The 72089-nt window shown below is 36.0% G+C and overlaps 1 protein-coding gene across 1 annotated transcript; it reads right to left on the bottom strand.

Annotated features, from left to right (window-relative positions):
- Positions 1-23429: 23429 nt before the first annotated feature.
- Positions 23430-45890, bottom strand: Tmem47 (transmembrane protein 47). Its single transcript, XM_028860228.2, has 3 exons — positions 45365-45890; positions 32556-32696; positions 23430-26788 (listed from the first exon to the last, which is right to left on the bottom strand). Exons 1-3 carry the CDS (start codon positions 45588-45590, stop codon positions 26610-26612), a joined length of 546 nt encoding a protein of 181 aa, XP_028716061.1. The 5' UTR covers positions 45591-45890; the 3' UTR covers positions 23430-26609.
- Between the last annotated feature and the right edge of the window lie 26199 nt (positions 45891-72089).

Below are 72089 nucleotides of genomic sequence, written 5' to 3'. Positions count from 1 at the left end.
AAAACAGCTTAGTACTGGTATAAAAACCGACATACAGACCAATGGAATCGAATTGAAGACCCTGACATTAATCCATGCACATATGAACACCTGGTTTTTGACAAAGGAGCCAAAACTATACAATGGAACAAAGAAAGTATCTTCAACAAATGGTGCTGGCATAACTGGATGTCAATATGTAAAAGATTACAAATAGATCCATATCTGTCACCATGCACAAAACTCAAGTCCAAGTGGATCAAAGACCTAAACATAAATCCAGTTACACTAAACTTAATAGAAAAGAAAATAGGAAGCACTCTTGAACGCATTGGCACTGGAGACCATTTCCTAAATAAAACAGACCCTGAGCACAACCATTAATAAATGGGACCTCTCAAAACTGAGAAGCTTTTGCAGGGCAAAAGACACAGTCAATAAGACAAAAAGACAGCCAACAGATTGGGAAAAGATCTTCACCAACCCCACATCTGACAGAGGATTGATCTCCACAATATATAAAGAACTCAAGAAACTAGACATCAAAGCACTGAACAGTCCAATTAAAAAATGGGCTAAAGAGCTAAACAGAGAATTCACAAAACAAGAACTACAAATGGCTGAAAGACATTTAAAGAAATGCTCAACATCCTTAATCATCAGAGAAATGCAAATCAAAACGACTCTGAGATACCACCTTACACCTGTTAGAATGGCTAAGATCAAAAACACCAATGACAGTCAATGTTGGAGAGGATGTGGAGCAAAGGGAACACTCCTCCACTGTTGGTGGGAATGTAAACTTGTACAACCACTGTGGAAATCAGTATGGCGGTTTCTCAGAAAATTAGGAATCGAACTACCTGAAGACCCAGCCATACCACTCTTGGGCATATACCCAAAGAATGCTGATACATACCATAAAGATACATGCTCAGCTATGTTCATAGCAGCACTATTTGTAATAGCCAGAACCTGGAAACAACCTAGATGCCCGTCAACGGAAGAATGGATAAAAAAATGTGGTACATATACACAATGGAGTACTACTCAGCAGAGAAAAACAATGAAAGCATGAAATTTGCAGGCAAATGGATGGAACTAGAAAAAATCATCCTGAGTGAGGTAACCCAAACCCAGAAAGACAGTTATGGTATGTACTTACTCATTGGTGGATTCTAGATATAAAATGAACAATCAGACCACAACCCATAGAACCATAAAGGCTATATATATATATATATATATATATAGCATGGAGGTCCCTAGGACGACTGTGGCATATTATAAATTTCAGTTTTACTCAATTATTGAAAAAAATAGCCAAATGAATGGAAACACATGAACTATGAACCAAAGGCTGAGGGGCTCCCAGCTGGATCAGGCCCTCTGAATAGGTGAGACAGTTGATTGGCTTGATCAGTTTGGGAGGCATCTAGGCAGTGGGACCAAGTCCTGTGCTCATTGCATGAATTGGCTGTTTGAAACCAGGAACTTATGCAGGGACACTTGGCTTAGTCTGGAGGAAGGGACTGGACCTCCCTGGACTGAGTCTACCAAGTTGATCACAGTCCTCGGGGGAGGACTTGTCCTGGAGGAGGTGGGAATGGAGGGTGGGCTGTGGGTATGGGGAGGGCGTGGGAGAGGGGAGAATATGGGAACCCATGGCAGATATGTAGAACTGAATGGTATTGTAAAATAAAAAATATATATCACACAAAAAAATGTCTATATAATCCATTATATAAACAAACTGAAAAAATAAAAACACATTATCATCCCATTAGATGCTGAAAACACCTTTGACAATATCTAGGACCCCTTCATGGTTAATGGCTTAGAGAGATCAGGGATACAAGGGACATGAGTAAAATAATGAAGGCAATTTACAGCAAGCCTATAACCAACATCGAATTAAATGGAGAGAACCTCATAGCAATTCTACTAAAATTGGGAACAAAACAAGTCTGTCCACTCTCCATATCTATTCAATATATTACTCAAAGTTCTAGCTAGAGCAATAAGGCAAACTAAAGGAGGTCAAGTGGATTCAGGTTGAAAAGTAAAATGTCAAAGTATCTTTATTTGCAGATGATATGATTGTATATGAAACTGATCCCCAAAATTCTACCAGGGAACTTTTACAGCTCATAAACATCTTCAGTGATGTGGCTGGATACAAGAATGATTCAAATGAATCAGTATGCCTCCTATATACAAAACATATAAGCTAAGAAGAAATCAGAAAAACAATACCCTTCAAAATACCCACAAATAATATAAAATATCTTGGAGTAACTCTAATCAAACAAGTGAAAGACCTATATGACAGTGACTTCAACAAGTCTTTGAAGAAAGAAATTGAAGAAGAGATCAGAAGATGGAAATGTTTTCCCTGCTCATGGATCAGTAGGGTTAACATAGCAAGAGTGGCCATATAGAGACTCAGAGAGGCTAAATAACAAGGGGGGATCAAGGGAGGACTCATGGATCTCCCTGAGAAAGGGAAATATATTTTGTGGGTGGACTGGGGTTAGGTAGTGATGGCAGCAGGAGTGATTAACTTGTAGGTGGGATAGAGCGAAAGATGACTAGAATGTGTGTGTGTGTGGGGGAGCATTTTGGAGGCAAGATAGAAACCTAGTGCAAGTAAACTCCCTGGAATCTGTGAAGGTGACCATAGTGAAGACTCTGAGTAATGGGTGATAAGGAGCCTGAATTGGCAATCTTCTGTAACCAGACAAGTCCTCCAGTGGAGGGACTGGGACACTAACACAGCCACAATACCTTTGACATACAATTTGCCCTGCTGAAATATGTGTCAGGGTAAAATTGGCCAAGCAATGACTGGTCCACCTTAAGACGTATACCACGAGAGGGAAGCCAGACTTGACCCTGCCTAGAGGACCAGAAACCAGAGACTGAAAAGGTAAAATTCCTAAGATATAACCAAACACAACTAGCTAAAAAAAGGAAATTACATGATTCCTAATGATATTTTCTGTACTCATAGACAAGATCATAGTGTAATCGTCATCAGAGAGGTTTCATCTATCAACTGATAGGGGCAGGTGCAGAGACCAATAGCCAAACTTTAGGGGGACATCTGGGAACCAAGAAGAAGAGTGGGAGGATGGATTATAGGAGTCAGAGGGGTCAGGGACACCATAAGAACACAGTCTACAAAATCAACTAACAATTGGGGCTCATAAAGGTTCATAGGGCTTCACAGAGACCAGTGAAAATCAGGGATCTGTATGGCTCTCTTAGGTTCTCTGCATATATGTGGGTAGCTTGGTGTTCTTGTGGGACTCCTAACAGTGGGAGCCAGAGCTGTCTGTGACTCTTTTGTCTACTTTTGGGACACTTTTGCTCCTACCAGGTTACCTCATCCAGTCTTGATAGGAGGTTATGTGCTTAGTATAATTATAACTTGTTATATCATGTTTCATTGATATCCCTGGAAGGCCTTCTCTTTTGTGAAGGGAAATGAAGCTGCCCTCACTATCCTCAGTGATCAGCCTGAAGTATAAGATGAAAAACTGAAAAAAGATAGATAGAGGAAAAACCCATTCCTTCCATAGTTGCTTTTCCATAGCATTCTCACAGCAATAAAAGCCCTAAGGAAGATGTTAGACTTTCCTCCATTTTCCCCCCACTTCTTCTGAGTTTCAACTTCTAAAGAGACCCAATCCTAAATTCTTACTGTTAAGTATTTGAAGAAAAAGTATCTTTTAATGATCTTTTTCTACAGGACTTACAATTAACCACAGGACATGTAAATGATTTTATTGTTTATCAGAGATTCATTCACCTAATGAGTGTGATATAGAAATCATATTTCTAGTTAACTAGGGAATTTCACTTGGGAGGATATATTCTTCTTCTCATTTCTATTTAGTAGCATAGTAAAAAGAAAAACATTCTAATTAAGTGATTAATAAGGTTCCTCATCATAGGAGATTGTGTTTCAGATGCTAGCAAGTAAGAATGATAGGCAATCCACAGGACACAGAAGGCAGCATACTAATGGGAGGTTTTGCAATTCACAGTCAACAATATTTACCAGGCATGGCAAAAGAGGGTAAGGAGAAGAAAAGAAACAATAATGATTGTTGGGGATATTGCTCTGTATAAATAAAACACTGATTGGCTAGTAGCCAGGCAGAAAGTATAGGCGGGACAAGGAGAGAAGAGAATTCTGGGAAGCGGAAGGCTGAGAGAGAGAGTCACTGCCAGCTGCCACCATGACAAGCAGCATGTGAAGATGCCAGTTAGCCATGAGCCACGTAGCAAGGTATAGATTAATAGAAATGGGTTAATTTAAGATATAAGAACAGTGAGCAAGAAGCCTGCTATGGCCATACAGTTTATAAGTAATATAAGTCTCTGTGTTTACTTGGTTGGGTCTGAGCAGCTGTGGGACTGGTGGGTGACAGAGATTTTTCCTGACTGTGGGCCAGGCAGGAAAACTCTAGCTACAAATGATATTAAAGTTCAAGTACCAAACACTATAGATTGCCATTTTAAAAGACATCTTCTTCCCGTTAAAGAATGAATTTTTAAGTAAACATGTAAATTGTTTCCCTTTAAACACCTCCATTGATTCTTTTTTCACTTGTCTATGTTGTTAGCTAACAGATTTCCAGTTGTGTAGTGCATGATAGCATCTACTGTGCAGACTGTAATGATTATAGAGAAAATGCAATTGAATTAAGCTAAAATTCTGCTTATCATAGCAGTAGCAAATGGTGAGACGCCTGGTTTGAAATGTGGATTTTGATTTTGGCCAAATATTGTAGTCCAAAGAGATTTAAGTAGATAGCAACTATAAAATTTTCTAAGAAACATTTGGAAGTTTCAGATGAATGTAAACCTAAAGTTTTATTGCAGAAATGAAGTAAGATGAGGAGGGAAAAGAGAGAACAAGGTGACATTGTGATCAGTTGTATGCTGGTATTTACAAATGTTGACCTAAATTTATGAAATTTGGGAACAGAGTATAGAACAGAGCCAGTTAATAGCTTTCAGTAGTAAGGAACCTGACAATTTTCAGAATGATGCTTACTAGGTATCTGTGCTTTTTCCATTAAACTGGGTCAGTGGGGTTTAAACATAACTTTTTTTCTTATAGGTATTAATGCTCCTAAATTATCTTTGATTTAACGTTTCATAGCTCAACAAGGCCTAACTAACCACTGGGATATAATTCTGTAGGAAAGTGTGTTCCTATCACATACAAAGCCCCAGGTTGTATCCTTAGCATTACATAAGAGTCCAGATTGTTGTTGAATTTTCTGAAATTGATAAAACCAGTTCAACACAAAATGAACTCAATGGTATATTATCTATATTTTATGTTTCACTTTACATTACTTGGGCATTTTTGTCTTATGTTTTTCTTGTATACTTTGGTTTCTCTTTTTGTGTTTTGATGGTTTTTCATGTTTTGATTAATTTGTTTGTTTGGTGTTTCCTGTTTGTGAGTTTTTTAGGAGAGAAATAATATGAATTTGGGTGGCTAAGGATATGGTGAAGTTCTGGGATAAATTAGGGGAATGGGAAATCATGATCAACGTACATTGTGTAAAAAGTTCAATAAAAAGGAAAAAGGCCAATTCAAATGTATTTTAAAGTACATCTCTATGAAATTAAAAATACTGATTTTGGGAGTTTTTGTTGTTGTTTTGTGGTGGTGGTAGTGACGGTGGCATTATGTGTGTGTGTGTTTAAAGTGTTAAGAATAGGCCTCATTGTCATGCACATGCTAGATAAAACATAATGTTATTGACTTTTGTGTTGGTTTATTTAGGTAGTTTGGTTTTGGTTTGTATGAGAATGAAAATGTTAGTGATTGGAAAGTTCCTGTATTTGTCAGGTGTTTCATTTCTCTGAAGAAATAGAATATGAACAAATTAAGTAAATAAGTAAATTAAATAAAAAACCTTTGGATTATGTTTTCAAAGGGTGTAGTTGGTCACTTGATTTTGATTTGGGGTCCACAATATAACAGAACATCATTTTGGCAGGAACATGTGTCAGAGGATACTCACCTTATGGTCGATATGTGACAAGGAAGGCATAGCCTATAAAGACATACCCAAAGTACCCTATTTCCTCTTGCTGGGCCTCAACTGTGAAAGTATCCATAAACTTCCAAAGTAGTACTACTTTCTGGTGGCTATATAGTCAACATATATATAGCCTGTGGAGAATATCTCATATGCCAACTATAAAAGATAAAACATAATTTTTACTATATTCTTTATTTCAAATTAATTATGTAATTTCACTTTTTGTAATATCTCTAGGAAATAAAATTTGTCTTTAATTATAAGTCCCACATTATACATACTAAATTTGAGACTTTTTCATTTGCTCATATGAATCAGCATTTAAATTCTGATTTATCTTAACAAATATACATATAATGTCATATATAACTGGGGAACTGATTTTATCCTTTGAAAGACAAAATAAATCATTTAAGAACAACACAGGGTAGAAAATATTATATAAAAGTGAAGGAAAAAAAGTTCAGTGTGCATGATCATAGCTTTTGCACACTGAACTATACAATGCATTTGTTATTGTATCAAAAACTTTTGAAAATATTTCAGTCTATATTGATGTGGAAAATTATCTGTGTTAAATACAATATGCAAAAAGTGTAAAATAAAATACTATGACAGACTTGATTGGTTACTTCTGAAAATTAAAGAATTGCATGTGCTCTTTTTTAATTTTGTCCTTTAGTAGATAAAAGAAGATATCTCTCAGAGTGTGATCAACAAATATGTAGAAGTTCATTATATGCATTATCTCATTTAATGGCACTGAACTATGAGTTAAGTTTTATAAAAAAAAATAGAGATTTAAAAACCACTTCTAATGTCAAAAATCTGGTAAAAAACAAAAATTGGGATCAAATAAGACTACTATGGTCTCATGTAACTTCATATATCCTTTTGATAGTACACAAATGAAGTTCAAAAACACAGCTTTTATATTAACAGAGTATAATGATGCATAAGAAGGATGAATGAATCATTAAAGCTCTAAGCTATGGCTTTCTGTACTTCTAATACATGGTTTGCTTTGTTGGTTTCATCAAAGGGACATAATAAAGCAGCATATTCATTCAACTTGTATATGTTGCTTGTGATCAAAGCCAAAATCTCACACATGCTAACCAAGGGCTCTATGGCTGACATAAACCTCAGCCCTCATTCAATTTAAAGAGCAGTAAATCACACAATCCAAAAATCTCAAATCCAGTTAGTCAGGAAATGAGTAAAACTTTGATGCTCCTGATATTAGTGAGAACAGGAAAAAAGGAATGAATGTTTAACTATTCTAAATAGATAATGGGTAGCCTAAGAAGATTAATTTCATAACAGCATATGATAATATGGTGCTTTCAATAGCTTATTGCATTTGTAAATACTATCTGCTATGAGTCCCATGTAATATTGTTTATAAAAAATAATTTTATATTGATGTCCATTTAATTGACTTATTTGAGTGTTCATATGGGGGAATCAATTTTAGTATTACTATTTGACTATCTATTAATCTAGTTAATTCACTGAGGATCAGTAGAGGCCACTCAAGAGACAGTCGATATCAAATCATTCATGTCATCTTGAGGCACTGTTAAGTCTAAATATATTGTAGACATATATGACAAAAAGAGCCCACATGTTTCTTTATATGTAATGTATTTGTCCATGTGGCTCAAGTACAATTACATATTCAATCAAGAAATAAGAATTAAAAATATCACTCACGTTTAGGAAAATGTGAGATAGAAGACAATTTTTGCATTTGGCCTTAACTCAAAAGTTCTCAAATTATTTTGAGATGCTTTCAGAGAGTACTACTATAGCATTTGGTTATACCTGCTAAATTTTTTATAGGGGCTACTAATTAAGAAATAGAATGCTACAAGATTATTTTTGGCAACAGCCCAGATTTTTCAACTGTCTGCACACTGCATAAATTTTATGAAGATAAGGGCCTGGGAAATTAGGTCTCTGGGTTGAATGTAAGGTTATGTTGCTGTGGATATCATTCTATATAAATAAAACACTGATGGCCAGTGACCAGGCAGGAAGTAGGTGGCCAGGCAGGAAGTAGGTGGGACAAGGAGAGAGGAGAATTCTGGGAAGCAGAAGGCTGAGGAGGGAGACACAGCATCCACCGCCAGGACAAGCAGCATGTAAAGACTCTGGTAAGCCACCAGCCATGTGGCAAGTTATAGATTTATAAAAATGGGTTAATTTAAGATAAAAGAACAGTTAACAAGAAGCCTGCCACGGCCATACAGTTTATAAGTGATATAAGTGTCTGAGTGATTATTTTATACATGGATTGTGGGACTGTGGGGCTTGGGTAACCTGGAGAGAAGCCCTCCAGCAACATTATGTGTCACTATATTTCACTCTTTCCACTTTGGGTGCATGCCATCCAGATCCCAAATAAACAAAGAGACTTATTCTTCCTTATGAATGCCTGGCCATAGCTTGGCTAATTTATAGCCAGCTTTTCTTAAATTATCTCATCTAAATTTTGCCTCTGGGCATTTATCTTTCTCTATTCTATACACCTTTCTAAACTTCATATTCTGTGGCTTGTTATGTAGCTGAGTGGCTGGTCACTAACGTCTGTAGATGTAACCAACCATCTTATTAAATAAGAAACACAGAACCAATGCAAAGAAGAAAGCCAAGAGATCAGAGCTAAGAGCCCTACCCTTCTGCTGCAGCTAGCCTCTTCAGCCAGGAGACCTACTTCCTGTGTGTTTGTCTTTATATAGACTTTCTGTTCTGCCTTCTCATTGGTTGTAAACCCAACCACATGACTGCCACATCACTGCCTGTCTGTAGAGACCTCCAGCTCTTCTATGGTTGATATTGAGATTAAAGGTGTGTGTCTCCAATGCTGGCTATATCCTTAACCACACAGAGATCTACCTAGCTCTGCCTACCAATAAAATATCACTATAAATGTCCTCCTCTCTTTCTCCTTTTCTCACTCTTCCCTTCTCTCTTTTTCTTCTTCTATTTATTTTCTCAGCCTTTCAGGCCTACCTATCCTTCTCCTGCCAAGCTATTGGCTATTCAGTTCTTTATTAGACCAATCAGGTGTTTTTGACAGGCAAAGTAACACAGCTTCACAGAGCTAAACAAATGCAGCACGAAAGAATGCAACACATCTTTACATCATTAAACAAACATTCTACAGCATAAACAAATGTAAAGATTCTTCAATTAATATTCCACATTCCCCCCTTTTGTCTAAATAGAAATGAAAGGGTTTTTAACTTAAATATATTAAGACTATGTACAATAAAGGACAATGATCAAGAAAGGATTACATTCACAATGTCCAGTCCATTTGTGTCTGGCAAATATAAAGAAAACACTCCATTATCTATCCTATCTTAGTGACCCCCGAATTTTATACCTAATTTACTTTCTATCATAACTAAGGAAATCGGCAACTATAACTATCTAGTATTCAATTCCATCAGAGATCCCAGAAGGATGTAATATCGCCTGAATAAACAGGCAATGTGTTGCAAGCAAATTCTAAAGCTTTAGAAATGACAGAAACATCTAGCTGCTTGGACAGTTAGCCAAAGTTTGGGGTATTCATCTTCGGCCTACATGATAGAATATCTGGCAGACTTTTCAGTGAAGCAGGAAATTTGAATGACGATTCTGCATTGCATTGCTAAAGTTCATCAGTCATTTTCTTCTGTGTCCTGCAGGATATCTGGAAGACCTTTCTGTGAAGCAGGAATTCTGAAAGACTTTCCCACCTTATCTTGGCAAAGTTTGACAGTCACTTTCCTATGTGTCCTGAATATCCAATTTGTACAGTATACTGTCAGGCAGTCCAGGCAATGTAGTTTCTTGCCTAGATGGCTAGCCTTGCCACATTAAAAGCAAACTCCATACAGAGTTTCCTTGATGTGCATCATCTTTTTATGGAGTAATTGGTGCTGCTAGGAGCAGATGTGTCTCATTGTCCTGAAAAGCCCTGCTAACAAAAACATTTTAAATGCCAAATTCTGTAGGTCTTTGAAGTGTTTGAAAATCATCTATTTATCTAAAATATACATTTTTAATCTTGAAAATATACCTAATTTGACTACAAGTTTGACTATTATATGTTAATTACTAACCTCATTTCTTAATTATATATTCTATTTTTATTTATTTATTTTTTTTGGGGGGTTTTTTCGAGACAGGGTTTCTCTGTGTAGCTTTGCGCCTTTCCTGGAGCTCACTTGGTAGCCCAGGCTGGCCTCGAACTCACAGAGATTCGCCTGGCTCTGCCTCCCGAGTGCTGGGACTAAAGGCGTGCGCCACCACGCCCGGCTCCTATTCTATTTTTAAATGAGCTGCATAAGCACAATAACCCAAATAAGATTGGAAACATATATTTGGTATAACAAAGATAACTTAAAATTTGTATCAATATACAAAATCTATGCCAATGCAAATTATCTGAGATTGATAGTTTTCTTTTTATTCTATATTCCTTTATTCCTCTAAAGGATGACACAAATCCATAACTCAACAAAGACCACCAACCTTATCTCATGGACATGTGGACTTCATGTTCTCCATACTCCCCCTTGTTGTCTGTGGGTGAAGGAAACTTTAGGGGTCCCTGAGAAAAATTGATATAGTGGCCAAGTTCTGGGAAGATCATCCATAACTTTTGTTGATATATATCACCTGTCAAGATTCAGGAGTTCTTTCCTGATCAAACCTGATCCATGTCAATCCTGAAGGAATCCATAGCCTCTTGTTTCCTGTGAAAAGAAAAGCAAAATCTCTTCTCCAAAGCAATATATTTTTTGAGTTCCATTTTACAAATACTTTCTTTGACTACAATTTTAAAGTTAAGACATTCCTAAAGTATATTGGCTGGTTTAATTTAGCAGTCCAGTTCATAATCCCATGTCTGTCAGCAGCTGTCATTTGCTCATCAGCATTCAAAAAAATTAAAAATCAATGCAATAATATACATGATTCTGACTTTTTCTGTATTTTCCATCAATATGTGGCTTTTTCTTTTATATTAATTTTACTATCTTCTTAAAGACATTGCTTTATTATTTTAAAAAGTATTTATCTCCTTCTATGACTGTCCATGCCCTTTTTCTTTTTCTTATGCCTAGAAACTTTGGAACTTATTTAAAGGTTTTTTTTTTTTACTTCTGGATCTGTCTTTACTGCATATCTCTAGTCAATTTTCTCTGCATGAGCAAAAAACTGCTAAGCAGTGTAGCGAGGACCTCCATAACGGCTCTGATAGCTGATTCTGTCCACTTTTAGGGACATGAGAGCCAATCCTAAAGCAGACAGCCCAGTCAGAGGAATGCTGATCTTTACAATGCAATAGGTGTTTTGCACTTAGTGTTTTTTGTTTTGTTGTTCTTACTTAGCATACCAGCTACTCAAGTGCTTGCTATAAGGCAGAAACTCTTAAAGGAGCCGCTTCCTTTTTTTCCTTCTTTTATTGTTTTTAGCTTTGTCAGGCCCTATATGAAATATGGGCCCACACTGGAACACCAAAATGTTTGAATTTTTTTCTTTTCTCTTTGGGGGATCCTCCATCTACCTCCCAAATAAATCACTCAGAGACTTATACTTTTATGAATACCTGGCCTTAACTTGGCTCATTTCTAGCCAGCTTTTCACAACTTAAATTATCTCATCTATCTTTTGCCTCTGGGATTTTATATTTCTCTATTCTATATACCTTTCTTTATTTCTTACTTCATGGCTTGCTGTGTAGCTAGGTGGCTAGCCCCTAATGTCCTCCTCTCCTTCTCCTGTTCGTGCTCTTCCTTCTTCTCTTTTTCTCCTCTTTATTCTCTCTGTCTGGCAGCCCCATCTACCCCTCTCCTACCTAGCTATCAACCATTAAGCTCTTCATTAGACCAATCGGGTGTTTTAGACAGGAAAAGTAACCAGAGGTTCACAGAGTTAAACAAATGCAGCATAAAGCAATGCAACACATCTTTGCATCATTAAACACATGTTCCACAGCATAAACAAATAGAACATGTCTTAAACCAATATTTTGCAAAAGTTCTGTTCAAGAATTATGCATCTGTCATCATACATCCCAAAATACAGTTGAAATACAGGTGAAAACAACTATGTTTATAAGTAGAAGAGTAAATTGAAATAAAAAGCTAAAATTAACTCTCAAGTAACTTTGAAAGTTAGTCTTCAGTTTCTTCAGAACTAAACACAACAGGCAATAATTCCTTATCACATGGTATTATAAGAGTAATTTGTGAATAAATCACATGAAATTACAAATATATGATAATTTTATTCACAAAAAATGATATTTTGACAAACCTATTAGTAATATTTTTCCATTTATTGAATTCTTTTTTTTGTAATGAGCACTATGTTGATGTTTTACATGTGGCAGATTACAATGATAACATCAATACTTCACGTTCCCTTTATCTGCACTACTTTCAGTGTCCAATTTCAGTTTCTTTCCATCAGATTTACCTTGTCCCATTGGTCTCGGCTTGACAATATGATTTACTTGTCCAATAGATTATTTGGTTGTGTGAGCAAACAGAGTCTTAGAATGACCATATGCAATAGAGGCTTTGCTCTCATCTACCATGAATTAGACAGAGAATTTGACACATGAAGAAATACACTCAGAGACACTAAGTCAGCCTACTCCAGACCATCTCAGATCTACAGACAGTCAACACTTCCAGACTTGTAAATGTGACTGCCCATGCCATGCATCGCTAGGTTCCTGCCAATCCATAGCTGCTATTTTTAAGCTTGCAGTTGTAGACAATTATTTATTTTGGTAATCATATTGTAGAAGTAGTAATTAGCAGAAAAACTATTATCTCTACTCGTATACACCATGGATCTGTTGGCACTGTTATTATCTACACTGAGCAAAGGAAGACACAGAAAGAGAAAAGTCCAATGAATTTTTCATGGTAATATTACCAGACAGTAAATTTAAAAGGCCATTGAAAATGAGGAAGCCTAACTCTTACCCAGTACACTGACAAATTTTTTTTCTTTCTGAAAATGAAATTAGATTATTTTTAAGTGGTTTGTCAATGTTAAAGTACACTAAAAATATAAAGCATTATTATGAGACTGTAATTCCATTTCAGATATGTTATAAAATTCCAGCTAATGATTTTCTGTTTCACATAAAAAAAACAAAACAAATGTTAGGTATTTTAAAATGTAGAGTTCTTCGATATGTCAGTTACATAAGGAAAATTAATAAATGTTGAAATTCAGCATACCACCTTCCTTCTAAATCTTTGAAAAACTGCTACTATTTGCTAGGCAACTGCCAAGGAAATAGGAAAACAAAGCCATGGTTTTCTTGCAAATGTCATTAAAAATAGATTATGTTTCTAGTAAATGTAATCTGTAAGAGATCATGCAGACAAAAACCTGAGGGGAAAATAAAAGCATTAATATGATATTTCTCAATTTTATGAAGCATTACTAAACACATCAGCATACTGAATCAAAATAACCTCTGGGAATGCCAATGAAACAGGACATTTGTTCTTAAGCTTCAGGAGGCATGAATATATAAATACTGTAAAGCAGAAAGTTGATTACACCTTAAGCTTCAATAAACATATACAATAAAAATTCTGGAAATGCTAATAAGTGGTACAATTGTATGTTGTGACTTTATTTACATTGAATAGCTTTTGTGCCCATACATTTTTAAAATTCCATTTGATTTTTCATTTTTCTATATATTGAAACCTCTGAAGAACATTATTTTCTTGAAAGAATTAACAGTAGTAGTGGAATGAAAAATGATGAGCATGCCTATATTGAAGAGCATGAGCTAATCTGAGCAGGACATGCCAGGCAAAGAAACTTAACTTGGAGAGTTTCAGGAGCTATTATTCATTTTCTTTAAAATCAAAGACAAACATCATGGTTTTATAGAAAAAATATTAAAATACAGAAACAAACAAAATGATGAAATTAAAAGACAGAAACAGAATAGAGATGCTCACATAACCCAAACATGATTTGACAGAATAAGAAAAATCTGCTTTGGAAAATATAATTGAGATTTAAAAAATAAAATTGTTAGCCGGGCGGTGGTGGCGCACGCCTTTAGTCCCAGCACTAGGGAGGCAGAGGCAGGCGGATCTCTGTGAGTTCGAGGCCAGCCTGGGCTACCAAGTGAGCTCCAGGAAAGGCGCAAAACTACACAGAGAAACCCTGTCTCAAAAAAAAAAAAAAACAAAAAAAGAAAAAATAAAATAAAATTGTTGAGTTTAATAGATTTTTGTTTTAGCTATTTGCTTATTTGATCATTTAATAATGGTCATTTAATTATCTTAGTTCATATATAAAAAGATTTCAGTGGAAATGCAACATTCAAATAAGCTTGTTTGGAGGGTCTTTATATGACTTAGTATTCAGCTTTTAATAAGACCATTCACTCATTCATTTATTCACATGATACCTTAAAAATTAGCTGAGGGATATGATCATTCTTTACTAGGGTTTGTCTTACACAAATTTTACTTTGACAATACTAACCTTTCTGAATTAGATTTGGATATCATTTTTTAAAAATACATCTTAGTTACATTATTCCATCTTCTTTTTAATATTTAGTGATTGGGGACAAATAGTGTATTTTTCTTGGAATTTTCATACATGAATGTAATGTATTTTTATCACTTACACCTTCTATTACTCTCTCTTATCTACACTCTTCTATCCACTATCCTTTTCGTCTTCCCTAATTGTACTTCTTCTACTTTCATGTCTTGTTTTTCTGTTTTAAATTTTATTTATTCTTTGAGAATTCCATATATGTATACAGTTTATTTTGGTCATATCTATCCCTATACTGCTTCTAACTTTCCCCATACCCATAAATTTAATATACTCTTTTTTATCATCAAAGACTATTGAGTCTACTCAGTGATATTCAAATGCTGATGGCATAGATATTTTATTTGGGTGTGAACACTCCATATAGCTTATTCTCTCTAAATCTTGACTAGTTATGAATCTTTCTGTTAACAACTGTGCACTGCTATAAAAATATTCTCCAATGAGTAGGAGCTACATTAATTGATGGGTATAAAAATACGTATTTAGAAGGCATTTTGATATTATATCAGTTTAGGAAAACAATAATATGGGTATTCTCCAGCCTCAGGTTCCTGGCTACATTTACAATAACAACATACGAGTTTCCTCCTGTGAAGTTGGCCTTATATTCCACCAGAAAGCTGTTGATTGCAATGATATAATACTCATGACACTGTTACATCTATGAGTACACCTTATCAGGCCAAATGTTACTATAGCTGCCATAGTTAACAACTAGAAATGACCACAGATGACCTTGACCTTTTTTCTTCTCTCAGCAGCCTGTACAGCAACTTCTGTATTTATGCAATCTAGCCAGCAGAAAAGGAGCTTCCAGTTTAGTAACAGCTTGAAGTTTCCATGTCCTGTGACTAAGGTGTGTTATGTACTCACCAGTAAGGTCTTAAGATCAAGTTCTGGTGGGCAAGCAAGAGCAGTGGCAATAGTCTATATTGTTAGTGTTCTTGCTGGAATTCCCCTGATCATAAATCATAGTATACTGGGCCTGGGATCAGGCTTTATATTTGATAACTTATGTCTTCTGATTATCCTCTTCCATGCTAACTAACTCCAATTAAACTCTTTTTAAAATTTTAGGGAGCTTATAAGATTGTAGGTTTCCATATGGGTTTTTCAAACAAGCTGGTAGTTATTCCTCAGGCACTCCTCCTCATCTTTACCCTCTAATCTCCACTTCACTCTGCCTCACTAGTCTCCTTTCTCCTTTCTTACTACCTGTGCTCTATTATCTAGCTGCCATAAGTATCCCTATAGGTGTTCTGAATTAAACAAATAAATCTGAAGATTTGAAGTTAAGAACCATATATGAGAGAGAACATGAAGCATTTGTCTTTCTGGGCCTGGGTTACCTCACTGAGAACAATTATTTCTAGGTCTTTTCTTTTACCTAAAAATTTCATAGATTCAGTTTTCTTGATAGCATAATCATATTTCACTGTGTAAATATTTTCATCATTCATTCATCGGTTGATGAATGTCTAAGCTGTATCTATTTCTTGGCTTTTATGAATAAAGCAGAAGTGACCACAGATGAGCAAGTATCTCTATAAGCATCCTGTCCTTTGGGTATATGCTCTGTGTTTCACTAATTTCCAAAGTTTTTATTTATCCAATCAGTTTGACAATCAAAATTTAGCACTGCACCATCCTTCCATGAATTTTAGTTAGATTTTCTTTCTTATTGACCTATTAAATTTTATAGCTATTTATACCTTAATAACACGTTATTGGTATTAGAAATTTACTTTTTTCTTAAAGGAAAACATTTAGATTACAATTGAATAGGAAATCCATATGGATTTTTCATGAGTTATTCTTAATTAACCACAAATTCATTACCCCAAATCTTGCTATGTATTTAATACACTATATTATTAATAACAGCAAAATTAGCAAATTTATTTTTGAAAAATTAAGTCAATCCTCAATATAAGGGAGAATTATTACAATTATGTTCTCATCCTAGATTATAAGATCCATGAAGTCAGAGCTCACATCTTTATGAACTCTACTACAAATACAATTTCATTTTCATGTTATAGAAACAATAAAACTGAATGTTTGGTGAATATTTAAAAAGTGTGCAAAATTCTTATAAGAAACAAAAATGCCTGTAAATAAGTGTGTGTGTGTGTGTGTGTGTGTGTGTGTGTGTGTGTGTGTGTGTGTCTTTTTTAATCCAAAGAGAAAGTTCAATATCTGGGACAGAGAAGCAAAACAACTTGTGGGATCATCAATATGAAAACATTTTGGCCTTGCTAGGATTTGGTATTATGGACAAGTACTTTGGAGAAATGGAGATGCCTGTCTACAATGCTTGCTCCAACAGATTTAATTCATGGACTTAACAGGTAATAAAAGAAGTTTCTGGACCATGTAAGAGACAGCCCAGGCACAGCTAGGTGTGCTGGCTATTTTACACATAAATGCCAATTTCAAATAAATCATTTCTGGGTCTGCTTTGGAAGGCAAGAGGATATTTCTGTTCAGTAAGAGGATGGAGGATTACTGACTTGCTTACCTTTCCTGTGATAAAAGATGATTTACTTCCTTTTAGCAATACTTCAAAAATGGAAATTGCTCTTTTAAATGCACAATGTGAAAATGAAGTTGGCAGCCAGCTATTATCCCATAAATAGATGGTGGCAGAGGGCACCCAATGGGAAAGGAAGAATTCTAGGTTTTTGATTGCTCTCAGTATCCACGTGTTTGCATTTCAGGACTGCAAAGAATGAAGTAAGTCTTGAACAAATGTATGTGTAAGACTCTAATTTTATTCATGCAACATTTAAATATAGTGTGTAAAATACATCACTCTTAAATGCCTTGTGCTAAGTTTGCTGTTTGTAATCATAGATAATATTCCTAAAGAAAGAATCAGCAATGCAAATTTTATTTTTTTCTACATTATGAGTGCTGTGAGATGTTCTGTATGCTGTGAATCTGCTGCTCTGATTGGTTGATAAATAGAATGCTGATTGGCCAGTAGCCAGGCAGGAAGTATAGGCGGGATAAACAGACAAAGAGAATGCTGGGAAGTTGAAGGCTGAGTCAGGAGATGCTGCCAGCTGCTGCCATGAGAAGCAAGATATACAGATTACAAGCAAGCCACGAGTCATGTGGCAAGGTATAGATTTATAGAAATGGGTTAATTTAAGATGTAAGATCTAGCTAGCAAGAAGCCTGCCACAGCCATACAGTTTATAAGTAACAGAAGTCTCTGTGTGTTTACATGGATTTGAGTGGCTTCAGGAGCTGGGTGGACACAAGAAAACTCCACCTACATATAAGATACAAATAAGTAAGGAAAATAACAAAGCGTGTATTTTTCCTTGACTGGAAATAAGACAATTGCCTGGTGTTTTATAAAAATATTGGATTTGCTGCTCAGCCACAGGAAAGGAAGGTGTGAGAGGATTGATCTTTGAATATGTTGAAGAATCTCCTGGAGGCTGAGAAGTTTAAATAAATGAAAAAAATATACTACTTGGTAGTATCATTTACTGCAAAAAAATGGGAGGATATCCCACCATGTCACTAAAATCTTTGATTACTTAAACCCAGAGGGATCCATCTTGCAGTCATGTCATTAGTCAGAACCATTCTTTTGTTTTACTGTATATAAAAAGTAGGGATGGTATGTTATACAGCCAAATCTTCTGGTAACTAACTTAAGGCAATCTGCTGTTGATATTTAAAAAATTATTCACTTAAATTCATATCAATCAATGTGATTTAATTCTTTTAATGACTTAAAAGGAAAAAAACCTTCTCAAAATTGATGCCTCTCCCAGTCTCTGAACGAAAGCTATGAAGATAACAAGTAATTAGGCTGTCTATTATTTTGAGACTGAGCAAGTAAACTGTCATAGTACATCATTTAAACATTTACTTTTAAGAATAAACTGTACTTTTCCTTAAAAGTGTTTATGTCATAGGTATATTTTAGATTGAAACACATATTGAACATGTAGATTTTTAAATAAATCTTTAGAAAAATCCAATGCACAAGCACACATGAGAAATGTTTTCCTCTGTGTCTTATGTAACCTCAGGCTGTGTTGGGAATACAAATATGCCAAAGAATAGGTCCTTAAAATGGGTTCATTTCCTGGATTTGTAGACAATTTTTTTTTCGTGTATGCAGTCACTATGTTAGCAGAAGAAAAAATTAGCTGTTGCATTGACTTTTAAAAGTAACCATGCAGTTCCAGCTCCAAGGTTCAAGTCACCAAAGTAACACTATTACAATATTACTGAGAAGATAATGGAAACCTCGTTTGATAGAGATCATTAGGCACCCTAGGATCAGAAGAAAAATGTGTTAAGAAATGTCCATGCACATTGTAATTCTTTTTTGGAATCTTAACACAACCTGAATATGGATCCTTTCATTAAAAGGATCTTTGTCAAGGTTCTCCTGTGTCTGAATAGATTTAGTTCATCCAAGTTAAATTTTATTAGAAAGATAAGACTTCTTCATGGAACGTAAGATAGCTTCATAATACTAGAAATGGGGACTTTCTGGGTCTTACATGGTTCTTTTCACTTTTCTCTGTGTATTTATTTAATTCCTTCATTTTCTAGTTTGTTTTACTTGAATCTCTGAACACACACCCCAGGCCCCATAGTGTACGCATTTTTATTAGTAGCTACATGCAGAGAACAATTTCAAATTAATGGGCAAGAGAAATGTGGTGGGGGTAGCTTAAGGCCAGAAGCATCTCTGTTCTAATCATCTCTGACCAGGGTGCAGCAAAATGTGGTACAAACATGGCTGACTGCCAAGTCTTCTGTTGTTCACAAAGAAATCATTATGGGAGAACCATAAGTACTAAAACCCATCAATGACATCAAACATTTTGATTTCTACTCTTTCTCATACCTAAATAGCATTATAGCATGCAGCTATGACTAAATGACAACACCTGAAAGAGCCGATTGCTTAATACCTTTGCCTGTAGGTTATTTTCCACAACCCTTACTTTTGACTTCAACACTGTATTTTCACAGATTGCAAACAATTTACAAAATGTTCCAATTACAAAATGGATATTGTAAACATATTCTAAGTACATAAATGTTTGGAATGTAGACATATATATCATTATGAATCAAAACTTGGCTAACTTTAGCCAAAGTTTATTACATGTTTTCCTCATCAAAACATCATAAAAGTCAGTTAGCACTAAGTGAAGCTAAACAATACTTTAGATTTGATTAGGTAGATGGTTTAACTGTTTGCTGCATCATCTTAACTGATGTATATCCAGTATAAAGAGTTCATACAATCATTGGCAGTAGCTTACTAAAGTTTGAATTATCCTGGAGTTTCCTAAGGCTGAAATGCCTGACTAAATATATCCTAATATTCATTGACTTTCAGAGATGGCTAAAAAATGTTTCACATAAGGCTGACAAGTGAGGTAAAGTAACTTTAACAATTCCACATTGTGAACATTTACTAGAAAGATGTGGGCAAAAGACTGAAGTTTATTCAATGAAATCTGAGAAATAGATTTTTTTTTCTAAAGTTCTTTATCATAAGGAAGCATTTAAAAATACCATGCCTTCATTCGGAGAATGTAACTGGAAACTGCATATGAAACATTATTTCTCCATAAGGATTTCTACATCATGCCATATTTATGCCAAATATGTTCCAGTGGTCAAAAGAATTTATAACTTGAAATAAAACAAGAAGCATATTTTTTAAGACAGTGTACTAAAACTTTTATAACTTGTTTTCTTATGTACTACATACATCAAATAAATACAACCATAATAGCTAAGTAATTTTTTAAGAGGAAGAATCACCTAAGAGTTGATAACTGGAAAGCCTATGCTTTATGCCACAAGTTGGCACATTTACCCAGAATACAAGCAAAAAACTGGGGGGTGGTTGTGGCTTACTTTACAAAAATTGATTGTTGTACACAATCCTGCATGGGAATTTATTAGCCTTATCTCTGCCTTTGTGGTTAACATGAAGTTATCACAACCAGCATTTAACCCTAACAATTAAGCTCCCATTCCTAACAATCTTAAGACAAATGGTCAGGTTTGAAATGCTTTTCTTTAGTTTTATTTGTGACCTATCATTTTATTTAAAAACTAAATACATTATATAAATAATTGATATTTCTTATGATCAATTCAAAGCAAACTGAGGGCAGTTGAATGAACCACCATCTTACACATGAAATGTTTTGCTTTTACCTCCATGTCTAGTTATGTCTCATCTAGAGGGTAATACTCCCTTAGGTCATCAACAGCTGCATCCTCACTCAGGTAAAAATTAAAACACACACACACACACACACACACACACTTCATCAATACTTGACACATGTAGATTGAAGTATTCCAGGTTTCTGGTGGTTTGATGACATGTTTCCAGCACTTGTTCCAAGCTTCTTTTATAGCCATTCTATGAAGTCATTCAACTTGGAAATAATTGCCTGCCAAAACTGTGTTTCTCTGGTGAACCACTCAACACAGCCTTAGTTTCACAAAGAAGACTATTCTTTGTGTGTTGTTAATCTTGGCTTAGAAACACCACATATTATCCTTTCCACTTGAACAGTTCAGCTGCTGTTCTCTTAAGTAAACTTTGGAACCCTTAAACATACTTCTGGAATATAAATGTGAGTTACCTACTTCGTGAAGATGAAAATAGATTTTTCCAAGTGTGTGTACACATTCTAATTTTTAGATAGATACTGGTGCATCTTACACTGTAGATTGGACACCACCTTGCCCAGGGTAAAGTTTATGCATAAACAATACTCAACTTCCTTACATTAGAAAATGACTTGCATAGCCGGGCGGTGGTGGCGCACGCCTTTAGTCCCAGCACTTGGGAGGCAGAGCCAGGGGGATCTCTGTGAGTTCGAGGCCAGCCTGGGCTACCAAGTGAGTCCCAGGAAAGGCGCAAAGCTACACAGAGAAACCCTGTCTCGAAAAACCAAAAGAAAAAAAAAATGACTTGCATTTTGTTATGCTGAGTTTGGATATTAAGTCTGACTTTAGAGGTTACATTGTTATAATACTGTTCCATAACTTGACATAGGATTTAAATCATTCAAAAAAAATTAGGCTCCCTGTGAAATTATGCCTAAGCTCTAACTTCTAATTTTTATTTAAAGTTTCAATTTTATCTCAAAAGACATTACACTTCTGAAACACTATTAATAGCAAGTCATAACATGAAAATTTGAAGTCTTAAGGGACTTTTAAGGATACACAATTTTGCTATCAATTTATTTTCTAAACAAAAGGACCTAAACTATGGAAATTGGAACATTGTTGACATAGTACAGGCTTGACTTAATTAAGCTGACTGCTCATGCTACAATTGCTTTCCTGTTTTATGTTCACAATGAAACCTCTGAAGTTAAAGGATTTTTCCTTGTCACATCCTATGAAGCTATGTTTCCATGTCTGCAAATTCAGAGAAACTAGGTCATGCATAATTACCAGGCAAGACATGTTTACAAAGGTGAATTTCTCATGAGAATTTTCCATGAAATAGGTAGGCATTTATATTGAGAACGTAATAGAGTAAATGAGTGACACTGGGTCACTGAAAAGGAAAACCATTCAAACAGAAAAACTGAGAAATTGAATTTATTAAATATGTGTATTTCAGTTTGTGACATTACACATTACATTAGTGCTCTTAGCAGGAAAAATGTAAATGACTCAAATTTGAAGATTCATGAAATTAAAAAAAATAGTCTTTGTGACAAATACATTTATATTAAAACCAGCGTTTTGAAGAAAGTTTGCTCAATTGAATGGTTTACTTATATCTTCAGGCAAATTTTCTGGTAAACATACAACTGAATTTTATTGAATGTCTAATTGAAATTGGTTTCTAAGCATAATATATATATATATATATATATATATATATATATATATATATATATATACACACACAAAAGGTTAGTGGTGGATTCTTATTTTGATTTTATTTTTTCATAAAGATAATTGGAAGTCTACTTACAGATCCACACTGAATATAGAGTCCCTCTTTTAAAAGAGGCATTCAAAAACATGCTTTAACACAATCTGCAAATACTGAAATCTACACAAAAACATCATACCTTTTCTGTACATTTTAATGCAAACAGCTTCAAAACAAGAAGACAATATTCCTTGATGTTATCACTGATTTTCCATTTGGCTCACTTGCAGAACACAGGAAGGATCATAGATGAGAATATATGTAAAAAAAAAAATTAAACTGTATTTTTGGGGCTGAGGGTGTAACTTCGTGGTAACATGCTTGTCTAGCTTGTATAGGGGTCCCAAGACTCAACCATAGCACATCAAAAATACACACATATACATATCCATATAGCATACTGAAAAAGAAAACATATATATACATATATATGTGTATATATATATATATATATATATATATGTATATACATATATATATGTGTTGTGTGTGTGTGCGCGCACACACACACATACACATCCATGAAATTTTAAAACATTACCATTTGGGAAGATGGAGTTGGACCTATGATAGGAGAAAGAAATGTGAAAATACAGTCCAAGTGATGTTGCACAAAATGTCTCTGTGCTATCATTTGCTTTGTACAACAAATAGACACTAATGACTTTAAAAAAACTATAAATGTGTTGCATTATGCTGGGTTTTCTATATATGAACCAAAGATACGCAATTTAGAAATTTTGTCTAAAGGGCTTATAAAGAAGAGAAGACATCAAATGAGAGCATTGTCAGTGAAATCACTTTTATTTTTATTTCTTCACATAGATAACTTCAGATCAACTACAAAAATCATGAAATGAAGAACTGATCATGGGACTGCACACACAAGAATCACTGGAGTGAAAAAAAGGTTTCACCAGCTGACTGTTAAGAAACAAAAAAGAACCAGGATGCTATAAATTCATAATTATGTAGTATACATGTCAGATATTAAAAAATAATAAATACAGAACAGTAGGAGAGAAACTAATAGCATAAAACGGTATGGAGTACATTTTATTTTTTATTTTCTTTAAGACAGATGAAATTTCTAGGCACAGTTTTAGGCATTAAGGAGGACACAGAGGCATAGGTTAGTGTGCGCTGCTCTGTACAAAAATACAGTCTGAATAAATTACATTGCTAGCCATACAATTAGACAATCACTTACCAGTCAGTTCACTGCATGTTTAATAATATACAGGTACATGCTAATCCATATATATCATTTATATTTCAAACACATAAGTCTCTCTATATTTGTCTTTAAAATTTACATGTTGACCTTACAAAAAGCTAAATACTTGTGCAAGAAATCTGAGTAACTAGCCCTGCTGAGTACTTTTATGAAATCTCTCTCCGTGTATATTATCTCTCTAAGATAAACCATGGGTTCATGATTAACAATTCTGCTTAAGAAATTACCAAACAAACCTAAAGCTACAAAGACATGATGCTAGTATAGCTGAAATTGTCACTTATGTTTATTCTGACAGACACAATACTGCTTTGGACGAAAAACAATTTTCTGCTAAGTTTTGTTAGCAATGTAAAAGTTCCAAATATTAGTGATGGTAAAAATATGGTGTAGGGCTTGTTAAAATTACAGAAGGAATCTACTTTTCAGTAGACTATAAATATGTGTGCTTCAATCTGTATGTAATCTGTCACCTTTTGGCTTGTCACATGGATAGAGAATGCCACCTCAATAATACTCTAGATATGATACTGGTCCAATTGCACACTGTATCCTCCAACAAGCCTCATTGATGCCAGCACCACAGTACTGATCTTCCATTATTTAAGAATAAAGAGATCATCTCACAAAAGTCCATGGTCAGTAGCAGAAATCCCTATCCAAATATCACATTCTTCATACTGTTCTGACAATATGCAATGAAGTTTATAAGGAAGTCTGCCCCAGATTTTATGTTAAGAAAGCTATTTCAAAATATCCTATAATAGGAATACCTTTCTGAAAAATTTCAAATCAGTTATTTATGATTCTTGATACAAATACAATAAGGTTTGATCTCTTAGACGAATTTCATAACTTTTGTTTATCACTACTAAATAAAAATGAGTCAGGTATTCATATTTACTTTGTGATTCCACAGAAAATTCACAATTGGTTTTGGCATTTGAATAAAATCCTTTGGGGGGCAGGGAAAGGCTATTGTTTTGGCAACCATTCTTAAGCTGAAAGCAGAAGTTTGCTCTGGGAGGCTAAGCAAATTATTAAATACCATTGACATGGTCCTGTTCTTATTGCATTATATAATATATTAGCAAATAGGTACATTTTAAAGTTTTTTCCCCAATGTTTCTTTCTTCAAGAGGGTCACACGAGAGCATACTCGTTTTAGTGTCTTTGTTAACAAAAATAATCATTTACTACTTTCATATCAGAATTGTATATTTTATATAAAAATAGGTTTATACTTAAACTATCCAGATTTGTATAATAAACAAAATGAACACAAGTTTGCAGTAGGAGATTAATTGCTAACTTTTCTCCTATTGTTGATATTTTCTTCCCTCGGAACAGTCAGTGAATGATTTCCCTAACATAAATTCATCATACTTGTGTGCACAAATCAGTTAGCCCATCAGTTAACATCAGAGGACCAGGTGACAACCAAATAAATTCTACTTGTCCAGTGAGACATTTAGACATTTATATAAATCTATCACTATTGCTTTCTTTTAAAACGAAGACAGTTAAAATACTTGCAAAAATAGCAGCCTTGTATTTCAATCAATTTTACACAAAGTGATCATCCTAATTCCTACTTTCTTTTGAACTACAGTGCTTATAAAAGAATCATTAAATTTCAGATTAACAGCATTTCAATTTTTCTTCTTAGGCAATTCTATTAACATCATCCAGTGATTAAGTAGAGAACATAGAGCAAAAGCTTTAAGGTATATGAACTTTTGAATGGTAATTAACTCTGAATACCGATCTAAGCCTCTTAATGCACACAAGGTTAGTGTTCAAATTACTTCACTAGAGCAAGTATTGAATATATGCATGATAGGTACATGTATGTGGAGGATTAATGAACAACTTATTGTCATTTATACTAATGGCTCATGGTCTAGAAAAATAAGCTTGTTACATATGCACAACTGTTTGCTGCAAATTTTCATAAATGATTTAAAGGGAACAAAAGCAACTCAGCTACATTTCTTTCTGATTGCCTCGGGGGAAAGTAGATACTCTCATTTTGCCCCATTCTAGAGGAGGCTGAGGCACAATTTCTTAACCGCATAATGAAAAACACATGTCTCCAAACTTTGACTTCCTTATTGGAAAACTATAACTTGCCATTAACAAGAACATCCTTTAAGGTAGAATTAACCAGTTATATCTACGATTATCATTTGGTGCCCAAAAGGCAGTTTTGCTTTCAAAAGCTCACTCAAGCAAGCAACCAATAACCAATGTAGTCACTGTGTTATAAACAGGTGATAGGGGCTCCAACAGTAGAACTTTTTTCAGAGCTAAGGAACTTTTAAATGTTGCTTATGCCAGCTGCTCCCCTGCAGGCAATATGAGATTCTGGCAATTTTCACTCCAACTAGCTTCTCACAATGGTTGCTGTCATACAGACCCTTCACTTGTCAAGAAAAATGGCATGAGCATATTGGTACTTTGCAGCATGTGCCTACATCTAATCAGCTTTCTTAATTTGTGCAGCTCCCTAAAATGGATATAAAAGCTGGTTATGATGTTGACAGCCAAAAGGCAAAGGATATTAAATCAACTGAGCAAACTGCTTGATGTTCCACAACTGTTTTAGAAAATAGGCATTAATCTTTTTTGTTGGATGGTTGCTTTCTCTCTCTCTCTCTCTCTTTTTTTTTTTTTTTTGGTGTGTGTGTGTGTGTGTGTGTGTGTGTGTGTGTTTTGACACTTGGTTTTAGTAGTAGTCTTCATAGTTCTTAGGGTTCAGGCAATAAAGGATGGCACCCCCAAATGAAAATATAGTTGCACCCCAAGCCAGGCCATAACCCCAATTGAACTCGTGGTAAATTTTCAAGCTCACAGTTTCAATGAACTTGATTGGGTAAAGGACCAGGCTGCAGACCTGCAGAACAACTGAAAAAAAACAAACAAACAAACAAAATTATGTTATTTACCTCAAATAAAATAGCATACATATAAATGTAAATTCATGAGTTAATTTTTAATAAAATAAATATAAAAGCCAAAAAATTAAAGCATGGCTAATTCTAAACGTTATCCTTTAAATATTAACAACTTTTTTTGCTTATCTACTCTGACAATTGCTATTAGCAATTAATGAAATTAGTAAAATATGGCAATTCAGTAATATACAAAATAGTGATTCTTGCTTTGCAAACACATGTAAAATTATTACTATTGACAAGTAGCAGCACTGTTTATACTAAACTGTTTCATACAAAATCTATAAGGAGCAAACAACAGTGACATCAATGTAGACTTAAACCTTCACTGTTTTTTTCTATACTTAAGGAACTGAAGAATTCAGCAGTTTTAGTGAATATTCTGGGCAACCTGTATTTGAAACTGTACCTTTGTTCACAACCATCTGATTCACCCCAATATTTCAGGAAGTTTTATTGTGATGCTTTTGCTTCTATTACTCTAATTAGAAAATATTTTCACCTTTTCCCTCTCACTCAGTCTACACCTCTCATCTTTAAAAGAGACTCAAAAGTCATCTTTATCAGAAAGCTGTAACTAATTATACCTTTTCTATTAGATCTTGCCCATATTTGCATATATATATTTTTCACTGGCTTTCAAAAAGAATTAAGTCAATGAAGGAAAGAGGAATAATGATCCAGAAAGACCTAGGCTAAGAAGACTACTATAGCAGAGACAAAATGTAGATATTAGTTCCTAGTTAGCTCTTGGTTTTAACTCAGGAATGAAGAGGAAATGTGATGAGTCATGTTTAATAAAATAAAACAAATGAAGGGAAGGGAAGGAAGGGGAAGGCTTATTTTAACTATCTAAAATTACAGTGGTATATATCCTTGGGTACTTTTACATGAAAGTTACTACACTGGATTACACAGGAGATGAAGTCACCCATTTAAAGTTCATAATTTCCTATTGGATCAACTATTATATAATTTATATTTTATTTAAATTAATTTAATTAGAATGTATGGGGCTAAATTTGCTACATTTGCCTACTTTGGCAGCTGTAACACTCAAGAAAGGTGATTCCTGAATGGAGGTTCAGGTCAACATAGCAAGAAGAAAAATGCCAAAGGAAGCAAGTGTTAAATTCCTGATGAGAAATGTGCCTCTGGAGCAAGGAAGATGACAATGCTGTTGTCCTGGTTCAGAAAGCAAAGAGGGTAAAACCCAAACCAAATAAACCAAACAAAACTCAATACAAAACCATCAGGCATCAGTTCCTCATTAGGTCTTAACCTGAAGATCACAGTTGAGGTTTCGATTTCCATTCTAAGTGACAGGCAGTTGTTATAGAAATTTGAGCAGAGAAATAACAACCAACTTGAATTAATTAAAAATGTAACCATCCAGTCTCTAGGGTAAGGTGTTAACTTAGGCTACTTTAAAGGTTCATTTCAATGTGTTTCATTTAGCAAAATCTGAATCACCATGGTATAATATAATGACATAATTTCCTGCTACAAGGCAAGTGAATACACAACTCCATTGAGGGTCCAGTGGCATGATGAAAAATTACCCTAAAATGATATAGCCCCCTGAATTGTGTCATTCTTTCTGGAACCACAGAGAAAGTTGCATGCAATAGAAAAACTGAGAACAAATATAAACCTACAATGGCAAATAAATGTTTTTTTTTTTTCATTTATTACAATAATATAGTAAAAGCAAAATGCCTCCTTGCTTTACAGAAATTTCTGCAAGGGCGTGTAGTATAGCATCATGCTATATTTATATCTTACTACCAATCAATGAAATATAATATAAATATAATGAAAATGTGGTATTCTGTGCCCTCCATCAGATATAGGACTGGAAAAGTTGTGAAGCATTTCAGAATTTGAAGACAATCTGGAATTTACTTCCTTTTTTAAAAAAGATGCAATGAAAATTATGAAAATGAAATTGTATGGCTAGAAATACAAGAGGAACTTAAAACTACTAATTTCTGTGCATATTTTATTTTTTGTTTTATCTTCTTGCTTAGATTTGAGATAAGGTCCCTATATAGGCCAAATTGGTCTTGAAGTTCCATCAATCCTCCTGCCTCAGCAGAAAAAGATCTTAAACTTATGATCCTGATACCTCTGCCTCCTAAGTGCTGGTATTATGGACATGAAACATAATATCTGGCTTCCAGTTTTAAACAGGTGTTTGTCAAAGCATTCATGTCAGCCATGTAGTACAAGTCAGTTTGTCGTCTTTATGACATTTCAAGCTTCTGACTTCCTTTAAGTATTATTCCTGAAACTGCATTTATAGGATAGACCCACCTGCAATAAAGTTGATAAGTAAATTCAAAACCAAGGTAGTTTCTGCCCTGCTATTTTGGATGTGATAGGTAACCTATAAGATGATTTAGGAATATATGTCTTTTATGTCAGATTGATGCCCTGAATTGAAATCCTGGCTCTCCAATATAGTAGTTGGGTAATTGGGCATCTTTTATCAGTCATTGAAAGGTGATTTCGTGAGTATTCATGGTTTCCAGGCATAGAACTGTGTAGAATGTTTTCTAAGTGGAAGTGGTATGTCTGTTTTGAATACAGGTACTTTCCATCTCTGCAAAAGAAATGTTTCTTTCAATATATCTCATTATCTATATGAATGAACACAGACACTACTTGGTGGCACAAGGCTTATTGATATTTGGAGAGGAAAACATTTTGTTAAGAGAAATTATTACTATTTTCACAAATGTCAATACAAATGTAAAGGAAATGCTACCAGTTACAGATATGCATTTATAAAATCATGGAAATAAATTACAATACATTAATTTCAATTCTGTAGACTTTCTAAGTTTTTTAATCATAAATCCAGATTAATAATTGGTTACTATAAACAATGAACACACTTTCCAAAAATCAACCAAATGTAATGATTTAATTTCTTTCCATGGTATTTTACATATAAACAATATGTTTAATCTTGTTTATATGAAAAGCCAACATTAAGCTAATGGTTATTTCAAAATAAGTTTCAGTAATCAATGAGTATCAGTAATCAATGAGTATAATTAAATCTGAGGGCATGTACATTTTAAATTATAGCAATCAGTATAATGCTCACTCTAGGCCTCAATGCATGCTGTAACACTATATGTATCTTGCTACAGAGTTTCCATTCATCATTTTTTCATTCACTAATATGTGATACCTAAAGCTAAATCAAAAAGTTTATTCTGGGCAAACATATAACCAATATATATATATATATATATATATATATATATATATATATATATATATGTTTTTTTTATAATCAGTATTTATTTTCATCAATGTTTATATACTTGGAAAAATATTTTTAAGCAGAAAAATGGAAACTCCTAGTTAGTTTTCTACAAATGTCTAGATGGTGCCAGCAATGGACTTCTTTACAGAGTTTTCACTTGCCATGATACAATGAGTCAAAGGCTAAATGGAATATCAACTAGGTGTTCACAATAACATGGAATATTAAAAAAAAATGAGTATATCTGTATGCCATCCTACAATAAGAAATGTCTATTATTTCAAAAATGGCTTGTAACAATTCCAGTTTTAAAGCCTCTCATACCCATGAGGTACAGTTTATCAAAAATAATTCAACTTATTATCTCATTGTTATGTTCTTAAGTCCTAGCTTCAAAAACAAACTCATACTTCAATTAAAGCATCTACATTTTTTCATTCTAAAAAAGAAAAAGACCCAATGGTAAACCAATGAAACAAGAAATAAGCTAGCAAACAGTGATGAATATCAAGGGTGTTTTTTATTTGGTACTGTATCATTCCCAATTTAGGCTCTCATTACAAATGGCAGCAATAATGTAATAATACTGTGATATTATAAACATTTCAAAATATATTCTCAAGTCATACTTTGTAGTCTGCTAAAAAGTTTTGTGGTGATACTTTGACCAATTTTAGAGCTGTCTTAAAATAATATTTAGATCATAACAGACATCCCAGAAATAGTTGAATCGATGCATGAGGAATTCAGTAGTGAATGAACCACCTGTTTAAGATTCATCATCTTCTAGTCCCAGCTATGCCAGTAATTACTTGATCTTGATTAGATCATTTAAATAAGTAAATTAGACATATTTCTAGATTTCTGTTCAGCCCTTTGAATTTTCTTTTCTTTGTTTTTTTGTTTTGTTTGTTTGTTTGGTTTGGTTTGATTTCTGGTTTTTTGAGACAAGGTTTCTCTGTGTAGATCAGGCTGTCCTGGAACTCGCTCTGTAGAGCAGTCTGGCCTCAAACTCAAAGAGATCCACTTGTCTCTATCTCCTTAGTGCTAAGATAAAAGGCCTGCACCACCACTGCCTGGCTCGTACTTCATGCCTACATTTTGATCTTTGTTATAAGATGAACACAAGCAGCCAGGCAGTGGTGGTGCATGCCTTTAATCCCAGCACTCGGAAGGCAGAGCCAGGCGGATCTCTGTGAGTTCGAGGCCAGCGTGGTCTACAGAGCGAGACCCAGGAAAGGCACCAAAACTACACAGAGAAACCCTGTCTCGAAAAACCAAAAAAAAAAAAAAAAAAAAAAATGAGCACAAGCAGCAGGGGGCAGTAGAACACTTTGGGTTTTGTAGTTTTAGCTCACACTACCCTTTAAATCCTGAGAAATTTGATCTATTCCGATTTTAAATAGCTTTTAAAACTCCATCTAACAGCCTAGATGGTTCTGTCAGTATCTTCATTATTGACAGTCACAGGGGCTTATTTTGCAGACTTCAAATCAGATATGACTGACAAGGAAAATTGAAGATACCACAAGAATATTTCGGTTAAGAGTCAAAATGAATAATATATTCAAGGATATTCTTATAACTGAAAATCAAAACTCACATCATGTAATGAACTGGGCTTGTAATAGTCTACAAGTTCATGAGTGCCACGCCCCCCCCACACACACACACTTTTTTTTAAACACAGCTGTTGGTCTTTTGTTTACTCTGATATTTCGATTTAAAATGTGCTTCACAGAATAACAGTTGTCATATTAATAGACATCCAACTGCCCTCATACAATTAACTTCTTTGATGGTTCACATTAACTGTTATAATTTTTCCATATTTTCCAAAACATGTATGCCTTTGGAGTACACTTTTTGAAAATTCCCTTTTCTTGTTTCCTGTCAGTTTTTTTTTTTTTTTTTTTTTTTTTTTTTTAAGATACTGCTACTGTCCTAAGATCACAAAGGAAGCTAGGAGTCAGGGTAGGGGACAATGGATGCTTAAAATAAAAACAAAACCAAAATGACAAAATACCAGATTTGCTACAATTTTTTAAGGCAATAGGCCAACATCCCTGTAGAGAAGGTGTTTTGCATTTGGGGTTTTTATTTTTGCAGTGCCATGAATTGAACCTAAACTCTAGTCCCTAGAGCCTCAAGTCATGCTAGGCAAGCATTCTAGGAGTGTGATCTATATTTCCAGCCCAAGAAGTTTTATTTATTCATGCTTTAGCAAGAAGTTTAGAAGTTGCCACTGTTCTGTGAAATGCTTAACATGGTGAAAACCGGTAATATGATAATCCTTCAGCCAATTTACCTTAAAAATATAACAAATGCCTCTCAATTTTTATGTAAGTAGCAAACACATACTGATGCATGAGAAGGAAGAATGGTATAAAGGTTCATGAATCTTTAATGCTGGTTTGAATGCTATGAATACATTTACCTGCTGCAAAAAGCATGACAGCAACAGGTCTGTAGAAGCGCCTTCGAGATCCCACGCAGATTGAAATCAAACCCACCAGGAACGCAATGAGAATGATGGCAGCACCGCCCAGGAGTAAAGCCAGAGTAGCAATCTGCCAATCTGGAAAGTGAAAAAGAAAAAGCATGGCTTTTAAGCAATAAGGCTGCAAAAAATCAGCAGAAGCCTGTTCAGCACCCTTCACTTTGATGCAGCTCAATGGAAGTGTTTCAACTGCATGTTATGCATCTTTTGGGGTTTGAAATGTTTTGCTACAAAAATTAATATTAATGTCCTTATTCAGAAATGGTTCCTGTGCTAAGCTCAGCAGAGTTTTTAGGACAGAGGTTTGCCACACTTCTTATATGGGCTCTACTAATGTTAAATCAAGCACCCCTTTCTATGTCCTACTTACTTTTAATATTAACATTTAAATTTTTATTGAACTATAAAGTTAAAAATATTATGGATAAATATATAGCCATAATTCAGATATAGATTTTAGATATTGTCATCAGCAAGAAAATCCCCTTTGTTCCCTTTCCCAGTCAATAATTATCCTACTCCAAAGATAAGATCCAGGGTCATGATCAACTTAGTTTGGTCTGTTGATAAATGATATGAATTATTTTGTATCTTTCTTTTAAGGCAGTAAAGATCATCTCATTATTATATGTGACAATAAAACACACTTTTTAAATTCCTTTCCTTCTTGGAAAACTTTCCTCAGCCTCATAAAAGCTCTAAGTTTTAGTTTGCCTTCCTTCACTGCCAAAACAACTCCCTGGTTAATTCTTATCAGAAAGGTTTGTTAATGGTTTATTTATTTCATTTCTGACTACTTGAGTCACCGTCACCAAAATGGTTTCTGAAGTAAAGAATTTCAAGGAGTCAGACTAGACCCTAAATGATTGCTCAGCCACCTTCTTCAATCAAGAACAAGTAAATCTACAATGACCATTTGGCATGCCTCTAATTCAGTAAACATTAACTCTCATTGATGACAATTTATCATTTCTTATAAGGATGTAGCAATGGTATGAAAGAAAGATGTTCGATTTTACAGTTAAGAAAAAGAAAGAGGAATTTATTATAAAGTACATATAGATCAGGAAGCATCACATAAGGGATACTATAGCAATTGGCACACTTCAGTGGTGGTAATTTGAAAGAAATTCCCAGGAAGCCTCTTCTGCTCCTCAGTTTAATGCATGCACAAGAAATGCAAATACATTTTAATCTATTGTTAAACTGCAATGCATTCTACTCAAAGCTCATAATCCATGACACTTTGATGATTCCCTCTGAAATTATCCTTCCAAAAAGCTTCTTGAGTGCTGAAGTATAAGAAAGGGTTAGCAGAGAAACCTTAAGATGTTCTTTTTGTATTTATACTTGAACACTCTTTTCGACATTCTTGCCTCCAAATAAATTCTGGGTGTTTGACTGGCTTTCAACTTGAACCTGCACAGCAATCAGGAAACAAATACATAAAACAGGTCCACACATCTGAAAATACAAACATGAATCACAAGAAAGTTCAGAGTATTTTTAATGCATCTATTTGTAACAAAGCCATATAACTTCAAAGAAAAAGTGTTATCTGGCTTTCAACTAGAAGTTAAAAGGATAGCCATATTATGGTATTTTTATTCCCAAACAGCATGTAGCTTTGAATTAAAAAAGACAAAATAATGCTTGTACTTGGAAACCTCTAAATTACTTTGAAAAAGTTTATGCGGAATATATTATTTGACATTAGAAACTCATAAGTTGAAACATCCCAATTAAAAAAAATCAGTATAATTACACCAAAGCTATTAATAGGGAACAAAGAAAAGAGTAAAATCCATCTATGAATCCACAGATCAGTGAAACACCTGGCATTTAAGCAGCTACACTGTGGATAATTTTAGTTGAATTACTACTTTTACAAAATGATTATCACTTTAAAAGAAGCCTTAGCTTTCTTTGAATAAAGGTACAACTAAAGAGCCACCTCCATAAAAAATATCAATACAAACTTACAATAGATTGATTTTCCTGATCAGCTGTTCCATGCAACCAAAATAAGCATAAAACGGCAGTTTTCACTTTAAACTCAAAATAAGGCAAGAAGTGATCTTGCCCAGTATTGCCTACCTTGAATAGCCTCAAATACCCAAGTCATACATTTAGTTGCATTTTTTAAAGAAGGACTACGAAAAAAATTCAACACATTTTCTGAAGAAAAAGCCAAATCAGTATTTTCAGATTCATACCCTCTTAACTGTGACATAGTGCTAATGCCACCACAGACAACAAGTAAACGAACACATGCTAATAATAATAAATTACCAAAACGGTTTTGGTGGGACAGCCAGACGGCTCGGTAAGTAAAGGCACATACTACCAGGCCTGAGAAACTGAGTTCAATGCCTGGAACACATCTGGTGGAAAAAGACAATTGACTACACAAGCACACTGACTACAAAAATGTGTATGGGCTCACACACACACACACACACAAAGTAAAAACAATAAAGCAAAAAAAGGAGGGGGTAGGCTAGTGTTTACCATGTCCTAGACTATGGTCTATTTCATTTTCAAATGTTAAACATTTTTTTTCTAGCAAAGGCTAATCAAACAACCGAAATCACATAATAATATCAATGGGAAAAATCTGTAATCTCAAGTAATACTCATCCAAATTTGCAAGGAAAAACAAAACAAATCCTAATTTCACATAAAGTTGAATTTCTCAAACAATATTTCCTTTCATATAGAAAATAAAAAATGCAGTAGTAGACACAGGAAAATAAGTTATTAAAAGGAACTAGGAACTAAGAAAGGAACATCTTACAGGCTAGGAAATACATTAAAAGCAGATGAATAGAAGCAGTTCTGGGTTTTCTACTAAGTGCCCTATATTTTTAGTGCCGGCTTTATAGCTAATGAAAAATATCTCTCTACACTCAAAGTCAACAAGGAGAGTCACCACAGTCATTGCTGTGATATTGCCATCCTTCCCTTTGGTTTGCAACCAGTTATAGCTCAAACAGAAAAACTGTTTTCTTTTCCAAGAGGGACTAGAAATGGGCCATGACTGTCACTTTTCTGGCCAGAACCTAGGGCTTGAAATGGAATATCAAGATTATATTTCCAGTAGAGAATGGCAAGTTTTAAATTATTTTCAGTACATCCATTTGGAAGAATTCATTCAGGCTGCTTGCCTAGGACCCCAACTTTACATTATTGCCCAGTTAATACTCAATTCACAAGCTAAAATGGTGGTTAGGAAGAGCTACTATATTCAAGGATGTTCAGTATGCTTTTCAGAGATCTGTTTGGTCCTTTGGAGCTAAGAACAGGGCTTCTGCTTAGTGTCTCTACCTAGAATCCATAAGTTAAGACTCGGGGCGAGGCTAAAAGGTGATCTTTAAGTCATGGATAAATAGTTAACATTTCCTTTTTCTTTTACTAAACATCACTATAAAATGGAGAATTTTTTTAAAGTAAATAAGATTTATATATACTTGAGTCATTAAAGTAAAAGGCTAGTGTTTATAACATTTATTTCTCAACCAATCTAAAAATTGGATTTAGCACAAATGTATACAAAACACCTGGGCAATTTTAGAGTAATACATTAAAAAGTGACCAAAATACTTATTTCTACATTAGTGGTATTTTAGTTAATGTTCATATGCCGCAAAAATGTACTACCCCATATTCAATGTGTATAAAGTAAATTAAAATATCATAACATTTGTGATTTTCAGGCTTTTTTTTTCCAAAAAAATAACTCGTGTTTTACGTTTTCATTATCAGTTAATTTCTATATTAATCTTTGCTCTTTGATTTAACTGCCTTATGGTACTAGTCAGATGCACTATAAAAATCTGAGATTATTCTTTTTTTCTTTTTAATCAATTCTGTAAAGGATGGTGTGATACTGTAGTAGAACAGTGAACATAAAAACCAGTAATGTTGAACATCAATGGCCTATGGCACTGATTTAAACACTGTAGTGCTCTGTTTAACATTAGGCCAGCTGATTGCAAATCTGAATTTGTTTTCCTAAAACCTGAGAGAATAGGTGGTAATCAATCTTGAGAAAATACTGGATGTTCTTAGTATACAAAATTGGTGAGGGCTCATATGGGCAGATAACATACTTTGGATCTATAAACTAAACTGAAATAAGGCGTCTACAGTACATGTTACATTCCCTCAAGAGCACATGGGCAAAAGTGAAAAAGGAATGCAGTAGAGGCTTTGGAACTGATCTAGGGAAGCCACAGCGTAAGACAACTGTGTACTTTTCCTAACAGAAACAAAAGTAAAAAGTAAACAAACAAAACATGCACAAAGTATTTCCTTCCACAGTAACAGGATAAAAATCAGGAAACTCCTTATTATAAGATTATGTTCAATATTGACATGCTGGTCAGGAACTAAATTTGAGTCCTCTTTCAAGGTATTTTTACTCGCTAGCATCAGTCTCCATTATCTATAAATACATTAGTATTCTACAGAACTGTGCTGACATATTTTTAGCAGTGTAATACGTGAGATTGGTCAGAAGTTGCCAGTACATTATGAAAATTCTATAGCCTATGTTACAACTGACCAGCTGGAGAATTGTTTTCTCCCAGGAGAATTCATATTTAAAATTCATTAATGATTTCCAGGAAAGGAAAATCTTAATAAGGATGCATTGTCTACTTTGAGCCAAGGTCAGGGAACTAAAAACAGCAGTGTCTAAAGCATTCTTTCTCAACTTATTTCCAAACCTTAACTTATCAAATACTGACAAATTTAACTCCCCATTCACAGTTTCTATGCTGAGATTAGTTCTACTATGCATAAATCTCTGAACCTAAAATTGTTACTTCTTTCAGGAACTTAGGCACCATAAAAAGAAGTAAAGAAATGTACTTTTATTTTAAAATTCAAGTACCACTATTTGGGTGAGTAGTATTTCTCTAAATGTATTATATGGTTTATATTAATGTATTAATATAATGTGTTAATGTACTAATGTTTTATTCTTCCTGTTCTATAATTCTTGTTAGAAACTAAAATATGGATTTTTAAAAACTTGTATAATTACAATCAAATTTGTTTGTCAGCCAGTTCAATTTTCATCTTTATCTGCCTCAAGAAGTTATATTAGTTAAAATGAAACCCATAACTTAAGTGAAAGTCACTCAGCTTACCCAAAAAGGTGATTTTTACCTTACTCCTCATAAATTTACCTAACATTCTCCATGATCTACCTAAATAAATTTGAGCACTTTCACTCATTCTTATCAAACAGCAACTAGTTCTTCTGACTAATTTTATTTCATTGTAGGACATATTTATAGCAAAACATTTCAGTTTAATTATTGATAACAACTTAGAAAACTAACTCATTATTGTGAATTCCTTTCTACCATTAGGAACTAAAAACACCAAGGTGATAAATTTAAGGGGAAAAATCTCAGTGGCAGGTGAACTACTACTGTTCAATCACAACGATTTTGTTCAAACCCTTGGCTCTTTTTTGTTTGTTTGTTTGTTTGGGGGGTTATTTTTTTTGGTAGTTTTAAAAGAATAAACCTTTTTCTAAACAAAAAACCTCTTGGCTGTTTCACATAGTTGTATATTAGAAAACTCAGTGGAAATGTAATTTAAAAGCTGAGTACTGTAACATATGGTGTTTCCTCTCAAATAAAACTGTTATATACAGTGCTTAGCAAAGAGCCTTGGTATTAAAGCATGTTTTAGCACTTACACAGAAAGCCAACATCATGCCAAATGACTGCTACATCTTCATGTGCTATATGAGGAAACTTTCACTGGCATTTGATGATGCTAGTAGCTAACACGCATTGTTACTTCTCAATAATAAACTACTAGGGGTATTTGTACAATGATGTGTTGGGTGTGATTAACTGAAAGCTGTTTTTTCCATTGTTAAAAAAAATTAAAAATTAAAAAAGCCAAGATTGCAATTTAAAAACCTGGTTTCTTTGAGAAAAGTAGAAAGCTGAAAACCCACAAGCGGAAGTGGGAGTGGGAGTAGGAATGGGTGGCCTTCTAGTCACTCTAAGCTTTGAAAATAGGTATAGGACAGCTCATACCATTCAAAGAATAGAAGGACAATCTTCAAATAGCCGCCCACATTAAATAATTTCCAAGTAAATATGAATCACAGAGGTGAGCTAATCCCTCAGACAGCTTTTTCTTTCACCCCTCCAATGCTTCATTTTCAGCATGCTGTAAACTTATTTCATTAACTTAAATCATATCATTTATTCCGTCCATCACTTCATTCTCCCCACCTAGTACAGAATCGAGCTCACAGACTTACCAGCTATGCTTAGATTAAGATCATATCTACCCCTTGCTATTGAATCACTATCAATGAAGTTAACTTACTAGGGCTTTGTGAGAAGGTTCAAAGAAATGGAGAGAAGTCATTTCTATCTATCTGTAACGTGGTAGTGCTAGGAATAGACCCTAGGTTTCATTCACAATAGACTATGGCAATGCTTTGGTGAATATTGGTTTAGAAATCTTAAATGTGACATTAAGAAATCCTGTTGCGAAAAAATTTAAATTTCAGGTTGAGTACCTGTTTTGAAACAAATAATTATGGAATTTGGGAGATTTCATCATTTATTTTTCCTACATCATTTTTTTTCTAATAAGAGATACACTTTAAACAATGTAAAACTTGTGGCATTACATTCAAACAACTCCTTAAATTATTACCTTAAACTTCACAACAGTTAATAATACCAGAAAAAAAAAAACCCTAAAATGTTTTCTTGATTCTTTGGGAAACTGTAAATGTCTCTTATTCTTGCATATTTATGCATTTTATAAATGACAGTTTGTGTGGCAAATATTACAAAAGAATAGAAAATTGAGGATTTACTAGTTTCCCCCAATTCCATATAAGCTTAAGAGCAAAAGAGTCCCCTTCTCTAATTTCAAGAGATCTAATAATCTAAAAAGAGTGATAGATTTATCTGTCACTGCCATTCCTAAAGAGTTTCAACCTTGGTTACGTGAATTCTATATGTGCCTATCTAGCTACCCACCCATGTTTGTAATTATGTTCTTATGCTCATTTCATCACAAAGAACAAATTATAAATTCTTATAAGTGACTAATCATTAAAGCCATGTATTGGCGAAGGGCAGTATTTATCCTAGGTAGGCATTATTTATGTATGGATTAGAAAAATCAAGTGCAAAAGCTACATATGTGGTTCTCTTTGTTCTTCAGAGGCAAAAAAAAAAGATTTTATAGATGTGCAACAAACTGTGTCAGATGGTATGCTTCATTGAAAAGTGGAGTCTGACTCTTCTCTTAAATCTGAGCCGGCCATGTCACTCTGTGTAACCAATAGAATGTAATATGAGAGCTGGAAGACTTCCTAGCTAGCTCACAGAGAAGAGAGCTCTCTTCAAATTCTCACTCTGTGGGTAACTAGTTTAATTATCTAGAGACACCATGCTAAAAAGACTACCTACAAGTATTCCAGACAGTGTTTCGGCCAAGACAAGTCTTCCAATCATTCCCACCAAAGTGTCAAACTCTTGAGTAAATGCATTTAGAAAAGAATCATGCAGTCCCAATATTCCAGTCCCTGACCATGAAAGTAATACTCAGCTACAACCACAGATATCCGCACCGATGACAAGTTAGACTCATTATGCACTATCTACATTCCTGGCCTTCAGTGTTTCATAGCATGAATTTCTGGTGCTCTTTGTTTGCTGTAATTAGTAAAATGAGCAAATGTTCATCTCTATCACAAACAGAGAGCCTAGTAAACTTAGAAAAGTCCATAATGTTCTCAATAACATTGCATGCTCATAATTGTGACACTGGGAAAAAGTGAGGCATCCAGCCTTTCAGTCCTGAAAAAAAGTAGCTACTAAGATAAAAGTTCTCTGATCATGACCTACAAGAAGTTTTAATAAATGCTAGGTAACTCATATGAATATTTAAATCTGATATGAAAAAAATTACCTCATTATCCAATGCAAAAACTTTTACTACTTAAAAAGGAAAATTCCTCCCACTGAAAAATATTACTTTGAGTTTGCTTTTCTAAAGATAAAATATGAAAGACAAAAATTGTTTCATATATTTAATCTTCATGACATGCCATCGGAGAAGGTTAAGTATGTTCTATGTACTTGCATGATTGGTGACTGGCCAAGTTCAGATCAGAAGGAAGCTGGTCTCATGTAGTCTTCATAATAGTTCTTTGTCCTACCACAAGGTTATGTTATAACATAGCATAGTTCCTAAAAAGCTTATTTTAGAGACTTATTTTGAAATATCTACAAATATTTTCATTATTAGATCCTAGAAATACTGGCAATGTCTTAGTTCTCTCTAAGCTGTCTTATGAATAAACAGAAATAAAGTCCTGAGGAGAATTTCTTGTCAACAGGTGAGATCTTTTGCTTCAGAAAAGTTTTTGTTTTGTTAGTTACCTTGTGTTTTTCTTGTTTTGCAGTGCCAGGCTTTGTTTTAAATGCCAATTTTCATACTCCTATCAAACCCATTTGCTGCAAGAAGACTCCACTAAGGGATTTCCTGGGGATTGTAATCTTTCTACGAACAGAAGAATTCTATTTGACCACAAACTAAAATATTCTTTAAGGATTTGAAATTCAAGAAGACATTACAAGGAAAAAATCATCATGCAGACCTTGATTTAATTCATACCTGGTTTTCTTTGGTTTATTAGTTAAGAACGTTTGGGTGCTAACTAGTACTGGTACCTTTCCACCCATTAGTGCATTTGTCCTGGTGATGTTCTTTTAGAAGAAGCTGGAAGAGGATACACTTGTAGTGATTACACAGCTTGTTATTGGTAAACATTTATCAGAGTTAAGGCTTCTCTGGGAACACCTAAACCTTCCTATACCAAATCATATTGGGAGGTTTCCTGATGACATCCCATTTCCAAATTAAGGTGTAGTCTCAAAATACACGCAGCTGACGTGGATCTGAACTCAGAATCACTGTATGTTAGATTTCCTAAGAATTGCAGGTGTTCGGGCAGTTCCATTTATCTTAAACTACACCAAATGCAGTTTTTAATAAATTGTTTTAAAAGGGAATTTTTATAGCAAATTTAAAAACAAGGGATAAATGTACACACTCTTAAAAAAGCTGTCTGTCAACTGAAAATAATATTCACCTGTTTTAGCACACAGTGCCTTGCCATTTCAAAACTCCCAATGACTCATGTTACTAATGCAGCTATTCTTAGGGCAGCACACCGATGATGTTAATATTCCTTGAAAAGGGTACTATTTAATCAAGTGTTTTGCTGATAGAAAAATGGATAAACACACCCTTGTTATAGTTCCAAATCACTGTCAGTTAAAAATGTTTATTGGGCCATGTATATGTCCTCTCATTTTTTGCTGAGTCAAAAATCAGACAATAAAAAGCCATCTGCTTCATAGGAAGTAGCTACAAATTAATTGTTTTGAACAGAAGCATAAAATCATCCTACAATTTCAAAGCTTTGTAATGTGGAGTTTAGGGAACCTGTATTCTTTATTGTCTTGTAATTGCTATGGTTGCGAAACCCTAACTACTATATTCTAGGAAGAAAATGTCCAAACTAAACAGGGAGCAGAGGTTAACACATTATAAAAGCTTTGGATAACACTCCAGACTTATTAAAAGACTATCCAAAAAGTACTGGGAAAATCATTAGAAAAGAATTCTAGAGCCTGCTGTCTTGTGATTACTGCATATTCCAAAGTTTCCCAAACCCACTACCAATGACAACCAATTAGCAGTTTCCTCCTTTGTCTTCCTAAAATTATTACAAGTAAAGATGAATGCTAGTGTTGTCCCTCACATCTCAAATTCAGACTCCAGAGAAAAGCATTCTGGCTGAGTAACAACCAGATTACTGGTTCATACTAGAAGTGCTGACGCAACCTTCGATATATCAGGACATGAGAGGCATGGCTCTGTTCTAGTTTAAAACCATAGAACTGGTTATAAACAGCAAACAAGGCATATCTGGTAACAAAACTGAAATGCAATTTTAAAATAATGGCTTAGGGGAAAGTTTCAGTAGAAACTGGGCCCAAGTAGGAAATGCTGTCCTCAGAAGAAAAACATTCCTGAAATTTTCCTTCTTGAAATAAAACTTTGCCTCTTCAAGGCAGTTTTAATTGTAATTAAGACGAAGATTTTTAATTAAATCCTGAAGATCCTGGGGAAGGACCTTCAGTAAAACTATCCTTGTTGTTTTCCCCAAAGTGTTTCAGAGAGAATGAAGCGGATCTCTTAAAATATTCCGACACACATTTTCCTTCTATCCCTCTGCTACTCGCCACAACAAACAGACTGAATAAGCTGCCTGCCTCTGGAACAGGCAATAACAGCATTCCTGGGCTGATCCTACTGTCCCTCTTTGTCTCTAAACAAGTCCACATAACATATTTAAGAGCACATTTTCTAAGTGAGAACAGCAATTTTCTGTATTTTAGCCCCTTTCTTTCACAACTTTTCTGCTATAGCATAAGTCACGAATTTGTTCTACAGAACTTCTAACAAAACCATAAGTACTTGTACCCTATCTTGTTATCTTTAAGGGGACACAAAAACATTTTTTAAGCAAAATGAAGCTAAATTGAATTTCAGGAAGCCAAACTGAAGGGCATGAAGACAGCAAAAAGGCGCGTGTGGTGGGGGTGCGCAGAAAGTGTCCCTGCCTTTGATTTTCCCTTTTCACAGTCCTATGGACACCATATTTGCATTAAGCTTATGCCTACTTATTTCTTTGTCCAGCTTAGGTCTTCTTTCTTTTTTCTCTTCCTTTCTTCCTTTCATCCTCTCTCTCTCCTCTCTCCTCTCTCTTCTCTCTCTCTCTCCTCTCTCTCTCTCTCTCTCTCTCTCTCTCTCTCTCTCTCTCTCTCTCTCTCTCTCTCTCTCTCTCTCCTTTCTTTTTTGTCCAGCTACAAATTTCTTTGTGGCTGAAATCAATGAGTATGGAGGCAATTAAGGAAAGATTAGCAAACAAACTGGGGCTGCCTTCACTCCATTCCCCGCATTCCAGGCCAAGAGAAAAGGATAACAGCCTGAAGAGCAAATGGGAGCTGAAGCTGGTTTTTCCAACCTATCTGAAAAGTCTTTGTGCAATCAGAGGGCTATTATTTCAGGAGACAGAGAGAAGGGGGCAAAAGATTCAAGTTGCTAAGGAGACCTGCTGAAGCTGGCATTCCTACATAAATTTCCATTTCTATTGAAGGTGGAAAAGAAAAGATTTTTTTTCCAAAGTTTATTTGCATCCCCTGGTTACCAAAGAAAGGCATTTTACCGATTTATTTTATCTTTAGTTGTAAACAACTAATCCTGAAAGAATTAAAAGACCTAAGTGTTGACCTCCTGCTGCTAGCCAGTCCCCTTCACTATGAATCAAGCAACAAAGAAACCCTTCAATAGGAATTCTGAGGTAACAGCAAAGAAAAAGCCTTTGTAAACACAAAATTAAATTTCTGGAAGGAATTTAACCAAGTGAACTAATCTTTCTTATAACAAAAAAGAAAGACAAAGAAAAGTCGGGGTGTTTTTGTGCTATTTCAACTTCATTGAAACTTGAAACGTTTCCAGTAACGCTTTATAAATAGTCTCAGAGAAGACATGAAACTGTCAAAAATGAATTTAATGAGTTTCTCAGGTCAGTGTGTGTGTGTGTGTGTGTGTGTGTGTGTGTGTGTGTGTGTGCGCGCGCGCGCGCGCACGCGCGCGCGCCCATGCATGAGCGTGCACACCAGCATAGAAAACCATCAGCAGAGCCTTCCTTTTACACACACTCCTTAATCTCTGCATACACCAGTAGCTGAAGAATCACAATTTGAGATGGCATAGTTTGCAGTAAGAAAATGGAAGTTGGCAAAATCCTACTAAGAATACTGGAATGCTGGGAAGGGTAAAAAACAAAAACAAGAACAAAAAACAAAAAACTGGAGGGTCATGAAGTGAATGAAGCCATAAAGTTCCTTTGGAGCTAGCAGTAGCCACAAAGGCTACCGCCTACTCTACCCCTCTCCCATCTTCATGCAATTTTCACCGCTTGCTGAATAAAGCACAACTTTCCAAGCAACTGTGAGTAACTAGCTCATGAAGAAAGGGACAGGAAGAGAGGGGAGTTTCTTACTGCGGGAGTGAAAGAAAGGCAAGTCAAAAGCAACAACGGTATCGCCAAAAAAGGAAAGGAAATTCATCAGTCTCTCCAGGCTCTCGTTATCCTTCCCCCAAATTTAAAGGGGGGTTAAAAAAGTGAAAATTCATTTGGGAAAACCCAGATAAAGTGAAATAGAACAGAGAAATGTGGGCCGAGAAGAAAACTTAAGCAAATTTTTCTTACTGTAATGGGAAAGGAGGGGAACAGAGAGGAGAACCCACACATCTTGAATTTGGGGCGTTTTGCCTGCTTCTTTTTAACGGGGGTGTGGAAGGCGATGCATCTTTTTCACAGCCACATGGTTCTCGCCTTCAATGATAACAATTACCCAAAATAGCATACGTGTTACTCCAAAGCAGGAGAGACAGGCAAGAGAAAAGAAGAGGGCGTGGGAGGTCTCCGGAGTCTTAGCGACTCCTTCAAGAGAGGGGAACATGCAGGGGCTGCCTGGAGCCTGGGGGTCTGATTAGAGGAGGGGAGGGAGGAGGGAGGGAGAAGGGAGAGGAGGAAGGAGGTGGATCAGAGAGGCGGTGGCAGCAGAGGAGCCCTGGGCGGCAGGGGCGCGGCGCGGGGGCCTCACCGCTGCCGAGTGTAGACTCGCAGTGCCAGATGTCCAGGTTGGCGGGCTTCCGACACGACTCCCATAGGGACAGGTAGTACTGGTGGTCCGCGGTGACCCAGGCCGGGCTCAGCACGGCTCCCAGATCCAGACACAGTGCCAGAAAGATGCACACGAGCCCGACCAGCTTGAGCGGGGTCAGCACCGACACGCGCACCTCTTCCATGCCGCTGCCCGCTGAAGCCATGCCCGGGCGCCGCTGCCGCCCTCCCCGACGCAGGCGAAGACGCCAGGAGGGTCCTAAGAGCCCGAAGCCGAAACTCCAGACCAGAGAAACGCCGGTACACCGCGCAGGGACTCGACCCTTGCGGCTCTGTTCCGCACGCCTAGAGGCCAACGGGACTCGCCTAGCTGGGATGGCTGGTCTGAAGAAAGTCGTTGGCAGCCAGCAACGATAGCTAATGCACAGTGGACCCTCGCGGAGCAGTCTGCCAGTGCCCGCGCCCGCGCCCGCTCCTCCCTGGCGCGGCTAGGCTGGCTCCGCCCCGGCCCCGCCCTAGGCTGCAGGAGGCGGCGCCCTACAAGAGAGGCGGAGGATCCGCGCCCAGGCTGGGGAAAGCTCTGGTTTCTGGCGCCTGGACTCCCGCCCTTAGCCCGCTGGCCACTGTGAACAGCAATTCTCTGCTACCAGTCAGACCATGCTTGCTCCAGGGTCCCTCCCTGGGGATGTCTCAGAGTCACGTGGCTTTTCTTTTCGTAAAAAGCAGGGTTTGACCCTTTTTTCTAGAAGGCGTCTGATGTGGATTCCTAGGCTTCCTAGCCTGTGGCCCTTGGAGAAAGAATGGGTCCTCACTCAGCGACGGTATACCCTCTTCCCAGCCAATTCACATCCAGAATGATGTTATGGAAGGAGGAGAAAAGTAACTGGATATTCTTTACACTCTACAAATTTCAGAAAGAGCCCAGGAGCCACCCTTCTATCCCCACCTTGCAGCTCCTTATTAAGTCAGTTCTCCTCAAGCTGACTGCAGCCTCTGCTCTCCCTCTGAAGGGCAAGTGGGAGATAAAATGGAAATGAGAGATTTCACAAAATGTAAAGCAAGCCCTATTTGCATCTCTGCTGTTCTGTCCGTTGTACTTTGACTAAAATCTCTAATTTACTCAGCACTGTGGTCGGCTAGATCTGAATGCCTACTTTGGTATTAATCTTTCCTTGTTCCTCAGCAAGCTCTACTATAAGGGCCTGAGATAGGAAAAAGTGGTGTATCATTCCTGAATGGGAAACTAATGCATCCACATAGATTTTTCAGGAAACTGATGTAAGGACTCTTCAAAGAGCATTGTCTCGGTTCCTAAGGAGTGGCTTCATGCTTTTAGCCAATTTGTGAGAACTGCACACCCCTTGAAATTGAATTTGTGGCTTTGTAATCATCGAATTCAGCATGATTGGCAGACTGTTTCACTTTTTTTTTTTTTTCTCTTCACCTTGCCTTCAACAAAAACAGTTTGTCGACTAGATCTGGCTAAAGATGTGTCCAGATCATTTACTTTTTCAATAAATTAGTGTGAAAGTAAAAAATGAGGATAATGACGTGAAGAATGTCCCCTCACGTGCTCCCCACCCCTCACACAATACCATCCTCAACTCAATGGCCCTTTGTGTGCAGGGATGGGTAAGGGGGGGCATTTAACAGTCTTTCTCTTCTACCTGCCTGATTCGACAGGCATAGCACATTTTAACAAGAATAACTGGAGTAGAAGAAGCAATCAAAGTAGTATTAGGTGACCTGAGACTAAAAAGAAATCCTAGGTGAAATAAAAGCCAAGTTTTTTTTTTTTTTACAACTGTAAATAGGAGAACTGGCCATCTTTTCTACCTCAACCTTGATCATGTTAATTACTTGAGGATACATCACAAACAAACAAGGCACACTCAAAGGGATTCTTTTACTTGGATCTTCCAAAGGCTTCGTTGGTGCCAGATTGGAAGACTAAGAACCCTACCCCTTAGTAAAAACACAACTTTATGGAATATTGATGAACAAACCAGGAGGATCAGAAGGATGAACTCTGGTGATCAGGTTTGTGATACTTCCTTTTACCTGGACTTACACTTGCAGATTTATAATTTTCATTAAAAAAAATTAAGAAAATTTCTGGAGCATGTTCTCAGTTTTAAAAAAACACTGTTTTTTTCTTCTAAATTCTATCATCTTATTTTTCTTATCCATCATGCTTATTATTCATTCTATACCACTCATACTCCAACCTCCACACTTTAATTTTTCTGGATTGTTCTCAAATGCTTGCTGGAATTATTTCTTTGCATTATTTGCATTTTTTCTGTTATTTCCAAAAGTAGAAAAGTAAACTATTTCTAATAAGCCAAATTTTACTAAAATGTTTTAATTCCTCTACCAATCATTTATAAAGTAGGTCAACCATCCTCAGTGTTCACCTTTAAAATACAGAAAGGCTTCAAACCAAAAATACTATTTAAATTTTTAGCAGCTTCATTTGGTAGAAAACTACTCCAAACTAGGTTGAGGTGAATTATAGCTTTGATTTTTCTCAGTGTTAATGATCAGAGATGACACTGTATTCTTGTGTAACAAAGAAAATGTATCCTTCAGTGCATCTGAAAACTTTTGATTTTATAATCTCAATTGGCTCCCAAAATTTCACTGACAGAATGGTAGAGCAAATATTCCCCCTAAAAATAGCAAAGCAGGGAAATCCAACAAAGATACTAAAAGATACCTGATTGGAAGTGGAGGTGGGGTAAGACATGACAACTGAACTACAAACACATGCATGTGTGGGCATACACACAGTGTACATATATTATGGGCTATCATGGATGTACATATTATATATAGTGTTGTGCAATCTAGGATAGAAATAGATGGAGACTGAGAAATGAAATGGGTCCATGGTGAACTGTAAAGAAAGTTACAACTACTAACTCATGGAGAATTGACTTGCAATTAAATGAAAAATGAAGACATGACTACTTTAAGGTATAGTTGAGAAGTAGGTTTATTGTAGATGTGAGGTAAAGAACAGCCAGAGGCATCTGAAAGTCCAGACGAAACATGGCTAGCAGACTGAACCATGTCATGAGGGAATTGAGGAGAGGAGAATGAGAGAAGACAGAGGGGGCAAGCGGACCAAGAGATATCAGGAGCAGAGCCAGCCAGCAGCCAAGAGCTTGTGGACCAAAAAAAAAAAAAAAAAAAAAAAAAAAAAAAAAAAAAAAAAAAAAAAAAAATTCGCTGAGGTTATACAGGGAGCAGAAGCTGGGGGAAATGAAGCTGGAGAGTTTTGGGTTAGGGGATGGGGTGAGAAGGGCTTGGAGGAACCATAGGTATTGAGACTTGTTGCAGGTTTCTTTGAGACCTAACAGCAATCTGTTAGGCACGATGGCTTTATTGGTCCAATACTAGCATATCACAGAAAAGCCATATGTTTTATTTACTTAAGTCTAGCCTAAGATGTGTACTGCATAATAACTCCTGTATCTGGACCTCAAGGGGGAAAAATAACTGCTAGATTCACTAAGCCTGTTCCATAATATAGGAGATATATGCAAATGAAGTATGTGTGTGCTGGATAGCAAAGGCAAGGCAGAAAGTAGTCTCTCTAAAGACTCTGAAGTTGATGATAAGGTCATCCCCTATGCTGGCTAGTTTTATATCAATATAAAATAAGCTACATTCACTAGACAAGAGGGAGCCTCAGTTGAGAAAAATGCCCACAGCAGATTGGCTTTAGGCAAGCCTGTGTGATATTTTCTTGATTAATGATTGATATAAGACTACCTAGCCCATTGTGGGTGGTGCTTCCCTTAGGCAAATGGTTCTGAATAGTATAAGAAAGCAGGCTGAGCAAGCCATGAGCAGCAAGCCAGTAAGCAACACTCTTTCATGTCTTCTGCTTCAGTGCCTGCTTCCAAATTCCTGACCTGACATCCTTCAGTGAAATATAAACTGAAATAAATACTTTGCTCACCAAGTTGCCATTGCTCAGTCTTGTATCTCAGCAATAGAAACCCTAACTAAGACAGCCTGAAGCTTGAGTCAGTGGAGCAAGAGGAACAAAAAAGGGTCATCAATGTGAGAGATATTAGAGACTCTACCAAAGAAGTTGGATATGTCACAGCTGCAACACAGAGTGAATAAGAGATAGGGAGAAGGTGTGTTACACTATTTGAGCATGTCTAAAAAATTAAAAAGGGAATTAATATCACTATCTGAGCATAGCCTATAAGCAAGGGCCCCATCTCTGTTTGCTTGCTGGTTGAAATGTAAGTGTGACAACTAAATTCAATGGAAAAGTCAAGAGGGAGAAGAGTTTATTGTTTTCAGGAATAAACAGTGAAAAACTAGTTTACTGTTTTTTTGTGTCCTCAATTTGTCACTATCATGGCAGCTGCAGGTTACTGTCAGTTCTAAGCCCTTCTGTAGTTAAGCCATGTGGAGATAGCCTCCATCTTTTCTAAACTCATTCAACCATCCACATGAAGCATTCTCTGCAGAGTACAGGGCCATTTTTAGACAGATTTTGCCTTTCCACATCCTACAATGTTCTATGCTGGAATCATTCCAGACATACATGTCCAGGACTCTTTTGTTCCCAGAGAGGAATGAAAATGGCATGGAGAAACAAATTTTCTGGAAGGAAAACAATGAGAGATTAGAAATAACTACAAAGTACTTTTCCAGTGTGGCTGGCAGTAATGTTGACAAATTTCTCTGGGGATCAGAACCTAAGATAAACACTTTAGAGGTTTACTTGTTTCACTTCTAAGTCCATTCTCCAGGTCACTCTGTTGGAGTGTGAAGTGAATTACAGCATGATATAATGAGACCTGCCTGTTACTTATGAAAATTAATGAAGTCATCTCCAGGTTATATATATTCTCTATTGTGTTTCTGGAGTTTCTTGGGTTATGCAACATTTTGCACTTAGGATTATAAAATAACTGTGATTAGTTATTGTTGAATCTGCCTTTTAAAGAATAACAGTTATAAAAATTAAGAATTCCACATCTAACAACTGAATTCCATCATTTTCTAATATATCTTCTGATTTTAAAATTGTATTAAATTGTGGATTTAGTTCAGTTGATAATCGCATATTAACTATTCACAATGTATTGATGTTTTGATTTCACATTAATTGTTGTTTCATATTAATACCCATGATCATAATAATTTTCTAATCCATAAAAGAAATTGAAAATATTAGAAGCCAGTGAAGGGAAAGGATGATTAGTTCTATAATAAATATATTTACTATAATGAAAGTAAGTCTAGGAGGTAGGAATATGGCGAATTTAGAATATTCTCAGTGGGAGTAAAGGCATTTAAAATTATCAAAGCTTGTCATTCCTGAATAGTTTTCTTTTTTTTTTCTCTGTTTCTGTCACTGTCCGTCAATGTAGTTTGGAGTACTCTACCACACAAACTTGATCCTGAACTGATTTGGAGTTTACTTGAACACCATCATAGAGATACCTCATTTCAGTATCTGGTACAGAGTGACTTCTTGAGAAGGATAAAAGCCTCAGAAATACTTACTCTGATAGTTGAAACTTAGGTAGTATGAACAATTGCAGCTTATGTTTGGTGGAAGGGGCTAGAATGGGGTATGCTATTGAAGCATGGCCTAGCTTTGGATTTGGGCACAGACCAATGAAGTTACAAGTAGAAGAAAGTATCAAAAATCATCCTGAAGAACTGGTCCCATTTTCCTACTTTTGCATTCCTTGGAGCTCATTAGCTAAATATCTTTCATTACTCTAAATTCAATCTAAAGCTATCTTTGTACATTTCAGGTGAATGTTCATAAAAATTGTTTTCATACTGGACTTTTTTTTATTTGAACATTCAAATGGAGGCCTTTGCAGGCAGGAAGAAATATCTAAGAAATGAAATATCTGCTTAGATTCTTTGCTAAAGTGGCATAAAGTTATAGCATCAAATCAACTTCATAATGTAAGAAGTTAGGGCTGAGGATATAGCTCTGCTGGTAGAGTGCTTGCCTGGCATGCACAAGACCCAAAGTTCCTTGCCCAGCACCTTATAGACTAGGCATGATGACATATGCTTACAATCCCAGTATTCTAGAAGTGTGGGCAGGAAGCTTAGGAGTTTAAGGTCATCATCAGCTACATAAGGAGTTTAAGGCAAGCCAGGGATATGTGAGACTGTATCAAAACTAAATAAATAAATAAGCAGAGCTAGTTTATGTTGATATACTAATAAGCAGTATTGTATTCTTTCTCATGAATTAATCTTTGTGATATAAACATCTCAAACCTATTGCATCTGGGAATGTTTCTCTTGTATTCTGGCAGAGACTGCTTCTGCAGGATCATAAAATTCTTTACTAAAAAGGAGTATGCATGCTTGTGTGTGTGTGTGTGTGTGTGTAGTAGAGGTCTTTCCCTTCCTTTATGGTCTGAAGGACTCACATATTCAAATGGGAAATATGAGTCCCACAGTTTACATCTCAAGTACTATCATGCTTTGGTCTAATCAAAGGAAAGGTTGTAGGTTAAAAAATAAAATCTTACATTGAGAGGGTACCTGGGGCAATTTATACTCACAATTCCCAAATAGAAGAATGCAGCTAAGCAATTACTCCCTGGGGTTTCCAAATGGGAGTCTTAAATGTCAGTAATGCTAAAGGATTGAGACTAGTGGGAAAAGAAACTCCTTTTTGAAACCTTATTTTAGTGTAGCTCTCACCTCTAGGCTTCACCTTTTCAATTTAGTCTGGAAAGTGAGTAAGTAGGATATATGTGCAGTCTATCACAATTCAAAATGTCATCTCATTCAAGTCCAAACAAACACAGGTGGGAAAAAACCAAAATAATTTTGAAGTTTACTGTATTATTCTATTCCCTCAATCATTTTCCCACTTTTATTAAGCTTTAAAATTGGAAATATAAGGAAATTCTTTTGATTGAGCAAGCTCAAGGTTAAAACATTCACTATGGAAGCTAATGATTGTGTAACTTTGGTCATGACATTAACTTCAGTTCCCTCCTTCATAAAACAGGATGGTATACCACTGATTGTTATGAGGATTAATAAAGTAATTTCCATAGATGTAATGCCAGGCATATGGTAGGCACTGATCACAATTATTACATTATTGAAATCCAGATGTCAGCTAAGGCCTCCCAGTCCCTAGGAGATTTAGCAACTTTGCACAAACCCCTAATTTCATGATCCTTCACAATCCAAAATCTTTTTTCTAAATCCCTGGCTCTTCAGTTCTTCTCTTGATTTGGTTCTGTATCCATTCAAATACTTTGCTTATAGCAAAATTGGATCCAAATCTGCTTCTTCATAAATTTCTGGGGAAAACATATTAAATGTCATGTTATAGTATTGAATTGATGAAACATCTGTGACTATTTGAGAGTTTGTTTAGAGGTTCTAGCAGGGTACACAGCTGCTCCTCAACCCTTGTCTGAAGGAAAAAACAAAGAACACCAAAAGGACTTCCTGTATCTGGTAAGGTGGTTCTTTTTAATCAAGTGGGAGGGAAACACATGCAGTCACGATGAAGGGAGGAAGGCAATACCCACCTAGGAGACTGCATCAACTCCAGCAATCAGTGGCGTGATAGATGTGGCATCCAGATCACCTTCACATCCATATTTGAGAAGATATAAGGAAAAGGTACAAAACTAAGAAAAGGAAAGGATTCCACAGCTTGTATACTCACAAGAACCCACATATATTTTCTTATCTATGTTAGTTTCATATTTTCTCCCCTCTCAAAGGACACATTTCATTTCGTGAAGACTGTGGAACATTCAGCCTTATATGGGATATCTGTACCATACCCTGCCTCTCAAGGCTCTGGAATCTATGTAGAATAGGAGGTGTAAAGATGGTAAAATCCAGAGGTGGTGGATAATTTCAAAGAAAAAGAATTTTACAGACTAAAAGGACAGATGTGTGTATGACTCACAGAGACAGTGACAGCATGCACAAAGTTTATACAAGCTCTAGCTCGACAAAATCTTAGTATGGATCAGGGGAGGTAGGAATGATGTCTACCTCCTAGTCAATCAGATACTGACATTTGATTTTCTTGAGTAAGAAAAATTCAGTTCTCTTCAATGGGGTGACAATGGGTATAGCAAACATTCCATAGAAGGACCCTTGTCAAAGAGTAGTCAGCCATTGTAAACTGGACTCCATGGTTATTTGCTGTTGTTTGTTTGCTTGCTTTTGAGAGAGAGAAAGAGAGACTGAGACAGAGAAAGAGAGAGCAATGGAAGGAACATGAATTATTTGGGTAGGGAGATGGGGGAGGATTTACGAGGAGTTAGCAGAGGGGAATGAACATGGTCAAAATATATTGAATAAGATTCTCAAAGAGTAAATAAAAAATGATTAAATTAACTGTATTTAATTGGTTGTCAAGTCAAAAGAAAGAAGAGTAATAAAGGTCAGTAATTTTGTTAGAGTTGATGATTAAGAATGTAGAACAGACTACTAGACATTTTAAGGACCAATTATTCATGGCTGATATTGAATCTGGGATATTGACATCACCATTCTATGCTTTGAAGCCAAGGACCTGAAGTAAACTAAATGAAACTGTGATTTCTTATAACTTTTTATTATTTTGTGATAAGATAGCACTAGTTTTGATAAAGCTGGGCATATAAAGCAGATTCCTAAACATTGAGAGACATATTTTGTTTTCCAGTATATTCTATTAACGCCCATGATAGTTTTTCTTATAGCATTTTGGATAGCTTTACCAGTTCATTGTCACTTTCATTTTAGTCTCTAGACATTCCTTTGAGTATACATTTTAATAATTCATGTCTGTCCAGGGAAGGAAATACATGTTGTGTGTGTTCATGTATGAGCAGTTACTCACATGCTTTTTAAATATCTAATAGATATAGTGTTCTTATATTAATTTGGATATGGACTTTGAAATTTTATCTTATTTTATTGTTTATTTTTAATATATTTTAAATTAAAATATAATTCTAAACTCTATAAACAAAATACCAACCTGCCAATCAAGACATGCTTAATTATTCCACTGTGGTACAAACTCTTATGGATGTAACAAATCACTCTTTGCTAGAACCTAAAGTGTGTTCCACAAAAGAAATCCATTTCTGGATTTTCTGTAAATTTTTACCAAAAGTCCATGCCTAGGGAAAAGGGTCAGAGAAAGGAACAAATTATTGTTGTTCAGCTAAATAGATATCAAAATTACTTTTTACTTATGCATATCCATAAACAAATGCTACTTTTAGCCTTAGCCAGAGAAGCCTGTCTTTAGAGTGAAAGGAAACAAATGCAGCAACACCTGACAGGCAAAAGTGCTGAGAATAGGTGAAAGTGAATTCTCAGCCATTAACAAGACATTTATACTATCCTTTCAGAGACTCAAGGAACATTGCAGAATAAGGGTCAGAAAGATATAAGAGCTGGAAAACAGGAAGAAGAGCTATGTAATACCATAATCTGAAAATGATACAATCATTCTGTTCATGAACTCTGTCCATCAGCACTTGCTTAAGATGAGTCTGTGCAAGAATAGGCCTGCGAACTATCAACCATGGTTGAGGGAGAGGCTCAAGAGTTCTGTCCTGCTTCTACTAAACTAGTGGCCAATAATGTATTCTGAGAATTGGGATGTTACTGTTTCTAGTTGGTTAAACACTTGTGAGCCCACCAAGCTCCAAATGAAGAGCTCCAAACACACATTCAACATGATTGTGTTGGTTAAACACAGAGTTAAAACAAAAGCACATAAGTATTGAAAAAAGACTTATGGGGCAGAGAGGAGGGTTGATAGAGATGGAAGTGAAACAGAGGAAGATAATATGAGAGTAATAGAAATTCATTGTATACACTATGAATGTATGAAAAAATGTTAAAGAACAAATTTAATTTTTAAAAAGAAATGCTATGGTTTTAATAATTCATAGACTTGTTACAAAATAATTTGAGTTGTTCAGTACTTCTCAATTCTACATTCATTTGTAATATCCCTTTAAGTTTATGTTTTTCTAGTTACTTTTTTCCACACTCTCTAAATCCAATATAGGAGAAGCAAACCAAGATAGAAATAAAATCAAAAGACATCCACACACACACACACACACACACACACACACACACACACACACATATATTCATTTTTTCTAATTAAAATCTTATTTCATAAGCTGACAATATAGATTGGTGGTACAACATATATTTATAATATGCAGGACCATAGTTTGATCCCTAGCACCACACATGTGTGCACAAACACACACAGACACACACGCACAGGTGCACGCGCACATACACACACACACACACATACATACACACACAGAGTTCAAAGTTATTATTTATTTTATTGTGCTTTATAATTTTATGCTCATAAATGTCTTGATCTGTTCTAGGAGAGGTATAGATTCATCTTCCATTGGAGTATATTAACATTTCATCAATTTGAATATAATCTAGCTATATAAGGGAGACCTCCTAATCGACACTTTGAGGAATGTGATGCTGGTTTTGACATTACCAAGCCAGATCCATTTTAAACAGAATCTTTACTAAACCCAAAGTTTAGATGTATCATCATACAAACTAGCTGTTATAAAGAATAGCTAGATAAAATATTAAATTCAAATTCAGGACATTTTGCCAAATATAGAATACAGTATTTCTGAAACTTTACTATAAAATGACCACTCATTTTTCATCTATATTTTCAGTCAGATTTTCTGATGTTGACACCACATATGATATTGTCCCTATCTTATTTTTTGCATTTATTCTTTCAAATTTTATCCAATTGTACCTGAATTTCTCATAATACCTATTATGTGTACTATTTAATCTCTGTGTTTTTTCCTTTCTTACCATTCATCCTGGAAACATTGAGATAATTTGAAATTGTATGTTGTACGCATAAAGTAGGATAGATTTTGTGGTGTTGATTATTAATGTTGTAAAAATTCAGAATGGTCAGAAGTCATTTAGAACTGAAGCAATGGAAGATGAATTAGTATTTAGGCTACAACAGATAACTGATTCGATAAGGATTTGATGGAAATAAACTGTGGAAATACATTGGATATAAAATGTAGGGGCCATTTGAAAAGAACATGTGCAGAGCCTAGAGAGTGTAAACTTAGAAATTATTTTGCTACTTTGAACAAGCAAGAGTCAAAAGACAACTTTAATTCTCCCATTTTTTTTCCAGAAGCTTGCTCTACTCATCATCAGTATGTTATAATCTTCCTCCAATTACTCCTTTTTGAAATAATGCAGAGCACATGATTGTCTGTTTACATTCAAGTCATAAAGAACACAGTATTGACTTTAGGTTCAAATACAATCTCTTTGGGTACTATTGCCTGGTTGATTGGTGTGGTGATATTGTGTTCCCCAATATATTGTATACCCTAATAAATTTATCTGGGGTCAGAGAACAGAACAGCCACTAGACAGACATAGATGCCAAAAAATGGTGGCACACATGCCTTTAATCCTAGCATTCCAGAGGCAGAGATCTGCCTGCATCTCTGTGAGTTCAAGGCCACACTGGAAACAGCTTGGTGTGGTAACAAGAGCCTTTAATCCCAGGAAGTAATAGTTGGAAGCAGAAAGGTATATATGGCATGAGGACAAGGAACTAGAGACTGGTTATGCGTTTAGGCTTTTAAGCAGTTCAACTGAGATCCTCTGGGGTGAGGACTCAGAGCCTTTCAGTCTGAGGAATCGAGGAAACAGGATCAGCTGAGGAATTGGCAAGGTGAGGTGGCTGTGGCTTGTTCTGCTTCTCTGATCTTCCAGCATTCACCCCAATTCCTGGCTTCAGGTTTAATTTTATTAAGAAGACCTGTTAAGATTTGTGCTACAGATTAGCCTGCAGATGACAGAGTACATACCTAGTTAGTATGCTACAGATCTCCAACACTTAAAAAAAATCTGGCATATAAAGTGAAAGCATAAGCACAACTCAGATGACTATCAAAAGAATATTGTAATCATAAATGTTACCATATAGGTACACTAATTATGTCAAATGTAAGTGATATAAACAGCTCCAAATAGGACTTCACTACACATCATTTTACTGTCATCATCTTCATTGATATTATTAGTAGTAATAGTTTTGTTTTTATTTATTTTTCTCTCATATAATACATCCTGGCCACAACTTCCCTTCCCTCCATTCTTCCCATTCCTACCTTCTCCCCAAGATCCACTCCCCTACCCACCCACTATTCCCCTCAGAAATAACTGGCATCCCAGAGACATCAAACACAGCACAAAAGATTAATACACAAAAGATATAAGACATAGCATAAACCCTCATATCAAGGCTGGGTGAGGCAACCCAGTAGGAAGAAAAGTGTTCCAGAAGCAGGCAGAAGAGTCAAAAACACCCTTTTACTCCCACTATGAAGAGTTTCCCCCAAACACCAAGCCAACAACCATAGCATATATACACAAGACGTAACACAGACCCATGCAGGCTCTTTGGTTGCTGCTTCAGGATGCTCTTTGAGTGTCCATGAGCACTCCTTAATTGATTCTGAGGTCCTGGCTCTCCCAATATCCTCGACCCCTCTGATTCCCACAATCCTTCCACTCCCTCTTCTCCATGGTTTCCCAATCTCAGAGGGGAGGGACACAATAGAGACCTCTAACCTAAACTCTTTCTCCACCTAATGTATTGCTGTGGGTTTCTGCATCTGTTCCCATCAGCTGCCCAAGGAAGCCTCTCTGATGACAGCTGGATTGACACTAATCTTTGTGCATAGAAGAACATCATATGAAATTGTTTCTTTAATGTTTTGTTTGTTTGCATTCCCAGTCCTGTTTGGTTCTACTGTAGTTCTCTAGGGTATCCAGCCACCTATTTCCAGCCATACAGGCATTGTCAGCATGGGCCTCACAGTAGACCAGTCATTGGTTGGATACTCTCACAAGTTCCATGCCACCATTGCCCCAGCACATCTTGCAGGCAGGACAGATTGTAAGTCAAAGGTTTTGTGGCTGGATTGGTGTTCTTTTCCCACCACTGGAATCCTTGCCTGGTTAGACAATATGGAAAGTTCAGGCTCTGTATCATCTATTAGCAGGAGTCCTTACTAGGGACACCCTCATAGATTCCACTGCACTAGGTATCCATCCACATCATCCCCCAAATGACCTCCAATTCCTGGCATCTTTCCCAGTTCTTTCTCCTTCTACCCCCACCCTCTACCTGACCTTCCTGCTACCATCCATACCTGCCCCCATTCCACCCCCAAAATATAATTTATTTGCCCTTCTCAGGGTGATCCATGCATCTGCCCTTGAGCCATTCTGGGTTTGTAGATGGATTGCAAGATGATTATCCTTTACTTTACAGTTAATATCCACTTATAAGTGAGTATATATTATGCTTGTTTTTGTGGATATGGGTTACCTCATTCAAAAAGATTTTTTTCTAGTTCTACACATTTGCCTGAAAATTTCGTGGTTTCTTTTTTTAAAAAAATCTGCTGAATAATACTTCATTGAGTAAGTGTACCACATTTTCTTTATCCATTTTTTATTTGACAGACATTAAAGTTATCACCAATTTCGGACTATAAAGAATAAGGAAGGTCCCTATGAATATAACTGAGCAAGCGTACTTGTGATAGGATGAAACGTCTTTGGGTATATGCCAAAGAGTGGAATAGCTGTGTATTGAGATTGATCTATTCCCAATTTTCTAAGGATGTGCCAATTGAATTCAATAATGGCTGTAGAAATTTGCACTCCCACCAGCAGTAGAGGAGTGTCCCCCTTGCTCTACACTCTCCCGAGCATGAGCTGATACTTGTGTTTTTGATCTTAGACATTCTGACAGGTGTGAGATTTAGTCTCAAAGCAATTTTGATTTACATTTCCCTGACCACTAAGGATGCTCAACATTTCTTTAAGTATTTTTAGCCATTTTTGATTTCTCTATTGAGAATTCTCGGTATAGATCTATACCCAATTTTTTCATTGGATTATTTGGTTTGTTGATATCGTGTCTCTTGAATTCTTTATATATTTTGTATACTAGCCTTCTATTAAATGTTAAATCAATGAAAACATTTTCCCATTCTATATACTGCTGTTTTTTTCCTTTCATTACAGAATCTTTTCAGTTTCATGAGATCTCATTTATTAGTTCTTGATATGAGTGACTACACTAACTGTGTCCTTTTCAGGAAGTTGTCTCCTGTGCCAATGTATTCAAGGCTATTTCCCACTTTCCCTTCTATCAATTTCAGTGTATCTAGTTTTATTTTGAGGTCTTTGTTCCACATGGACTTGAGTTTTATGCAGGGTGATAGATATGGATCTATTTGCACTTTTCTACATGCAGGCATTCAGTTAGACCAGCACCATTTGTTGAAGATGCTTTCTTTTTTCGATTGTATATCTTGGGCTTCTTCATCAAAAATCAGGTGTCCTTATATGTGTGAATATATGCCTGGGTCTTTGATTCATTTCCTTTGATCAAGGTGTCAGTTTTTATGCCAAAACCACCTGTGTTTTATTACTGTAGCTCTATAGTACAGCTTGAAATGAGGGATGGTAATACTTATGGAATTATATTATTGTTCATGATTATTTTAGCTATCTTTTTTTCTTCAATTATATCTTTAATGCCTGAGATTATCTCTTCTGTATTTTATATTCTGCTGGGAATGCTTGTGTCTGCATTTCCTGTTTGTTTACATAGATTTTCCATTTCCAGAGTTTCTTCAGAGTTTCTTCAGTTTGTGTTTTCTTTATTGCTTACATTTTCATTTTCAAGTCTTGAACACTTTTATTTATTTCCTCAACTGATTTTTTTTCCTTGGCTTTCTATAATGGATTCATTCATTTCCTTCCATTTTTGTTTATCTTTTCCTGAATATTTTTAAAGGGATATATTCACTACTTCTTTAATGACCTCTATCATCTTCATAAAGTTGTTTTTTCTTGTCCTTCATCTGTTTTGGAATATTTAGTAATTGTTGTGGTAGGTTAGCTGTGTTCCTGTGGAGACATATTTCCCTTGCTGTTATAATTGTGCTATTATGCTAGAGTCTAGGCATCTAAGTTTGGGAGGATTATAGGTTCTAAGTATTAATTTCTGTTGGATGGGTGTTTATTTTCCTTGGTTTTTATTTCCTCTTTGTTGGATGTCTTTGTTTGATGGGTGTTTATTTTCCTTGGTTTTTATTTCCTCTCTGGTCTTCTAGCTACCAGTGGATGTGGAGTTTGGTTTAGCAGGTGATCACTGCCAGACTTGTGGTGTGGGACACAGTGATGAGGAGGGGTGGAGGGATTGGGAATATTGTCACAGGAAGCACCAAGAGAGTTGGAGCATACTTGGGCAGTGGCCTTCCTGAAGTTCTGGTGGCCTGTCTGGCCTCTGGATGAGCAGGGAGTCTCCACATGAGTTGGGGGCTGCGACACATTGATTAAGAGGAGTGAAGGGATTTGGAATGAGATTAGATATGGCAAACATTAGATATGGGTAACATCTACTTGAGTAGTTGGCCAAAAAGGTCCGTGGAAAACCCAAAACACAGTTTTTTTTTTTTTTTTTTTTTTTGCAGGGCCAGTGGTTGCTCCATACAAAAAGATGATAAGACCCTATTTCTGAAAACAACACCTACTTATGTCATTGAACACAGAGAAGTTTAGCTTGTGCCTAAATACAGCCTTTACCCCAATGACTAGTGTTTATGGTACTGAAAGGTATTCGGCACACTATCAGAGGATAAAGCTAATCCCAACCCAACTATAAATCCTGTAATCTACAATGGTGACCTATCTACATGATATTGTGAGAATAATGAACCACTCTCTGAATATAAGGGCCACTCCAACAGATGGGACCCATGCCTGACACTGCTCAGATGGTTATGAACCTTAGACTTGACATGTCATGCACCTAGGGGGAAAAAAACAAGTACTACTGCTTTGTGAAGGGATCATACCAATAAAATCACTTCAAATGATATTCCGCTCTGCCATGGATCAGTGTCTTGCTCTGCCATCACTAAAGAAGCTTCCTCTTAAAGTATTATATGGGAAATATCAGACAATGTGCAGAGACCAAAAATCCTAATAGGATGTCTTCATCAATCTCTTTTTTTTTTCTGCAAACCAGTGTTTCATACAAAAGCATTGATTATAATGATTGATTTTTATACATTTTAGAAATTGTGGGGGGAATTTAAGAACCTTTAAGTTAATAGAATGTACTTGAGGACTGCATGGTGTCCTGCATGTGTTTCCCAAATAGCAACTCCAATTTTTGCCATGATCCCACACCCACTGCTTGAGAATCCTGTGGAATCCTGCATGTCTCTCTAAGGTAGTGTCCCTATAATCTCTGTGCTCTAGACCAAGTACCTGAAGATAACTCAGAATCTTGCATACTTCCCTCAGGTAGCAATCACCATCTCTGCCATGACTACAATCCTGGACACTGAAGGATGTTAAGAGTCTGCACCCCCTGCCACAATCCTATATGAGCCTCCTGAGAACCACATGAGGTCTTGTTCACCTTTCTCAGGTAGTAACTGTCTTCCCTCCACTGTGACCTTGTGTCTTATCTAGGGTTTCTATTGCTGTGAAGAGACACCATAACCACAGCAACTCTTACAAAGAAAACATTTAATTGGGGTGTCACACTTACAGTTCAGAGGTTCAGTTCATTATCATCATGGTGGGACATGGCAGAGTGTAGTCAGACATGGTGCTTTAGAAGTCACCGAGAGTCTAAATCTTGCAGGAAGTAGTCAGAGACACTGGGTGTGGCTTGAGCATATAGGAAACCTCAAAAGCCCACATTCACAGAGACACACTTCCTCCAACAAGACCAGACCTACTCCAACAAGGCCACTCCCTTTTGAGGATTCTCTTCCAAACTCCCACTTTCCACTCCCTGGCCCCCAAAGGTTTGTAGCCTTGCCATAATGTAAAAATCCATTCCTTCCAACTTCAAAAGTCCCTATAGTCTATACCTGTCCAAAACTTATTTAAAAGTCTGAAGTTCAAAGTATCTTTTGAGATTCATGCAATCTCTTAACTGTAATCACCTGTAAAATTGAAATGAAAGAGCAAATCACATATTTCCAATATATAATGGCACAGAATATACATCACAGTTCCAAAACATAGGGAAGGGAGCATAGTTAGGAAATACTGGAGTAAAGCAAGACCAAACAAACACCAGCTGGGCAGACTCCAAATTCTGCATCTCCATTTCTGACGTCAAAGTGCTCTTCAGATCTCCAACTCCTTTCAGCTTTGTTGATTGCAACATACTTCTTTATCTTGGGCTGTGTTGATAGTTTGAATGTAATTGTCCCCTATAATTTCCTAGGGAGTGGCACTGTTAGGAGGTGTGGCATTGTTGAGTGGGTATGGCCTTGCTGGAGGAAGTGTGTTACTGTGGGGGTGGGCTTTGAGGTTTCCTGCACTCAGGATACTACCCAGTGTGTCAGTTGACTTCCTGTTACCTGCAAGATGTAGCTCTCTCAGCTGGAGCAACACATATTCCTGCTTGCCGCTGTGGTGATAATCAATTGAACCTCTAAAACTGTAAGCAAGCCAGCTGCCTCAATTAAATGTTTTCCTTCTAAGAGTTGCCATGACCATAGTGTCTCTTCACAGAAATAAAAACTCTAAGATATGGAATGCTTGTTCCATTCCCTAGCAGTTCTCCTTGGATAGTATCCCATGGTTCTGGCATCGCCAACATCTTGGGCTCTCCAAGGCAATCCAGGCTTCAACTTCACAGATTCAGGCAATGGCCCATCTAGGCTTCCATTCAGCAACACCCTTGACACATGTCTGGCTTCAGTGGCTTTCCTTAGTTGTGAAGACAAATTTCATAGCCCCTTTTTTCTATCCTTAACTCTAAAGCCAGAACTACATGTCTAAAGTAGTCAAATTCTTCTCCTTGCTCAGACTGGAACATGGCCCCTTTATAAATTACATCTTCAACAACTTACTATTGTTGATGGTTTCCTTCACTGCCTAAGCTTGGTTATGATGGAACTTTCTCTGTAGACTAACTAGGCTGGCCTTGAACTCAGAGATTTTTCAATTACATTTTCATCAGATTTCTGTTTTCAATGCATTGCCTAAGTTTGGCTATTCTGGAACTTACTCTATAGACCAGGCTGGCCTCAAACTCAGAGATCCATCAGCCTCTGCCTCTGGAGTACTGGGATTAAAGCCAAGCCCTGCCACACCTGATTCTAATTTTTTTCTTTAATTCCTTTTCACAAGTTGGAAAGTTAGCTGGGTGGGATCTTGCCCGGAGGTCACAACTCCCTTTATTTCATTTCTTAATCTGCTTATCTCTTAAATGGAGGAACTTAGCTCCATTTTATTTTCTGCTGCTCCTTTTGTCTTCAAATGTTTTTCCTTGCTCAGCTTGCTCCTTTTCATTACATATCTTCATTAGAGTTAAAACTAGTAACCACACAGCAAAGTCTATCTTGGACAGCTTTGAGATTTCCTCTGGCAAGGGAATTAATTCAAAATTCTTCACTTTATCCTCAGACAAACTCAATGGCAAGGGCAAACTATCACAACAACGATTTCTAGGCAACATACTAAAATTCTTCTCCTCTGAAACCTCTTGAGCTAGTCCCCACAGTTCAAATCAATCAGTACCACTATCTTCCATGCTTCTACTGGTCTGATGCATTAAGCAACATTAAAAGCTTTCTACTGTTTTCCCAGCCCAAACCCCCAAAGTCCAAATTCCTCCAAACTAAAGCATGGCCAGGCCTTTCACAGCAATAGCCCTTTTATGGTACCAATCAAGTTAAAGATTGCATGATTCAAACTTCTAGTCACTGAAGAAAGAAACTGAAGAAGATATCAGAAGATGAACAGTTCTCTCATGCTCATGAATAGATAAGATTAACATAGCAAAAATGTCCATCCTACCAAAAACAATCTATAGGTTCAATGTAAACCCCATCCAAATTCCAACACAATTCCTTACAGACCTTGAAAAGACAACACTCGACTTCATATGGGAAATCAAGTCACCCAGGGTGGCTAAAAGTAATGCTAAACAATAAAAGAACTGCTGGAGGTTTGTCTTTACTTTTGTGCTTGAAGGTTCAAGGATCCTCATTGTGTCAGATCATGATTTCAATTTGTATCTAAAAAAAAAAAAAAAAAAAAAAAAAAAAACCACTGCCCTCTAGCAAGACTTTTATCTTGTTTTTAAATGCATCTGATTGTGGTACAGATTTGACTTCCTTATAAACAAAAGGCATCGCAGGCATCTGTTTGTAGAAATGGGAAGTCCCATTTATATTGTAGATATGCTTTGGCAAAACAATTTCCTCCACAAGCAGTTTATCTACACTTTCCAAGAATTCTCCAGCTTCTTTCGTATCAGTACTTATAGTCACCACTTATTCTCATGTATTAGAGTGAATAAAAACTCTTTAATTATCTAAACCGTCAAGACCTCGCAACAAATTCAAAATAATAGGTAATTCTAGGCTTTTTTCAAAAATCACAGGCAACCTGCTTTGGTATGATCATTAAGGTACTGAGAGGATGCATTTTCGTGTGTGTGTGTGTGTGTGTGTGTGTGTGTGTGTGTGTGTGTGTGTGTGTGAGAGAGAGAGAGAGAGAGAGAGAGAGAGAGATAGGAGAGAGAGTTTTCTGTTTTCCAGTGTATGCCTTTAGAAACTTTTTTTTCATTTTTTAAATTTATTTATTAAATTTAATTTTACATATCAGCCACGGATTCCCTTGTTCTCCCCCCTGCCACTCCCCCTGCCTTCCCCCCAGCTTACCCCCCATTCCCATCTCCAGGGCAAAGACTCCCCCAAGGATTGAGTTCAACCTGGTAGATTCAGTCCAGGCAGATCCAGTCCCCTCCTCCCAGGCTGAGCCAAGTGTCCCTGTATAAGCCCCAGGTTCCAAATTGCCAGTTCATGCACTGAGGACAGGACCCAGTCCCACTGTCTGGATGCCTCCCAAACAGATCAAGCTATTCAACTGTCTTATTTATCCAGAGGGCCAAAAGCTGAGGGGCCCCCAACTGGATCAGGCCCTCTGAATAGATCTCTGAAGTGTTCGAAGGCCACCTGGCCAAACATCCTAATTGTCATGCTAGAAACCCCATCCAATGACTGAGGGAACCGGATGCCTTTAGAAACTTTTTATCTCATATAGTCACTTCTCAAACTGTTAAGTTTCATCACTTCTATAAAACACAACCTTTCACAGCTTCTGTCACTTAGTCCTTCTTTAGGATCATGAATATGATCTTCACAGGCCTGACTGGCAAGCAACAACCATTCCTGATTTTCCATCTTCAAAGTCCTTAATTAATTTTAATTTTGTTTCCGCATCAGTCACTTGATGTGGCATCTTACTGACACCATTAACAGTAGATTTTGCATCCCTATTGGTCATGTTGAATCTAGAAAATTAAAATTAAATCAAGCATATAAGAAACTGATAAGCATATGAAGTTGTTGTTGACCACTGTCATATATGTACTCATGGAACATTAGAACATGGAACATGGAACAATGGAACATGGGGCTCATTGGAACATTGTACATACATATGTAATTTACTAACCTCTGTTTTTCTAGTTTATTATAAACTGGTTCTTTTCAGCACCAGCCTTAACCAGATGTCCTTCACAGTGCTTGGCATAGAACACATGCTGGATTAACTTACTTTTAGAATCTTTCTTTAGTATGTACCATTTACATTTTCAATTGAAGAAGAAATTGGTTCAAAGTAGTTAAATTGTTTACTAAAGTGAAAGAGTAATGCTTTTCTATTTCTAGTTAAAAAACTAGGAGTTGGAATAGCTATAAATAAAATAACTCCTTTTCATTAGGAGCTAGAGAGATAGTTCAGCCGTTAAGAGCATGTACTGGTTTGGCAGAGGACCAGGGTTTGCTTCCCTGCACCCACAAAGGGTGCCTCACAACCATAAAACTCTAGCTCCAGGGTATCTAAGAAATTCTTCTGACCTCTAAGGGCACCTGGCATGGACATAGTACATACACATACAAGTGTGAACTCACATATACATATAAAATAAGTTTTTAAAAATTAGTGACAATTTTGTGGGATTACTTTGTGTAGAACATTCTAAAAGCTTCCTAAAATTCATCCCCAAAGATGTGTCTGTGGATTAAAGTAGAACTAGCATTTCTGTTCAGTTAGTAAGAATTGATTGAGATAAAATGGCTATTAACATTTAGAATTATATTAATTAAAATTTCCTGCTACATTGAATTTCCTACTAGAGTCCCCATCATTCTTGGACAGGAATACCTGACATCTATTTACAAGGAAACTCCAAGCATTCCCCACAGTGAAACATAGAAGACATTATAGCTGGCCTAGCAAAATATTTCTGTGCTCTGCCAATCCCACAAGGAAAGAAACAAGAGGCAGAGACTATCTCTTGACTTCCCATTCCATTGGTCTACTCATTTGGAAATCAGAGAGAAAGGATAAGTATGTAATGTACAGAAGTTACCCTTATGAGACGCAGAACCATTAAAGGAAAATGGAAGAATGAATTTGATGGGGCAGAAGAAATATAACCAACACATCGGCTGACTGGGAAACCCTTGTAAAATTTAAAATGACTCCTAAAAATTTAAAGAAAAAGTATCATTTGGGCAAAAAGTGGGCTTATTTACTGAGAGTCATATGTACTATAGGAAACCTAAATTAAAAGCAGAAAATCAGAGGCTTTTGGTTTTCTTTTATGGACAAGCAGGAGATTTTTCATTTGGTCAAAGAATCTCTATGATCATTCTTTTGCAGTTTATGTAGGCACAGGGCCAAAAATTTATCTATTATTTACTAACATTTGAAAAAAAATCTATTCTTCATTTGCATAAACTGATAGTCATATAATTGAAGTGAGACCATATGCTAAGGAGGCAGATTTATGATAATAGTTGCCAGTGGTTGGCTTTATAGTACTGTGACTGCTGAGACATGGGATATTTCTGGGAAAGGAAATGATATGGAGGAATACTTTACTGTTTCCTGGTGGATATATAATGTGAAATTGCCCCAGTTTTCTTTTCTTCATGACCTAGAAAGAGCAACATTTTGTAAATCTTCTTAAATAGAAACACAGATAAAATTGTACACACAGACACATGTATATTTTCTCTGTTAAAGTTTTTATGTTAAAACTTTAGTTTAAAATTTAAAAGTTTTTACACAACTGGAGGTCAGAGGGCTTCAGTTCTCTGCTTCCACCATACACCTTCCAAGAATGGAACTCCGGTTGTCATCACTGCATGAATTCAGTTGTGATTGTTCTTCCATTTACTTACACAGGATTGATTTATAAGTGGGGAAAATATGTAGTCTCAATTTATTAGCTTTCTAGCAATGCTGCTACATACTGCCACAAGTTGCATAAGTTGAAAAATAGCAGTATATATTCTCACAGTTCTAGAACTTATGATTTCATGATAAAAGCCTTTAATTACTCCTCATGTCTCTCCTCTTGGCTTTCACATTGTTGTCTTGGTGTGTTTTCACAAGATCATTTTTCTATCAACATATATTTGTGCCTTAGTAAATTTTCTTATTGGTAGTGAGTCTACCTTAGTTACTCAGTTTAAGCCAATAACCATATTTAAAACCTCTGTCTTTAAATAATCATATTTAAAATTATAATCATATTCTGTGTTACCTGATATGATGATTAACATTGACTAAAAACTGTCAAGATCCAGCATCACCAAAGAGATATAAGCCTGTGGGCATGCCTATGAGGGATTATCCATTAACTGAGGTAAGAAAACTCACCCTATGAATGGGTGGCACCATTCAGCATCCTAGACTGTATTGAAAGGAGAAAGCAAGCTGAGCACCAGCATTTATCATTTTCCTTCCTCTTTATGCTATGTGATTGTGCAGGCACCTCCTATTCCTGCCACTATTACCTACTTCTATACAATTATGAAGTACATCTCTTGGAACTGTTAGCCAAAATGTACCCATCCTTCATTAAATTACATCTGGTCAGGGATTTTGTCACAGAGATGAAAAATTGATTAATACCTCTTAGGTTAGAACTTTTACACATGAATTGTAGAGGAAAATATAATTGACTCTGTAACATCACATAATGCTTCACCCCTGATGTTCTACATGTTACACATCATGAATATGTCACATTTTAGTCAGCTATATTCAATACATTTACTTGTTTTCTTTTGTCAGAGTACCAAGATATTGGCGGAAGTATTAAGGCAACTCTACATAGTTAAAAGGAAGGTTTATTTTGGGGTAACTCACAGCAAGTAAAGGGATTGGTTACAGGATCCGGGGGAGGTAAAGTGCAGTCCAGTACAAAGGGAAGAGCATATATTGGAACAGATAAGCTAGTAGTGTATTCTGTTCTCTGGTCATAGTTATTGATATACTGCTGACATAAATCATGTTTTGTGACCTTGAAGGGGATGCAAGTTTCAGATGATGGCACAGAATGATACATATAAAAATCAATATTCTTGGACCTTGCATAATATCCCTTGGGAGGTGGAGGCAGGAAAATTATATGTTTGAGTCTATCCTGGGCTATATAGGGAGTTCAAGCTCAGGTTACTAAATGAAAACAAAACAAAACCAAAATAAAACAAAAAAAGGGTCAGAAATTTGTTGCTGGAGGGCTTCTCTCCAGGTTCCACCAAGCCCCGCAGTCCCACAATCCACGTATAAAATAATCACTCAGACGCTTATATTACTTATAAACTGTATGGCCGTGGCAGGCTTCTTGCTAACTGTTCTTATATCTTAAATTAACCCATTTCTATAAATCTATACCTTGCCATGCGGCTGGTGGCTTACCGGCATCTTTACATGCTGCTTGTCCTGGCGGTGGCTGCAGTGTCTCTCCCTCCTTCTTCCTGTTTCCCCAATTATCCTCTCTCCTTGTCCCGCCTATACTTCCTGTCTAGTCACTGGCCATCAGTGTTTTATTTATATAGAGCGATATCCACAGCAGAAATTTTGAGACCTATTTATTCAAAATATACTTGAAATTCATACATGTGTAAGTTCTATAATTTTGTAAGCAAGGTTTCTTTCATCTGAGACAGATTTTGCTTGCTTTTATGTAGTTGAATGAATTTTGATGCATGACAGTCATTATTTTTTTGCTCTTGAATAAATAATATATCTCATGGCTGGGTGTAGTTGCACACATCTTTAATTTCAATTCTTGGGAGGCAGAGGAATGTGGATTTCTATGAGTTTGAGGCCAACCTGCTCTACATACTGAGTTCTAGGATAGCCAGAGCTACATAGTGGGACCCTATATCCAAAATTTAAAAGGAAAGAAACTCATTTAACTACTCTTTTTTTTTTTTTTTTTTTTGGTTTGGCTACTATGTTTCTACCAGTATTAAGTTCAGTAGAAATATTATACAAATTTGAGCATCCTTGCTTTCTTAGCTTATATTATAGTACACAAGAATGCTGGACATCTTTTGCCACAAAACCTCCAGTGGAAGGAATGGGTTACATATTGTTGAGTCATTAGACAGAGGTATCCAAGTGAACCATACAAACATCACAGGCTAGGACATTGATTGCTCTCTGCAACCTAATGATAAGGTCCTATAACTGAAGACAACACTTACTTATGTCATTGAATATAGAAAAACAAGCTGTCATTAGAAGTTTCACCCTACTGCTGCTGGAAGATACTCTGCATGCTATCCAAGTTATCTGAGGAGAAATGTAATCACAAATATCACCTAAAGACAAACCCGATTTACTTACAACAGTGACCTGTCTGCAAGGTATATATATATATATATACCATATATATATATATATATATATATATATATATATATATATTCCGTATATATACCATATATATATTCCACATATATTCCATATATATATATTCCATATATATATATGCAACAGTGGCAAAAACCATTATGGGAGTAACCAATCACTTTTTGGATTGGATTTAATATCTGTTCCATGAGATAGAGCTCATACTTGACACTGCATAAGTACCCAAGGTCATGGTTCTAAGGGGAAGCTCTACATTCTGCAAAAGGAAATATAGCAATAAGATTAGTTCTCCTGCATATTGGTATACTTCTAGATCAGTGGATTGCTCAACCTTCATCAGAGATGCATTTTTTTCACTAGGTGGAAACAAATATGGGGATAGATAACTGGACAGTGAGAATAGAGAGAGATTTTGGAACATTCAGTTCTAAACAGATGTTTTCATCAAGCCCCTCCAATATGGATATATGCAGACGAGGAGAAAGAGAAATCCCAAGAGTTAAAAGTGGTGGATGACTCAAGGGAGGAGTGTTTTCTATACAAAATAGGACTGGCAGTCATAATGCCCAAGACCTGCATAGATGCAAGCCAGACAGGTTGCTAGCATTTAGAGTGAGAAGTGGGACTGGGTCCAACTCCCAAACAAGAAGCTATTTACAATTCAAACCTGATGACAAAGAGAGAATCAGTTTTCTCTAATGCAGTATTACTGGGTGTATAAACCACATTCATGCCTAGGAGTAGTGAACTCGTTTTTTTTTTTTTTGTTTGTTTGTTTGTTTGTTTTTTGTTTTTTGTTTTTTTTTTTGTGGGCTTTTCGTTTGGTCTTATTTTCTTTTGCCACTTTTTGTCTCATTGATCTTTTGGTTCCTTTGGTTGTTGTTCTGAGAGAGAGAGAGAGAGAGAGAGAGAGAGAGAGAGAGAGAGAGAGAGAGAGAAAGCAAGCATGAAGGTGGGTCACAGGAAAGTAGGAAGGATCTGGAGGGAGTTGGTGGAGGGGAAACATGATCAAAGTATATTTAAGAAAAAAAATTAAATAAAAATATTGGAAAAACTGAGAATATTATTTAATCACAAAGTTTTACAGATTAAAAAGGAAAATTTTCATTAGTCATAAAATGAATAGACAATTATGCATATTAAATAATGTATACAATTAAAGAAATATACTTTATATATTATTCTGCTGTTTATGTGTGTCACAATCTTAAATCCATTCATCTGTCAAAGGACACTTGGGTTGATTTATACCTTCACTATTGCTACAATGCACACGTAATTGCAGATATGTTATGTTTCATTTGATATATTAATTGTATTTATTTTGGCTATGTAGCCAATACTAGAATTGCTGGATTTAATCTGTATTTATCAATTAAGCTAGGAAACAAAAAGCTCAATACATATTGATTATTACACTTTTGTTTTGCTTTACTTTGAGTAAAGGTCCAATTTAATATTGTTCAGTTTCGCATTGACTTTGTAGCACTTCTGACTCTATCTTCTAAGTAGCTTGGATTACATTTGTGTACAACCATGCCTGGCTACTCAGTTTGTATTGTAAAGACTTGAGACATGGAATTTCTTTCACCCAATTCAAAAGCAAATTAGCTCCCTGAAAATAATGGTGAGACAAAAGAACCTGTTTGTCATACATTTCATAATCAAAGCACTGAGCAGGCTTAAGGATATAGATCAGTAATACATGCATTATTTAGCAAGTGTGAAGACCTGGTTTTGATATCCTGCATAGTGAGTAAATAAATATCAATACAGCAACCAAATTCCATTTCTATTTTACCTACAAGATCTGACATGTTCAAGATATTTATATAGCAGGGCTTCTATGTGTACATATTTGA

This window comes from Peromyscus leucopus, chromosome X (genome assembly GCF_004664715.2).
Source record: "Peromyscus leucopus breed LL Stock chromosome X, UCI_PerLeu_2.1, whole genome shotgun sequence".
NCBI classification, from domain to species: domain Eukaryota; kingdom Metazoa; phylum Chordata; class Mammalia; order Rodentia; family Cricetidae; genus Peromyscus; species Peromyscus leucopus.
This window is presented reverse-complemented; position numbering and strand designations above follow the sequence as displayed.

Coding starts and splice junctions, on each gene's coding strand:
- Tmem47 (XM_028860228.2), bottom strand. CDS start 45,590: ATGGCTTCAGCGGGCAGCGGCATGGAAGAGGTGCGCGTGTCGGTGCTG. Junction 32,697..45,364: donor CGAGTCTACACTCGGCAGCG/GTGAGGCCCCCG, acceptor TTCACTTTCCAG/ATTGGCAGATTGCTACTCTG. Junction 26,789..32,555: donor TGTCATGCTTTTTGCAGCAG/GTAAATGTATTC, acceptor GTTTTTTTTCAG/TTGTTCTGCAGGTCTGCAGC.